This window comes from Euphorbia lathyris, chromosome 5 (genome assembly GCF_963576675.1).
Source record: "Euphorbia lathyris chromosome 5, ddEupLath1.1, whole genome shotgun sequence".
Classification (NCBI taxonomy): domain Eukaryota; kingdom Viridiplantae; phylum Streptophyta; class Magnoliopsida; order Malpighiales; family Euphorbiaceae; genus Euphorbia; species Euphorbia lathyris.
Genome location: NC_088914.1, coordinates 1,257,841 through 1,329,929, shown reverse-complemented (window position 1 = coordinate 1,329,929; position 72,089 = coordinate 1,257,841). Strand labels below are relative to the sequence as shown.

General features: G+C 36.1%; 3 protein-coding genes across 9 annotated transcripts; 2 read left to right on the top strand and 1 right to left on the bottom strand.

The window, feature by feature from the left end:
* The first annotated feature begins 21,477 nt into the window (after positions 1–21,477).
* Positions 21,478–31,506, top strand: LOC136228837 (small ribosomal subunit protein mS80 (rPPR6)-like). 6 transcript variants are annotated; one of them, XR_010688858.1, is made up of 4 exons: positions 21,479–23,462; positions 25,089–25,253; positions 28,126–28,270; positions 31,249–31,506. XR_010688858.1 is itself a non-coding variant. In XM_066017320.1 (2 exons), exon 1 carries the CDS (start codon positions 21,568–21,570, stop codon positions 23,446–23,448), a length of 1,881 nt encoding a protein of 626 aa, XP_065873392.1. In that variant the 5' UTR covers positions 21,478–21,567; the 3' UTR covers position 23,449; positions 31,249–31,506. The 6 variants fall into 6 exon arrangements, 3 of the variants coding, with proteins under 3 accessions (XP_065873392.1, XP_065873390.1, XP_065873391.1); XR_010688859.1 differs by lacking the exon at positions 25,089–25,253 and having other exon boundaries at positions 21,478–23,449; XR_010688857.1 differs by lacking the exon at positions 28,126–28,270.
* A 7,112-nt stretch (positions 31,507–38,618) lies between these two features.
* Positions 38,619–42,176, top strand: LOC136231000 (receptor-like protein EIX2). Of its 2 annotated transcripts, none has more exons than XM_066020228.1 (2): positions 38,619–41,551; positions 41,643–42,176. In XM_066020228.1, exon 1 carries the CDS (start codon positions 38,629–38,631, stop codon positions 41,524–41,526), a length of 2,898 nt encoding a protein of 965 aa, XP_065876300.1. In that variant the 5' UTR covers positions 38,619–38,628; the 3' UTR covers positions 41,527–41,551; positions 41,643–42,176. The 2 variants fall into 2 exon arrangements, with proteins under 2 accessions (XP_065876300.1, XP_065876299.1); XM_066020227.1 differs by having other exon boundaries at positions 41,637–42,174.
* Positions 42,177–44,958: 2,782 nt separating this feature from the next.
* Positions 44,959–50,658, bottom strand: LOC136231001 (pre-mRNA-splicing factor 38). The gene is made up of 6 exons (XM_066020229.1): positions 50,309–50,658; positions 49,095–49,216; positions 48,879–48,969; positions 48,572–48,698; positions 48,389–48,471; positions 44,959–45,527 (listed from the first exon to the last, which is right to left on the bottom strand). The coding sequence occupies exons 1-6, from the start codon at positions 50,596–50,598 to the stop codon at positions 45,068–45,070; spliced, it is 1,173 nt and encodes a 390-aa protein (XP_065876301.1). The 5' UTR covers positions 50,599–50,658; the 3' UTR covers positions 44,959–45,067.
* Positions 50,659–72,089: the final 21,431 nt, after the last annotated feature.

Here is a 72,089-nt window from a genome sequence, read left to right as displayed (position 1 = left end):
TTTCTAGTGATTAATAAAGTGTTCCTTTCTTCAAAAAAAAAAAAAGAAGAAGAAGTCTAAACTATATATTTTAAGGTTTATAATTTATGAATTCCAGTCTAGAATTTTTAAATTATAGTGTAAAATCATAATATATAGAGAATAATGACATGAAAAGAATTACGTTTGGTGATATGACTTAGTTTTATTTGTTGTCTGATTTGAGATTCATCAAACACTTTTTAAATGGATCCTCTCCTAATTAAAGTTTTATGCATACACTATAATTCTAATTCGAGATCTAGTTTAAACGGTTTGAGACTCTTAACCACTCAAGCCAATTTTATATTGGTAATAAGCTTATTAAGTTGTTTACAGTAAATAGTTGAAAAACATAAATTTTTTGAGAATTTGTTGCGTGCCAGAATTCGAAATCAAGATCTATAGGTTAAGCGATTTGATGTTCCTAACCATTCAAATACCTTAATTGGTGCTTAAAACCAATATTGTAAAACTCGGACCAAATTGATAGGCTGAACTGACGAGGAGTTCGGTCTGAGTCGCTGGTTTGTTGAATCCTCAACAAACAGCGTGAATCGAGACCAGAGGTCGGACCGAGAACCGATGTAACCCTATTTTTTGGCTATTTATAATTTTTTTGAATTAAATCTGTTTTAAAACGTTTATTTTTTATATTTTTTAGATAAAATAAATATGTTTAATAGATAATATAAATATGTTAAAACTTTCAGTGCAGTATTCGAGTCACCAACATCGTGCAGATGTGCTCCTAATCTGATAGTGCATTGATTGCACCTTCTGCGACTGAAATAGCCCTCTTTCTAGTAATTGGTTAAAGGCTTGTAAATGCTATTTACTTTAAACTAGTTAAAACTTCCATTTTTTCATACGTGAATGAGAATGCTTAATTTCCTTTTATACTCTTCCAAACCATTTCAAGTGCTTCACTTTCAACATCAATTTCTCATTCATCACTTATCCGTTTTGAGTTTATAATATACGTTAAAAAAATCTAATAGCATAAAATATTTTGACGTATTTCAAATTATTCTAAGCTCAATTTAGCCTCAAGTTGACAAAAACAAATAACAAACCAAAATTTATTTATAATTTGTTTTGGATATATATAATTTATAAAAATAATTTTAAATTAATTATATATATTTAATATAATTTATTTATTTATTAAGTTATCTGAGCCATGACCCTCTATAAATTCGGTTTGACATTCGGTCCGGTTCTTATAACATTGCTTAAAACAAGTTGACAAAAAAAATAACAAATCAAAAGTTATTTATAATTTGTTTTAGATATATATAATTTATAAAAATAATTTTAAATTAATTTATATATATATTCAATATATATAAATATTATTTATTTATTACGTTATAGATCTGATAAAATGACCTGTGATTCCTCTATAAATTCGGTTTGACGTCATGTCCGATTCTTATAATATTACTTAAAACCCATAGTTCAGTATTACACAAGTCTATTTATTGTGGTTTAATTACAATAAAATCATATTATAAAAATTAATTTTCAACGTGTCACTATCTTTTATATATCATCACAAATAAATTATGTTTGTATACTTTAATTTATAGATTCTAGACCGAGTTCATAAATCTTAAACCCTAAAAAATATATCATAGACCTGTAATTATAAAGTACACTGATGGATTAATTTTTGGGCTAAAAATTAAATTTGATGACGTTTTTGAAGAAGTGAAAATTTAGCCGTAACGTATGAATGTTGCAAATTTAATCTTAATATTTCCAAACAAGATCAATTTTAACCATACGTTACTGAAAATTTGACATAGCTGGTTTGACTGTTATTTAATTATCACATCAGACATTGCAAACAAGTTTGTCGATAAATTGAATCTATTTCTTACATTTTTTTTGTTGGTTATTTGTAATAAGTAACACAACTCCGCCTGTGAGGGTCACTTGGTGGCATTTACAGCTGGTCCCAAGCCCGGACAAAGGAGGAGGGTTGCGGTAGGTTTGTGGCGGCCAGCGTAAAACTTAGCCACATCTTATGACATGAACCAAAATATATGGTTCATGTTAGCCGACCCCGAATCATTTCGGGACTAAGGCTTTGTTGTTGTTGTTGTTGTTGTTGTATTTGTAATAAGTAACACAGTAAACATTTTTGACACTTTTGTTGGCCCCGTGTAATGTAATAGGATTAGTTCCAGGGGGGTTAGGAACTAATGTAACTTTTTCGCTTAATTGCTGACTTAATTCAATTCTTTAAACAACTTTACCTAGTTTAGGTCAACAAGGTTGAGCGCGATGCAAGACAGCTTTAGTCGGAGGCTGACTAAAACTGTTTTACTTGTGAGTTGGGAATTAACACTTAAGGTCAGCTTCCAACTCAGCACTCTGATTACTCAGCGTCGGCTTATACAGATTATATACCGAGTAATTTAAACAATCAACACATACTTATATATATCAAGAGAAAGGTTAGAAATTACTCAGTAGTCTTATCCTGGTTCGGCCTCACCGCCTACATCCAGTCCCCAGAATCCTTCCAGGCTTTTTCAATCCACTACTGAGCTCTTTAAAGGTAAAGCTCAAACCGTTTACAAGCAATTGAGTATGCAAGCGTACCGTCCTCTATTCGTCTACTCAACCCTACTGAGCGCTATGACCGAACACTCAGATTTTCTCTACCGCTGAGTACTAAAACCGAGTACTCAGCACCACTCTCTCAATCTTTACAATTGATACAACTCTGTTCTTTCTAGATGAAGAACACTTTAGATGAATACAAATTCACTCTAGACTTTTACACAGCGATCGGATTTGGGTGTAAGAACTTGCTTTTTCTTAATCAGACAGCTTCTCTTTTGGATTTGCACTTTTGTGATGATTTTGCTTGTCTTTTTCTTTTTGTAATTCGGCAAAGGATCCAAGTGATGAACTTGTCCTTTTATAGTGAAATCTTATGCTTCAATCATTTGAATTCGGATGTATCCGTTGGATTCAAACGTTCTTCTTGCGTCATTCACTGGTCATCATACAGATTTGCAGGCCAATCCTGTCGTCTGAAAATAGCAGGCGTCGGGCTTGTCTTCTTCCTCCAGGTTCGTCTTTTAGTGCCAGTTTCATCTTTTAGCCAAATGCCAGTTGACCCATGCATCTCGAAAATGTCTCTGGGCGTTATTCCAAGGCTTTTGAATTGGCGCAGACTCTTGTCGGATCTTGTCTTTTAGTAAACGGATCATTCGTGCTGACCTGACGAACACTCAACTTGACTTTATTGACGTTGCCTTTGTTCTTTATTTATATCGGAGACTGAGTAACATTCCACTCAGCGTCTTCGGGCAGCTTCGTCTTCAAGCATTTGTTCTGAAGAAGGTTTTTCTTCTATAATGCTGAGTTACACTTCTACTCAGCTTGTGTTGTGTCTCATGCTGACTTCGTTCTGTCTAACTTTTTATTTCTGTTCTCATTTATAAATACACTCAACATTGAACAAACACATTAGTACAATTAAATCAAAGCACTTAAATTTAATTGTCTTAATCATGGGATTAACTTAAATAATTTTGTCAAATCAAAATCATGTGGAAAGGTGTTTCAACAACTTTAACAAAAAAAATTGTGATTAATTTGTTAGCGACAAACTTAGTTGTTAGCATTTTAACAAGTTTGCTTTAACTGTGTTAGATCATGTCATTTGCCACTTAATTTCAGTATCAGTAATTTCAGTTCAGTTCAGTAATTTTCAGTTCAGTACAATAATTTATCATTTATCATTTTTATTATAATTATAATTATTATTTATTATTATTATTAGAACCATTATTAGTATTATTATAAGCTTATTTATTTTAAAAATTATACATTATTCAAGGCCTTTAGATCTTTTTCTCTCTTTTAGATCTATCTTCTCTTTTTCAGATCTGTCTTCTCTCTCTCAGATCTGTTGTCATGGTGAAGAATTTTTATGAAGATTGAGAGTTTTGAGATCTATCTCTTCTCTTTTAGATCTTTCTCTCTCTTTTAGATCTATCTTCTCTTTTTCAGATCTGTCTTATCTATCTCAGATCTGTTGTCATGGTGAAGAATTTTTATGAAGATGGAGAATTTTGAGATCTATCTTCTCTCTCTCAGATCTATTTCTCTCTTTTAGATCTTTTTCACTCTTTTAGATCTATCTCCTCTCTTTCAGATCTCTCATCGGATTAGAAAAAGAAAGTGGGATGGCGAAAGACAGAGAGAGAGAGAGACTTAGGGCTAGGCGGAATTTGGAGGGGGGAGGCGATGGCGGTAGATCCGATCTTAGAGAGGTGGATCGTGCGGCTGGGGAAGGGCGGGCTTCGGATCTGGTGCCGAATGGAGAGTCGGCTGGCGACGTTGTGTTATCGGCAGGGGATGTAAGGGAGAAAAGGGGGAGTGGCGAGCGGGTGAGGGACCGCTCCCGGGAGCGGGGTCAGGGGGCTTGGCAAGGGGTCGAGGTGTTAGATCCGGCAGGTTGCGGCATCGGTTTAGGGGATTGGGGGGCTGGAGGGGCCTGGGATCGCGGGGGTAGGGGCGCGGTGCCTGGATCTCTTGGGGGCGGTGCTTTGCTTGCGGATCCGCCTAGGGCGCAGGCGTCACCGCTGGATGGGGAATCTGTGGCTGGGAGGTTGGACGAGAGTCGCCCTGGGCCTGGGGAATTTGTTGCAGGAAGTTTGGGAGGTGGGCGCACGGGATCGGTAGGTGATGTTGCCTGCGCCTCGCTCCCCGTGGTCCCGGATGGCCGGGTGGGCAAAATTCCGCCCGCGGATTGTGCGACGCCTGTCTTCCCTACCGATGGCGCCGGGCACCGCACGGTGCCTGCCGATACTGGGGCTGGGCGTTGGTCTGGATTTTTCGGCACTGTACCTGGCGTTGGTTGTCCTATTCCGACAGTGTTGGGCAGGCTGGGGCAGCATTTGGGGGGCAGGTTGCCTCGAGTTAGAGCCCTGTTGAGGCTGGGCATGATATTCAGGGACAGGGGAATATGGCCTCCCCTAGGACTGCAGTTGGCAATAACGAGATAGGTAAAGGGTCTTGAAAAGACACAGTTATGGGGGTGGTTGAGGAGGAGCTCTACTTAGAGGAAGTGGAGATGGTAGGGGATTCTGCGGATCTGTTCTCTGATTCTGACGAGGAGGATAGTGTCCAGGATGATCCTCTTTGTCCGGTCATTAGACTGTCTTCAGAAGAGAAAAGGGAACTCAGAGAGAAGTGGAAGGTGTCTTTGATAGTTAAGGTGTTGGGGAAGAGGATCAGCTTTAATTATTTTGCCCAAAGGATTCAAGCCCAGTGGGCTAGGAAAGGGAAAGTCAGTATTACTGACCTTGAAAATGACTTCTATGTCACCAAGTTTACTAGAGTTGAGGATTACAATACTGTGATCAAGGGGGGCCCATATATTATTTCCAACCATGTTTTGGCTTTACGGCCTTGGGTTCCAAATTTTAATCCTCATGATTCTACTGTTAACAGGATTTTGACTTGGGTTAGGTTTCCGGGCCTTCCCATTGAGTATTACTGTTGGGGTTTAGTGTCCTATAGACAATTATTCTAGGATACAAACTTAATGTAAATGAATTGTTCTTTATATCATTTGTTTTAATGAGATATATGTTTTATAGCTATATAAAGGCAATCCCTTTTAAGCACTAAATAAAGTCTAATAAAAGGAAATCCGTAAGTTTGTTTAAAGTGATTATAAAGTGTTCATACAAGCATGAAGTGAGACAAAACTTTATAATAAACTAATAAACTTAAAACCACCCCAAGTCAAGTGATATGTTTAGGATTGATATATCACTGTTGAGACTTGTATGTAACAATGTCTTCTGTCCGACAGAAAGCTGATCTCACAAGCTTCATATATATAGATATCTGGACAGTTACATAGATCCGATGAAACGTCGTTCATTAGGATTGGGGATCCGATTTGAGATAACAGGATGGGTAGATTCATCCTTGTCACCTGTTCATCTCATTGGTATTAATAGGTATAACTAATCCTCAGACTCAAAGGAATGTTAATTGGTCATCCTGAATTACTGAATGTGAGACTTTGATCATGCTGTCCCACGATCCTTAACAGAGATGACTCTGGGGTGTGAACGGCAAAGGTTGGGTGTCACAGGAGGTAATGTCAGGGTAGTTATACATTGGATTGAGCATTTATCACTCCCGATTAATGGGAGATACATCCAAGGATCGCTTATGGAAGACTCGACTCTAAATCCTTGCAAGGTGATAGCTTAAGAGTAAGAAATACAGATTTCACTTAACCTATCTATTTTGAGTTGACTCGGCCTATACAAGTAAAACGAACGTCTCGCTATATGTGACTTGACATCACCCATAGTCATAAGATTCAGTTCAAGGATGTAGTTGATAAAGGATCGAATTATACTGTAACTAATACGGAAGGGTTAACGACAGAATCAACCTGCCTTCTTAACGGACTCTGGGGGAATGATTACAGACTTGCCAATAACATACTCAGTACATCATTCCGTTATGCAAAGATTAAATATAATTCTTGAAGAAATTAATTTAATAGTTGCATACGGCCAGAAGTAGTAAGAACCTAATGGATCACACATAAGACTTGGAACCAAAAGAGAGATGAATGTCATTAATAGATGGAAGCTCAATTGAGCCCAGTAAGGCCCATTTAAATAGAGGGAGCCGAAATTTATATGTAATAAATAAAGAATTATTTTAATTCCATTAATCCTAATTTGATTAGGAATATGAATTAAATTAATTAAGAGATAATTAACTTAGGAGTTTTAATTAGATTAATATACTCCTATTATTATCCAATTAGGTTATTTATTATTATCCTAGATATATTAGATATATAATGAGATAATAATTGGGAATTCTATTCCGAATTGAATTCCTATTAAGTAACATATTCCTATCTAACTAGGGTTGAGATACAAGCGATTATATATACCCCCTCTATACATGAATTTCGGCCAAGCCTCCCTAATCCCACCTAGTGATTTTCGAAATCCCTAGCTTAGAGAGAGAAAGAGAATTCAACTCCCCCAGTTCGTGGACAAGAATTCATACGACTTCCACCGATCGATTAATTTCATCCATCTTCTTTTTCTTTGATCTTGTGTTGATTAATTAGAGGCAATCTATTTTGGTTGCATCTCATACGGTTGATTCTAACTTAATCTCACTGTGTTCATAAAAGAAGGAAAAACAAACAAAAGGGAGAAATTCATTTTTCTTCACCTACATCAGGTCAGTTCACTATTTCGCGGATTCCCGGAGATTGAACAGTCGGATCGTCGCGATTTTTGGACAGTAGCTTCTAGACATATTCTTCCACATTTCCACCGAAGGGATTGTCGTTCGGAGGTCTGGAAGGTCTGTTTCGGATAGAGGCAGATTGGTAAATAGTTTCCATCTCTTTTGAAGTTGTGGGCACTTCGTTTGCAACGGTAGATTGATCATCGAAAGGTATTTCTTCTTATCCCTCTTTATATGAAATAACGATTAACGGATCCTATGGTTAAAAGGAAGTAGGCTAAAATTTTTATATTTCCGCTGCTATAACTTAGCCTAATTTTCCTTCAGTGGTATCAGAACCATCGTTAAATCCGTTATTTCATATATGAAAATTTAGAAGTTTTTCAATAGGATTGAATAAATATTTATGGTTAGGATTAATTAACAAATTGTTTGATTAATTAATTTTAAAGATAAATAAATTTTAGTTAATTGTTAATTAAAATAGATTATGCGTATGTTCCTAATTATTTCGGTTGATAATCATTATAACAAAATCTATCAGTTTTATAGTTAGGTTAATAAAATTGGTTTTATTAATTCTAAAAGATAAAACGGAAATCTATTGTAGTTTTTCCTATTTCTGAAAATCGTTTTTAAAACCGTTTTAAAATCTAATATATATATATATATGTTTCGGAAATTAATAGTTTTCTGTTTTGATTATCGAATGAAAAATTCGTTTGAAAGTTTGTTTTTACCAAGTTGTAAACCAAAGCGTTAAATGAATTGAAATCAAAATAATTGGGACATGCATAATTGACGTTTTATATGGTTATATTAATCTAAGGATTAATATAAAGATACAAAACGATTAGAAGTAAAATTGGATGAAAGTTAATTTGACGAGTTAATGTGATTAACCTAAATATTACATAAAACGGTTATGTAATCAACCAATTAAATTTATTTAATTGAGTCTATGCATGTTTGGAGTTATGGACATATTTGGACCCTCTTTTAGTCTTTTGGTATTTCTGAAATAGGGCATGCGCGTCCTGGCTTTCTACTATCTATTGTAATTTCTCCTCTCATCTGATTCCCTTCAATTCAATTCAAGTTTTCTTATAGTAGTATAGAAATTAATATGTAATTTCAAGGCGCCATGGAGAAGACGGAGGGCCTAAAGAGAAATATGTAATTGTTAGTATTTCCTTAGGTTTGCCCTTTTATTCCGTCTCTGGCTCGACGAAATAATTTAGATGATATGTCCATAACGCCAATGTATGTGTCTGATGTATGCTAAAGCAAATCAAGACTAAGTTAGATTATGAGACCTAAATAAAATCCCTCGTTAAAAAGTTAAGTAAATAAGCAAGTTATTAAAATCGGTTGCCCCTCCCTAATATTATAATTCAGCCGGCAGTACTGGGGGCCTTTGGGTTGTTGAGCAAACTCAAGCTCGGGGTCTTATGGTAACACCTGAATTATCGAAAGTCATTCTTTCATGAATATGGGGTAATACTTAAATTAGATTATGATAATTGGATGAGCAAACTCATGTTGTCATAAACTAATGGGCAATATGGTTGGGATTAATGTGAATAGCATATTAGTTACTAATGTGGTTAGTAACCCAATAACCTAGGAGTCACATTCGAGATGTGATTGATTACATGAATCTACCTAACAAATGAGACTAGCTTGTTGAGCAAACTCAAGGCGAAATCTCAGGAGTTAGGATCCTAGCTCACTAAAGGATTTGTGAAATTCTTCGAATTAATATGGAGGGCTATTAATTTGGCAAAATAGTGGGAGCAATCTGAAATAAATTAAAAGGCCTATAATTTTAGATTGTTATACTTTAAAGCAAATGAATGACATACGTTTACTCTTTCTCACTCTCAGGTTTTGTTTAAACACACTCTTAAAATCATGACTAAAACCAATCTACAAAACATTCTTACCGATAACAAACTGAATGGTTCAAACTTCACCGACTGGTTTCGTAACCTCAAAATTGTTTTGAAGTTCGAGAAAATTGGGTATGTACTTGATACATCGATACCCCCCTCTCCCTGCTGATGATGCTCCCATTGAGGAAATTGATGCTTACCAGAAGCATAAGGCTGATGATGATCATGCCGGATGCATCATACTTGCATCGATGACACCGGAATTACAAAGGCAACATGAGGAAATGGATGCCTATTCCATCATCATGCACCTAAAGGAATTGTTTGGGAAACAAACCAGGTGCGAATGCTATGAGATATCCAAGTTGCTATATCGTAGTAGGATGCAAGAGGGCACATCTATCATGACACATTGTGTCAAGATGATTGGCTACATTACCAAACTTTCTAGTATTGGATTTGCGATGGATAACGAATTAAGTGTAGACTTAATTCTTCAATCCCTCCCAGAAAGCTATTCACAGTTCATTATGAACTATCAGATGAATGACTTGCAAACCTCTATTGAAGAGCTTGCAAATATGCTCAAGTCAGTTGAGCCCAATATGAAGAAAGACAAAGCCATACCGGCTCTTGTCATTGAGGGATCAAAGAAAAAGAAAGGGAGCTATCCCAATCCTAATTATCCCAAGAAAGGTAAAAAAGCCGTGCCCTACAAAACTAATGGAAAGGAAGTGAAGAAGCCCAAAGGAGAGTGCCACTTCTATGGTAAAGACGGGCATTGGAAAAGAAACTGTTGGTGTACCTAGCCTTCCTTAAAAGGGGAAGAAGTCGGGACTTCAACATCTGGTATGTTTTATATTGAAATTTCACAGTCTGAATCTTTTGGTATTTGATACCGGATGCAGCCTAAGGATATTCCAAGAATATCTAGAAATATTATTTCTATTAGCTGTCTCGTTGACGACGGTTTTCATATTTCAATAAAAGACAAACGTTGCAATTTTTATAGAGATTCGATCTTCTATTTTTCAGGAATATCACAAAATGGGATTTATGTGTTAGATAACAAAATTCCTGCTTTTGCAATTGATACCAAAAGACATAAGCTAGATAATTCAACTTACTTGTGACATTGTCGTTTAGGCCACATAAACAAGAGACGCATGCTAAAGCTACATTCAGATGGTCTTATAGATCCAATCGATCCCGAATCATTGGAAACATGCGAATCATGTTTAAAAGGTAAAATGACAAAGACACCCTTTAGCAATAAAGGTGAGCGTGTATCAGACACTCTAGGACTCATTCATTCAGATGTATGTGGTCCTATGTCAGTCCAAGCAAGAGGAGGATTCAGATTCTTCATAAGCTTCATAGATGACCATACCCGATATGGTTACATCTACTTGATGAAGCACAAGTCAGAAGCTTTTGAGAAATTCAAATGCTTCAAGAATGAAGTAGAAAATCAATTAGGAAAGAAAATAAAGACGCTTCGATCTGATCGAGGTGGCGAATATCTTTCAGATGATTTTCTGAATTATCTAATTGAATGTGGGATATGCTCACAATGGACACCTCCCTATACACCACAACACAATGGTGTGTCCGAGAGGAGAAACCGTACCCTATTAGATATGGTACGATCCATGATGAGCATGGCCTTACTTCCAAAGACGTTCTGGGGCTATGCCTTAGAAATTGCCCTCTTCACCCTAAATCGAGTACCAACTAAATCCGCTAGTTCCACACCATATGAATTGTTCGTTGGTAGGAAACCTGTGTTTTCATTTATGAGAGTATGGGGTTGTTCAGCCTTTGTCAAACAAATTGCGTCCGACAAACTAGATTCGAAATCTGATAAATGTTTCTTCATTGGATACCCTAAGGAAACTATGGGATATTACTTCTATCATCCAGATGATCAGAAAGTAATCGTATCCAAGCACGCAACCTTCTTAGAGAAAGAGTTTCTCGAAGAAACACAAAAGGGAAGCATGATTGAACTTGACGAAGTTCAAGAAGAAGAAACACCGACTGAAACAACAGAGGCGGTTGAGGTACCCGAAGGAGTCCCATTAGATGAGACTCCAGTGCCACCTATTCATAGATCACAAAGAGTTCGTGAACTCCCAGTTAGATATGGTTTTCTAGTGGGAGATAATAATGAGGTTCCCGTGTTAGACGACGAACCCGAAAACTACAAAGAGGCTCTTACTAGTCCAGATTCTAAAGCATGGCTTGAGGCCATGGATTCTGAAATGGATTCCATGTATACTAACCTAGTGTGGACTTTGGTTGATCCACCCGAAGGGATAATTCCCATTGGGTGCAGGCGGATCTTCAAAAAGAAGACAGACATGGATGGAAAAGTTAGCACCTACAAGGCTAGGTTGGTAGCGAAAGGATATCGTCAGAAACAAGGTGTTGATTATGACGAAACCTTCTCTCCTATTGCTATGTCTAAATCAATCAGAATCATACTTGCTATTGCCGCTCACTACGATTATGAGATTTGGCAAATGGATGTGAAAACAGCTTTCCTAAATGGAAACCTGCTTGAGGATGTATACATGATGCAACCTGAAGGTTTCATATCGAAGGATGCAAATAAAGTTTGCAAACTTCAGAGATCCATTTATGGACTCAAGCAGGCATCTAGAAGCTGGAATAAGTGGTTTGACGAAACCATAAAACAATTTGGTTTCGAACAAAATTGCGAAGAAGCTTGCATTTACAAGAAAGCAAGTGAGAGCTCTATAACATTTCTCATACTATATGTGGACGATATACTGTTAATGGGAAATGACATTGCTCTATTACAGTCGGTAAAATTATGGTTATCCGGTAACTTCTCAATGAAAGACCTTGGTGAAGCAGTTTATATACTTGGTATAAAGATCTATAGAGATAGACCGAGAAGACTGCTTGGTCTTTCACAGGCTACATACATTGAAAAGGTGCTAAATCGGTTTAGCATGCTTGAATCGAAACGAGGTAACTTACCCATGCTATATGGAGTAAAGTTAAATAATCATCAATGTCCTAAAACTGATGATGACAAACGACGCATGGCTGTAGTCCCGTACGCCAGCGCGATCGGTTCGATTATGTATGCTATACTATGCACTAGACCTGACGTAGTGTTCGCGTTATCTGTAACGAGTCGTTACCAAGGGAATCCGGGAGACGAGCATTGGATTGCCGTCAAGAACATTCTTAAGTACTTTTGAAGGATTTTCAGACGCTAGTCATCTCACAGATGAGAAAGATTTTAAATCCCAATCAGGATACCTGTTTATCTTGAATGGGGGCGCGGTCAGTTGGAAGAGTTCCAAGTAGGGAAGCGTAGCTTTCTCTACGACCGAGTCAGAGTACATTGTTGCTGCGGAAGCAGCAAAGGAAGCAGTTTGGATTAGAAAGTTCATTACAGAACTAGGTGTGGTGCCTGACATTGTCAATCCCATTACTCTATACTGTGATAACAATGGAGCCATTGCGCAAGCAAAGGAACCACGGTCTCATAATGCATCCAAGCACTACCTAAAGCGATACCACATCATAAGAGAGATTGTGGCTAGAGGAGATGTGATAATAGAAAGAGTACCTACAGAGGACAACGTTGCAGATTCGTTGACAAAGCCTTTAACCCAGAAAGTACATGATCGTCATTTAACTTCTACTGGGATAAGTTTTAGAAACAATTAGCTTTAGTCCAAGTGGGAGTATGTTAGGGTTTAGTGCCCTATAGACAATTGTTCTAGGATACAAACTTAATGCAAATGAATTGTTCTTTATATCATTTGTTTTAATGAGATATATGTTTTATAGCTATATAAAGGCAATCCCTTTTAAGCACTAAATAAAGTCTAATAAAAGGAAATCCGTAAGTTTGTTTAAAGTGATTATAAAGTGTTCATACAAGCATGAAGTGAGACAAAACTTTATAATAAACTAATAAACTTAAAACCACCCCAAGTCAAGTGATATGTTTAGGATTGATATATCACTGTTGAGACTTGTATGTAACAATGTCTTCTGTCCGACAGAAAGCTGATCTCACAAGCTTCATATATATAGATATCTGGACAGTTACATAGATCCGATGAAACGTCGTTCATTAGGATTGGGGATCCGATTTGAGATAACATGATGGGTAGATTCATCCTTGTCACCTGTTCATCTCATTGGTATTAATATGTATAACTAATCCTCAGACTCAAAAGAATGTTAATTGGTCATCCTGAATTACTGAATGTGAGACTTTGATCCTGCTGTCCCACGATCCTTAACAGAGATGACTCTGGGGTGTGAACGGCAAAGGTTGGGTGTCACAAGAGGTAATGTCAGGGTAGTTATACATTGGATTAAGCATTTATCACTCCTGATTAATGGGAGATACATCCAAGGATCGCTTGTGGAAGACTCGACTCTAAATCCTTGCAAGGTGATAGCTTAAGAGTAAGAAATACAGATTTCATTTAACCTATCTATTTTGAGTTGACTCGGCCTATACAAGTAAAACGAACGTCTCACTATATGTGACTTGACATCACCCATAGTCATAAGATTCAGTTCAAGGATGTAGTTGATAAAGGATCGAATTATACTGTAACTAATACGGAAGGGTTAACGACAGAATCAACCTGCCTTCTTAACGGACTCTGGGGGAATGATTACAGACTTGCCAATAACATACTCAGTACATCATTCCGTTATGCAAAGATTAAATATAATTCTTGAAGAAATTAATTTAATAGTTGCATACGGCCAGAAGTAGTAAGAACCTAATGGATCACACATAAGACTTGGAACCAAAAGAGATATGGATGTCATTAATAGATGGAAGCCCAATTGAGCCCAGTAAGGTCCATTTAAATAGAGGGGGCCGAAATTTATATGTAATAAATAAGGAATTATTTTAATTCCATTAATCCTAATTTGATTAGGAATATGAATTAAATTAATTAAGAGATAATTAACTTAGGAGTTTTAATTAGATTAATATACTCCTATTATTATCCAATTAGGTTATTTATTATTATCCTAGATATATTAGATATATAATGAGATAATAATTGGGAATTCTATTCCGAATTGAATTCCTATTAAGTAACATATTCCTATCTAACTAGGGTTTAGATACAAGCGATTATATATACACCCTCTATACATGAATTTCGGCCAAGCCTCCCTAACCCCACCTAGTGATTTTCGAAATCCCTAGCTTAGAGAGAGAAAGAGAATTCGACTCCCCCAGTTCGTGGATAAGAATTCATACGGCTTCCACCGATCGATTAATTTCATCCATCTTCTTTTTCTTTGATCATGTGTTGATTAATTAGAGGCAATCTATTTTGGTTGCATCTCATACGGTTGATTCTAACTTAATCTCACTGTGTTCATAAAAGAAGGAAAAACAAACAAAAGGGAGAAATTCGTTTTTCTTCACCTACATCAGGTCAGTTCACTATTTCGCGGATTCCCGGAGATTGAACAGTCGGATCGTCACGATTTTTGGACAGTAGCTTCTAGACATATTCTTCCACGTTTTCACCGAAGGGATTGTCGTTCGGAGGTCTGGAAGGTCTGTTTCGGATAGGGGCAGATTGGTAAACAGTTTCCATCTCTTTTGAAGTTGTGGGCACTTCGTTTGCAACGGTAGATTGATCATCGAAAGGTATTTCTTCTTATCCCTCTTTATATGAAATAACGATTAATGGATCCTATGGTTAAAAGGAAGTAGGCTAAATTTTTTATATTTTCACTGCTATACCTTAGCCTAATTTTCCTTCAATTACAGTGAGAAATTCCTAAGCAAAATAGGAGGCATGGTTGGGAAGGTCCACCATGTGGATAAGACTATTATTGGTGCCATTAGGGGCAAGTTTGCTAGGGTTTGTGTGGATGTGGATCTTGCGAAACCCTTATTATCTAAGTTCTGTGTTCAGAACAAGGTGTTCTTTATCGAATATGAAGGTTTACATAACATTTGTTATGATTGTGGCATTTATGTTCATTCTCAGGAAGGTTGCCCCAAAAGGGAGAGTGTTTTGAAGGAGACTATTATGGATAGTGGGCGTAACTCTGTAGGTAACCAAGGGAATGAAGGAAACTTCGGTCCTTGGATGGTAGCTAAACGGAGTACTCGTCGTAGAACTCAACCTCCTATTGTGCAGAATCGTCCTCCTGATATTATCAAGAAAGGGAATTCCTCTCTTACTAAGCCTATTGCTGCCCCTAGTGTGAAGGAGAAGCTTATCCCCAAAGCTAGGGAGGAGGCTGGTACCAGCTTAGCTCTTAGGTTTGGCTCTAGGTTTGGTGCCCTATCTATCGAAGACGTTCATGAGCTTGTCCAGGGAGATGAGCTTATAGAGCACAGTATGCCGGGTCTGGAGTCTGTTGTGTCTTCTGAGCAAGTGGTTGATTCTGTTAATCCCCTCTTTGCTTCCAAGAATGAAGCTCAGGGGGGCCCTGATGCGGATTCCGTGAAGAACCCGATCTGAGGGATAAGTGTACCCCGTCGTTATCAAGTAATAAATTTCTGGGTTTAAGTCCAGGTTATCGTCCACAGGATTTATTTCTGCAAGTACCGAATTACTAAGTCTCGGATGTTATCTAGGCTTAAGGGGTTTGAGTTGGTTTTGTTTAATTAATCTACTCCTAGGTTGGTTTGCACTAATCCTAACTAGATTATCTAATTCTGACTAAGTTATTCTAACCCTAACTAAATTACTCTACCCCTAATTAAGTTAAACTACTCCTAAGTGATCTTTTGTCAATGCAATCATCTAAAGGATCATGGAGGGATACGATGATAATGGAAATAGATTGTTTAAACAATTGAATGAAAATCTAAGTCACTTGTGTTCGAGGCGATTAACCCGACCTATCCTCCTAAAGTTCCTAGTTCGTGATTCCCTTGTAAGGCCGAAACTAGCTCTAAGGCTCAGTAATTTGGGCTTAATCTTCTATAGGGTCGTCAATCCTATAGGCACTGACTAGGTCAGATTCAGCTCGCAATATGTGCCAACTTGATTTTGGGATTATCGAATGAGTTAAACCAATCAAACAAAGCGTAAGACAAAGATTCAAAGCATTAAAACAATTGAAGAAACAAAACTATTATATTAATCAAAGATGGAGAACATTGTCACGAAGTTACAATAAGCCTAAGATTCATAGCATGTATCATAGGATAAACAAGATATAAAAGAAGAAAAATCCCTTTCAGGGAACCTGTCAACCAATGCAGGCGTCTTCCTAGGACTTAAGGATGGAGCTCGAGCAATCCTCGGTGAATGGAGCTTCGGAGGCGTCTTCAATGGAGGTTTGAAGGTTTTTGGAGGAGGTGGAGAGGATTTCTCGAGGTGGAAGATAAGAAAATTACAAAAACAAAAGATATCTAATTTACAATTGAAAATTTCTATTTATAGACGCGTCTCGGGCCTCGTTTTGACCTAATTTCGTGTCCTTGTTGGTGTAGGAAGACGTGGGACCGAACGTGGCTTCGTGGGGGCGGAATTGGTCTTTTTGACCAATTCCCGCAGGTCTGCTCGCCGAGCAGGAAAGGCTGCTCACCGAGCAGGATTGCGACGAGCAGCCCCTGCTCGCCGAGCAGGCGCCTGGCGCCCTGCTCGGCGAGCAGGCCTCCAGAGGCCTGCTCGGCGAGCAGAAATGGCCCCGGGGGCCCTGCTCGCCGAGCGTTTTCGTCCGAAGCGCGCTCGATCCGTACCGGATGACTTCCAAACCCTTTTTCGTCTGAACTTACACCTGCACACGCATAAAAACTCCAGAAAACATTAGTCCAAAAGCCGAATTGATCCGTCAATCGCTTATTTTGAGCAAACGCTTCGTTTGGTGCGACTTTTGACGGACCAATTAGCTTCAAAAGATAACGGAATTCTATTATGCGTGTTATTTCGGCCGTATTTGCCTAAATTGATCACAAAACGAGCCTAAACGACGAAAAGTAAATAGAATGCTTCCAATTTCTAACTAACTCACACAAAAGCATTTAAATGCGAGAATTGCTCGCTTATTAGCCAAATAAACCCAAAAACCGTCCTAAAACCGTACCCAAAGATAGGGGTTTTTGACCCCTATCAGGCCCCCTAGTTCAGACGGCCCGAAAGATGAAGGAGACTATTGAGGGTAGGTCTTCTATTCTTAGTGGTGATCCTGGAATTGGGAATCCAATGGGGGTTATTAAACCTGGCTTGAAAAAGCCAAAGGGCAAATAAAAAAGCATCCAGAATTCCTTGGCTTTTTCAGAGAAGAGGGGCCATGCGGGTACCTCGGTGAGGCTCTCAGGAGCCCCTAGTAAATACCTGGCTTAGGTAGGTTGGTGCGGTCAGTCTCCTCCTTTCTATGGACTTGTTGTGCTGGAATGTTAGGGGTGCGGCTAGCAAAGCTACCCGTATCCATATTAATGACCTTATTAAACAATTTAACCCCTCGTGTTTTGCTTTACTGGAAACTAAGATTAGTGGAGAGAAAGCAGATGAGGTGGTTAATAAGTTTAAGAACTGGAGGTGTGTTAGATCGGAGGCTACTGGCCGAGCTGGTGGGATCTGGCTTTTCTGGAGGCCAGATCGGATTCATTTTGATGTTATTAGTATCGATAAGCAGTTCATTCACTGTAAAGTGAGCATTTCTGGTATTACACCCTTCTTGACTACCCTTGTGTATGCTGATCCTATCTTAGTTAATCGCAAACGGCTGTGGGAGGTTCTCTTTTTGATGAGTAGCAGTATCTCTAAGCCCTGGTTTATTGTAGGTGACTTTAATGATATCGGCCTTATGAGTGACCAGAGAGGAGGTTCCAATCATTATGTTAATCGCTGTCTTCACCACAAAAATAATATGGATTTATGTGGGCTTTCCGACTTGGGGGCTTCGGGTCATAGATTCACTTGGAAACGCAATAGTACCTTTGTTCGTTTGGACAAGGTCTATGCTAATGTGTCTGCCCTGACTTCTTTCCCTGAGTGTTCTGTTTTAAATCTTCCGTTTCGTCATTCGGATCATTGCCCTATTTTGTTTAGACTTTTGAGAGGCAACCACCCTAGGGGGAAGAGACCGTTCCGGTACCAGCTGGCTTGGGAGTCCCATCCTAAGTTTAAGGAGTTCATCCAAGATAATTGGAAACCTCATTCGAATGTCCTGCAAGCTGCTGAAGGGTTCAGGAATAATGTGCTTGGTTGGAATAGGAATGTCTTTGGGCACATTATTAGAAGAAAGAATAAGTTGTTAAAAAGGATGGAGGGCGTTCAGCGTAGGTTGGATGTGAGGTTTGATCACAGTTTAGATGGCCTCCTTAGAACCCTTCAGAAGGAGCTGGAAGCTGTGCTTAGGCAGGAGGAGCTTCTCTGGTTCAAGAAGTCTAGGAAATCCTGGATTAGAGATGGGGATCGTAATACCAGGTACTTCCATCTGTCCACTATGATCAGGAGGCAGAGGAATAAAATTGAGGCTATCGAGGATTCTAATGGGGAGTGGGTGTATGAAGATGAGGCGATTCGGAATTTGGCTCTGGAGTTCTATAAGGAGCTTTTCAAAGAGGATCCTGTCCAGCTGGAGAGGGCTCACTCTGTTGCTACCTTTCCTTTGACCAGTGAGGATATCAGTCAGAGTGCCTTTCTTCCTATTTCCCGAAAAGAGATTGACCATGCCATCTTCAGCATTGGGGCGTCTAAAGCGCCTGGTATTGATGGTCTTCCTGCTGGCTTCTACCACAAGCACTAGGGTGTTGTGAATGAGGGTATCTATGATTTTATCATAGGAGTGTTCAATGGGTCTAAGGATATTGAGCTGGTTAATAGAACTCTCCTGGTCCTTATTCCAAAAATTGATAAACCTTCTTCCTTTTTGCATATGAGACCCATCAGTCTTTGTAATGTTCTTTAAAAAACGATTACAGAGATTGTGGCTAATAGAATCCGGGACATTCTTCCGATGATCATTTGTCAGAATCAGGGTAGCTTTGTACCCGGTAGACAAATGATGGATAATGTGGTGATTGCCCAAGAAATGGTGCATACTATGAAGATTAGGAAAGGAAAGAAAGGCATTGTGGCTCTTAAGCTGGATTTGGAGAAGGCCTATGATCGCATCAACTGGAATTTCCTGATGGAGAGTCTGGAGAGAGCTAGGATTCCGGACAGTTGGAGAAAGCTTATTAAGGTTTGCATTACTTCTCCTGTGTTTCAGGTTATGGTAAATGGGGATATGTCGGAGGAGTTCTCTCCGGGTCGGGGCATCCGTCAGGGTGATCATATGAGCCCCTTCCTTTTTATTATTGCTATGGAGAGGCTTTCCCACCTTATTCAAGATGCCATTGATATTGGGAGTTTCCACCCGGTGGCCATCAACAGCTTCTGTCCCCAGGTGACTCACTTATTCTTTGCTGACGATGTCCTTATCTTTCTGGAAGGTAATGAGGAGCAGTTGAGCATCATTATGGATATTCTGGATTGTTTTTGTTCGGCCTCTGGTCAGAGACTTAATATCCAGAAGTCTAGGATGATGTGCTCTAAGAATATGAATCCGAGAATATGTAAAAGATTAAGTGATTTGTCTGGTATTCCTCTTACTAATTCTCTTGGGAAGTATCTGGGTATTCCCCTCCACAGTGAGAGAGTGTCTAAAGTTTCCTTTAAAGAGACTTTGGACAAAGCCAATACGAGGTGTGCCACGTGGAAAGCCAAGACTCTCTCCCTCGCTGGCCGTTTGACTTTAATTCAATCGGTGAATTGTGCAGCTCCCAACCACATCATGCAGGCTTGTCAGCTTCCGGATCCTGTGCTTAATGATCTTGATAAGATTAACAGGAGGTTCCTGTGGGGGGAAGCGGCGGAGGGAAGAAAGATCCATCTGGTGCCTTGGAGTGAGGTTTGTCAGCCCAAAGATTCAGGTGGTTTGGGCATTAGGAAAGCTAAGGATAGTAATAAGGTTTTATTAATGAAACTCCTTTGGCGTATGTGGCAATGCCCCTCCTCTCTCTGGGTTCGCCTTCTTTGTGGTAAGTATCGAAAAGATAAGATCTTCGGGGGCCCTAAAGAGAGAGTTGTCAATTGTTCCTTCCTCTGGAAAGGGCTTAGCGCCATATTTGCTGAGTTCTGCTCGGGGGTTGGTCTGGAGGTGGGTAATGGTAAGTCCATTAGCTTCTGGTTTGATACCTGGATTGGGGATAAACCTTTAGTGGATGTAAGTACATTAAATATTTTAGACATTATTGATGTTTGGAAGGTCCGATGTGACGGTTAAAGCCAAAGATTCCATAGAATAGACAGATCCACAAGTAAGAGAATGATCCTGCTTCCCAGATCCTGTCCTCCCTTGTCTTTGAAAGCAGTAACAGGAAAAAAGAAGTTCTTTTCTTCTAACAACAAAACAATCTTTTCAAATTTTTGATAACGTATGACTAATTGATCTTGCTTGAAAACGTTAGAATTAAATTTGAATAATTTTATATATTAGAGTTAAATTTGCACTTCATAAAAAGACGTTGGGATCAAATTTGGTACTTATCCCATAATTCTTTGTAGAGCGTAAAAAGAAAAAAGGTTAGTTTCAAATAAAATCATGTAATTTTACATTTTTTACAGATCGGTATCTATGGTTGTCAAAAAATTATTATGCTAAATTTAGCTAATAACGACCTCAAAATGTAAATTTTTCATTTTTATTATGAAACCATATTTTTTATTTTTGAAAACCATTATTTTTAGAATTCTTTCTCTAAACATTAACTTTATTTTTTCTAAAAAAATAACACATAAATTACCTCAAACCTAAAAAAATTAAAAAATTAAAATTACTTAAAATATAATTTAATTCTTTAAATTTTTTTTATCAGTCAAATTTAGAAAAATAAAAATTTTTCCAATAACAGATACCGATTTTAACAAAACAAATGTGAAACCACTTTGTTTTAGGAAAATTTACACAGAAATTCAGATTTGAAAAATTATTTACAACTATGTCAAATAATGATTTTGAATTATGTCAAATTAGTAAGATCAATATTTTTAATATATTTTAAGAATTAGAATTTATAAATTAAGTGTCTAGGATATATTTTCTAGAGTTTAGAATTTATAAATTCGGTCTAGAATTTTTAAATTAAGGTGTAAAATCATACTTTATCTGTAATGTATAGAAAATAATGACATATTAAAAATTAAGCTTGATAATATGATTTAGTTGTAATTTTGTAGTTATTTATGATATTAATGTATTTGACCCTTTGTTTTATTGGAAATTAACCAAAGAAATAAAAGAGGCCGAACGACATTACTTACCTGCGTTAGGGTTTTGAATCTGCGACTTTGACATTTTACAGAGCTCAGGGGAAGCGCACACGCACATACAGAGAGAGATGTGGAGATCAATAGCTGCGAAATCTAGACATGTAGCGAAGAACTTGGGTGCAGTCAGAAACTTCAAAGAGGTATCAAGTTCTCACACTCTATCTCAATCTTCATTTCAATGTCATTTGTCCAAATCGGTTTCCTCTGAATCCCTACTTCCGCATCAAAACCTTAGATTTCTATCAAACTCCTCTGTGAACCCTAGTGGAGGTGAAATAGAGCATAGCTTGTTAGATTCTAGTCCTAATGGTGATAATGATGCTCAGTCTCACCAATTTGCCCCTATAAACGACTTTTCTGCTGTTGATAATAGTGGTATCCAATTATGGGATTTGGAAACCAAGGATGATTTGGAAGGGCTGCCGGAGCAATTTTCAGAGGATTTGAGTGAGTATGGCGATGTTGACAAGGGGGAAATTATTGTTACTGATATAGAGTCTGCTGGCATGTCAGAAAGGCTTTCGATTGATTTAGTTGGGGAAGGTGATGTCCAGATTTCTGGGGAAGGAGAAGAGGAGGGGAAAGTTTATGAGATAGATGCGGAGAAGTTAGAAGAGCTGTTGTCTTTGTTGCAGAGCAGAACTGATGGGTCGTTAGAGTCGAATCTGGATAGCATGAATCTGAATTTACATGAGGAATTAGTGTTGAAAGTGCTTGAAACCCCTCTTGTTTTAGGTGATAATTTGATTAGGTTTTTCAAGTGGGCGATTCAGAATTCAGATATTAGTGTGACTACCTGTTTAGTTGATGCACTTGTTAGGGCTATATGTAGTGATCTTAAGAAGAAAAACGCATATGCGCTGTGGGACTTAGTTAGCGAGATTGCTCAGAAGGATATCGCTGTGGTGAATTCGGACATTCTTAATCAGTTGATAGCTACATTATCAAAATTGGGTAAAGGGAAGGCAGCTCTGGAAGTTTTCGACAAGTTTGGGGAATTTGGGTGTGTACCGGATTCAGATACGTTCTATTATACAATTGAAGCACTTTGTAGGCGATCTATTTTTGACTCCGCCTCATCAGTTTGTTTGAAGATGCTCGATGCAGAAGCCTTACCGGACAGTCAGAATGTCGGTAAAATCATCTGCTGGCTGTCTAAAGGGGGCAAGGCAAATGATGCTCATATGGTGTATCTATTGGCAAAAGAGAAGAACAAGTATCCACCTCGGTCTGCAGTCAATTTTTTGATTAGTTTGCTTTGTCAGAAGAATGAAACTGTGAAATTAGCTGTAGAGATGTTAGACGATATCTCAGTAGAGTCACAAAAGTATGCTATCAATCCATTTTCATCCGTTGTTCGTGGTTTGTGTAGGATTAAAGATTTTGATACAGCTAAAATGTTACTTTCTAAGATGATTGATGAAGGTCCACCTCCTGGAAATGCTGTTTTCAATTCCATTATTAATGGCTATTCCAAATGTGGAGACATGAAAGAGGCTTTAGAGATGAAGAAATTGATGCAAAACCGGGGTTTAAAACCGGATCTTTTCGCTTATACCGTCATAATGAGTGGTTATGTAAGTGGTGGTCAGATGGAGGAGGCATGTGAAGTATTTTCAGAAGCCAAAAAGATGCATTCTAAACTAACTCCTGTTACATACCATACACTTATTCGGGGGTATTGCAAACTGGAACAGTTCGACAAAGCATTGGATTTGTTAGCAGAGATGAAGAATTTCGGGGTTCGGCCTAATGTGGATGAGTACAATAAGTTGATTCAATCTCTTTGCTTAAAGGGTCTAGATTGGGAAAAAGCAGAGAAGCTATTGGAGAAAATGAAGGAGGATGGTTTGCATCTTAGTGGGATCACGAAAGGCCTTATCCGAGCAGTGAAGGAGCTCGAAGAGGAGGGGCTAGAGAAAGGCATCAGCATTGAAGCTGCAGTATGAGGTGCCAAATACTGGTATTGTAGTTTTATCTTTAGGTTTATTTATTTCTTTCTTCATAACATAATGAGCAAAATTCCACGAATGCATTCAAGCGTTTTGAGCGCATATCAAATTATAAAGAAGTTTTGAAATTGGTTGCAATGATTTCTTTCTTTTGTGCCTTTGGCTTTCTGATTGCATAAATGCATGTTTGACTCTGTTGTCTAATCTGAATGTTTGCGTGCTAAAATTAGGCTCAAAACAATACTGGTTGTGCATTCATCAACTAAATGTAAATGATATAATATATTTAATCTTAATTCAGGCATAAAGCTGAGCTGAGTATGTTCTCCTCTTCAGTTGTGAGTGTTCGATTGTAATGTTTTCATAGTTGTTAAAGGTGAGCCTTGATTGCACAAGGCGAGGTGCAGTTTAAAAGGATATCGCCATGTGCGCCTCGGCTGAGTCAAGGCGCACCTCATTAACATATATTGTTTTCACTGGAGTTTTTCTTTTTCCTTTTTTTTTTTTTTTTTTTTTTTTTTGTTTTTTAGATTTTGTGTAAAACAAATCGTTGATTAATCTCAACCACTTAATCTTAATCTTTGATCTACATAAGAATATTAAGAGACGTAAATATAGAAAGACCAGAGGGATTAAGAGTAGAGTCACTTAAAGAATAGATACACTCAAACTGAAACCGCGACACACAGAAACAGAAGAAACTGTGACAGAGAACGTGCAGCCTGGAATTGTAGCATTAGTTAGGTACTTACGTTAAGACGTTAAGTATATGTTAATGTCTCTATGAAGTATGAACTTAAATTGGTGTTTTCGACATTTAGTATTATGTTTTTATGTGGTATTGTCTTGTTTTTATGGTCATAAGTGTGTTTTTTTTTATGTGGTATTGGCTTAACCAAAGCAAGAATCATAAAGTGGTTATCCTCAGAAGTAGCAATTGGATCATAATATTTTGCAAAAACACCAGAAAACTGACAATTAGGCACTCATAAATTACTAGAAGCACCCTATACACTCAATAAATTCTTGATCATATGATTAACATGTGCCTTTTGTTTAAGAGCTTGTTATAAATAACAGTTAGTAGGAAGAAGTTGTTCACTGTCTTGAGTTTATTCATTAATGAGAAGTTGTTCAATTCTTTGTTTTCAATTCCTCTTTTCTCTCTTCATTCTTATATATGTTTTCTTGTTTTCTGTTATAGAAAATTTTCAGATTCTGAAGCTTTGAATTGAAAAGGTTTCTTTGATTCTCTACTTGATTCTATAGTTTGTTTTGGGTATTAAATTTCCTTTGTCACGAAATGGCAATTTTCCTCAATGAAAATCCAAATGGAAATTTTGGTAACAATTCTAGTAACATTTATGCGGGAGAAAATCATAGATTATGTCTAGTTTCACTGATGCTTAATACAAGAAATTATCATTTTTTTGGCAAGATCGATGAAGAATAAGTTTTGTTTGGTTGATGGAAGCTTGAGTTGCTACATAAAATCAACTAGATTGGAAAACATTTAATGATATTATGCTTTTTTGGATTTCACATTTTGTTCCTTCAATATATAGCACAAAGACATGTATAATGGTCCAAGTTTAAACTCTTGCCTCTGCATATATTTTTGTTCGGTGACCAAACAGGCCGAATGGGTGGCGCCAGGGTAAATGGATTCTAGTGGATGAAAATTTGGTCGAGGCATCTGGTTTTTTGGATTGGAAGGAAATTGGAATATGGGTGGAGTTTGTGATTGAGAGGATAGAGAAAGGCATAAGCATTGAAGTTGCAGTATGAGGTGCCAAATACTGGTATTGTAGTTTTTCTGTAGGTTTATTTATTTCTTTCTTCATAACATAATGAGCAAAACTCCACAAATGCATTCGAGCGTTTTGAGTGCATATCAAATTATAAAGAAGTTTTGAAATTTGTTGCAATGATTTCTTTCTTTTGTGGCTTTGGCTTTCTGATTGCATAAAAATGCATATTTGACTCTCTTGTCTAATCTGAATGTTTGTGTGCTAAAATTAGGCTCAAAGAAATACTGGTGGTGCATTCATCTTAATTCAGGCATAAAGCTGAGCTGAGTATGTTATGATGCCCGGAAACTCTTCATGACATGCGTTTCAACGTTTCCGGCAGATGTGGGAAACGGAAACTCTCGGAAACTGATTTCCGGGCACGTTTATGTAATGAAAAGATTGATTGGTTTACCACATTCATTCATGAAAGAAAGCACTTGCCTCTCTGCTGGTCCTTTACCTTTAAAATAGAAGAGAAGTAGTCGCAGCAGTAGAAGGACCCCTAAACCCCTGAGGTCTTGATCACTCGACCCTGTCCGGTCAATCTCCTGTCATTGTTATCTCGTGCGCGATATATAAATGTAACTAATGTATCTCCTTCGTAAAGGATTTCCCCATAATGGCCATGAACGGTTGCTCCTGGAGTGGCCAAATAAGGCTTAGCCGATCTTATTACTACAGAGTCAATGTGTTGAACCGTCTTCTTCTGAATGGCAGGTCTAACAGATCTAGGTTGAGGCTGCCAAGAGCTTGAACAATCATGCCCCACCATCTTACATTTCCCACAGAACGGAGGAGTCCAATCATACATCACTTGTTGTTTAAACACCTTACCATGAACATCTTCAATCTGGACTTCCTTAGGAAGTTCCTTAGTAACATCCATCTCAATCAGAAGTCTTGCAAAGGAAATCCTATATTGATGAGTTGTGCACTCATCTGCATAAAGTGGAACACCCAAAATGCTTCCTATCCTGCTCAACGAGTCCTCACCTCCTTCTACTCCATCTCTTTTGTATACTGGCACCTTCTCATTCTTCTCCCTTTTCAGTTGCTGTAGGGGATTAAGCGTGAGAACGCCCGAATCTCTCATTGAGTAGCTTCTTCCACTGATTCAGTTAAGGGAAAATAGCCAATCACTCCTGTTGGTCAATCCCACCTTGCGACCTTCATCCGAATAAAGTAAACTCCCCTAATGTCTATATAGCAGCATCTCCCTAGCCGATTGATAGTGAAGGGTTTTCCTATTCAAGCTCATTCTAGCGAACTTGCCCACTTCCTTTCCAACTACCTTAGCCTCATCTCGGGAAGGGGGATTGGTTTGATGTGCCTAAAGAGAGGGGTCTCACCAGCTGCCACGGCCCCTTCTCAAATGCCCAGCATCCATGTCTAATCTGAGCATTCACGTGAATTAGTAAGAAATCATGGATGGAAAGTCAGAGAATCAATCTTTTGCAGCAGTACATGTAGTAGCATCCTGTCTAGCCTTGGTCTAATTCCTACTTAAAGGAGGGGTCTTATTCACAGTATGCGCATTCCCCGTATTCTAGAAATATGAATTCCCCGTATTCTAGAAATATGAAATGCTTGTCACAGTTTTTAAAGGGTTTCCTCTGCCTGTTTCGATTAAAATTCAGGAAATTCAAACTTTCTATTTTGCAATTCCTATTTAGTCTAGGATTAGAAAAATTGAAACATCCTGTTTGACTGATAATTCCTTCCTTATATCACACATCGCCGTCATTCGAGCATTTTGAGCACGTATCAAATTATGAAGAAGTTTGAAATTGGTTGGAATGATTTCTTTCTTTTGTGCCCTCGGCTTTCTGATTGCATAAATACATGTTTGACTCTCTTGTTTAATCTGAATGTTTGTGTGCTACGCATAGTTATTAAAGGCGCGCCTCACTCAAGGCTCAAGGTCTTGAGCCTTGAATGTAGAAAGCGAGGCGCTGTAGGTTTATTTCTTTCTTTCTTCATAACATAATGAGCAAAGCTCCGTGAATTCTTTTTTGGCATGCATTCGATCTTTTTGAGCGCATATGAAATTATACAGAAGTTCTGAAATTGGTTGGGTTGATTTCTTTCTTTTGTGCCTTCGTCTTTCTGATTGCATAAATGAATGTTTGACTCTCTTGTCTAATCTGAATGTTTATGTGCTACACATAGTTGCTAAAGGCACGCCTCACTCAAGGCTCAAGGTCTTGAGCCTTGAATGCAGAAAGCAAGGCGCTGTACAAAAGGCTCTCGTCTTGTGCCCCTCGTTTGTGCCTCAGAGCCTGGATCAAGGCGCGCCTGAGGGTTTTCAGTAGGGTTTTATTTTTTATTTTTACTGTTTTCTGTAAAATAAATGTTTGATTAATCTCAACCACTAATCTAATTGAAATAAGATTAATCTTAACCCTTGATCTAAATAAGAATATCAAGAGTTATATTTAGAGAAGGATTAAGAGCTTCCAGGTAAAGAAAGAATAGCAGTCACGTAAAGAACTAAATATATGATGACGATTATCAGTTTTTTTTTGTGTGTTCTTTTTTATTGACAATGAACAGTTATTTAGTTTAGTAGCATTAGTTATAGTTAGGTACTTAGGTTAAAACGATTAGTATAAGTTAATGTCTCTATGAAGTATGAACTTAACTTGGTGTTTTTGACATTTACGATCTAGTATTATGGTTTTGTTTTGTTTTTGTGGTCATAAGTGTGCTTTTTTGGTTTAAGCTTAACTAGTAAAAGAGTATATATTTTCATTTTATTCTATGCGCATCGTATTCCTTAACTCGCCTTGCGCCTTTAACAACTATGGTGATACATTAGGAATACTGGTCGTGCATTCATCAACTAAATGTAAATGATGTAATATATTTAATCTTAATTCAGGCATAAAGCTGAGCTGAGTATGTTGATCCATTTCCTTTCTTCAGTTGTGAGTGTTCAATTGTGTAATGTTTTCCTGTTTATCTTCAACTATATCTGGCTCTGAGATTAGAGCCCATATGGAAGATTTGACAGAAAATGATAGCAGGTATGTCTTGTTTTATGATTTTTGATTCATGATGTAAAATTGTCTATAGGACTTGTGGACATAGTCATTAAAGGCGCGCCTTAAGCAAGGCTCAAGGTAGTGAGCCTTAATTCCCCCCTAGGTGAGGCGTGGTTGAAAAGGCTATCGCCTTAGTTTTTTTTAATTCTTTTTTATTGAGAATGAATGCTTATTAGTTAGCATTTGTTAGGTACTTAGTTAAGTATATGTCTATATGAACTTCACATGGTGTTTTTGACATTTAATATTGTGTTTTTATGTGGTTTTGTCTTGTTTGTATGGTTATAAGCATAGTTATTGAAGGCGCATGGCACATCAAGGCACTAGGGGTCCTGGAGCCTTGGCGCATGCGCATGAGGATGCCCGGCGTGCGCCATAGTGAGACAAGGCACACTTAAAAAAAAATAATATAAAACTACTAACAAAAATTATAAAACTATAAAACCCATGTTAGAAAGCAAAAGTTGAATACTAGTTCTACTCCAGGTCAAAACTCTCCAAATTCATCACTCTTGTTGAATTCGAATTCCCCTTGGCTTCTTTGTTTCTGTTTGAATTCGTTTTGTGCTTTGTTCTACTAAACTTCTTCCTCTTCTAGCTGTCTTCTAATTAGTTTAAACGTATAATCTCTCTCTTCCTTTTCAATATTTGTTTTTTCCCCCTCATTTGGAACCTTTCAGAACACTTGTTCCAGATATTTAACTGTAAAAAAAACCATAAAACTGCCCTATGTCACCAAGGCGTGCCTTTGGCAACTGCCCCTTGGCGCAAAATCGCGCACCAGGCGGGCGCCACGCCATGGGGGTGTCATGGCGCTAAGGCGTGCACCTGGTGCGCCATGCGCCTGCCTTTAAACACTATGGTTATAAGTGTGTTTTTTTGGTGCATCGTGACTTATATGCTTTAACTAGTAATAGAGTATTAGTGTATTAGTATCAAATATTGATACGTAGATTTTGTATATATATTTTTCTGTGCGTGACGCTTTAAGCCTAGGCTCTAGGACCTCTTAGGGCCTTAGTGCGGCTTGTGCTTTTAACAACTATGTTTTGCTTTACCTAGAAAATTTGATGCAATTTGATGGCTTCTTCAATTTTCATTGCCTAGATCTTAAAACTTGAGGAAAGAATCTGTTATCATGCCCTTAACTTAGTTCAATTGCTGTTTGTGTACACCTAACGCATTTAAAGTAGATAGACAGCTTAGCAGATATCAGTTTTCCAGAGCAACATTAAGCAATAATTTGTGCAAAATTGGTACATTTCTGATTGCCTAATCTTGAGCTGAGCTGCCCCAGTATTATAATAGTTTCAAAGTCATGCTAGTTTAATTTAAGGCTTAATACATCATTTGCCCACTGGACTTGTTCAAAAAGCTTGATTGGCCTCCTGAACTTTCCAAGTGTCCCGATAGCCTCCTGAACTTGCATAAAATGTTTAATTAGCCCCCTGAACTTGCGTAAAATGTAATCAAGTAATCACTCAGTTGAAAAATAGTAAGTTAAATGCGGAAGATGTATTGCACGCATTTTTAAAAAAGTAAAACAACCGAGGTTGGGGTAATCCGGTTCTAATATTAGAGAAGACGAGTTTTACAGTGAGCAAGTAAGAACTTCCTTTTTTATTCTGTGAATTATGTAATAACATTCTAAAGCGTGTGCAACACATCTTCCGCACGTAGCTTACTTTTTTGGCAACCGAGTGATTAGTTGATTACATTGCACGCAAGTTCAAGGGGCTAATGCAAGTTGAGGGGGGCTATTGGGACTCTTTTAAAGTTTAGGGGGCCAATCAAGCTTTTTGGACAAGTTCAGGGGCAAATGATGTATTAAGCCTTAATTTAATCATATTTATCGGTTGCCCTATGTACTAGGTCCAAAACTTCATCAGCCCATCTGAACTTTTAAAAGTTGCAAATGGCTCCGCATTCTTGTCCAATAAACTCCTTTTTCTTGTTCAATTACATTCAATAGCCTACTACGTCCCTTGCATTCAATAACCTCCTAATTTTGTCCAATCTAATTGCATTCAATAACTTCAACTGTTTTATGAACTTTCAAAAGTTCTTAATTATTTGACATTTTCTTTTTTCACACATGGCGAGCGCTTTGACACGTGGAGTGTATGGCCAATTTTTTGTATCCAACAAATTCTATTAAGAAATATGGGGTTGTTGAATGCAATTAGACAAGAATAGATGGTGATTTGGAACTTCTAAAAGTTTAGGGGCAGTTGAAGTTTTAGACCAAGTACACGGAGCAACGAACAAATGTATTACACGGATGTACTATGCCTTAATTTAATCATGTTTATGTTCATGTCTGAGCTGCTACTAGGGCTGTGTAGGAATTTTGGAGATTTTTGAAACGGATCTATTAGGTATGAACTGTACCATTGATTTTCATTAGGTACAGTTATGGAGATTTCTCTTCAAACCTCTTTATACCTCTATGTTGCACGGAAACTTTCTCCATTAACGTTTCCATGTTTCTTTTCCGTTTCCATTGTCGTAGCTTAGAGTTGAATGCGGTACTTGGAGATTTTTAAACTAAATCAATACCAGAGTAAAAAAGATCAAAAAATGAATTGCACTGTTTTTTTTTTCTTTCCCCGAGTGCTGAACAGAATTTTGGCATAGACTTTCATTAGATATGTAATAAATGTAAGCAGTGGCGAATACAAGATTGGTTCGTTGAGGTGGCCAATTTTACATGTGCATCTGTGATTTTCTTTTTTTTACTAAATCGAACTCGTTCATTTTTTTTTATATTTTTTTTTGCGAATATATACATGTTATCTGAGTGTCCATGACCAATTTTTATGTATCACTGTAGTTTAAACTAAAAAAGTAGATTGAGTTGTTTTTATCGCTTATTATATATTAATCAATTTGGATTTTGTAATTAAATATAAATTCAAAGAGTTAATTAACCAGTACAATTCTTAATTTGTTGGAAACAGGGGACCCAAATCATTCACAATAGGTTATTTCTAACGGTCGTGGGTCCGAAACCGGGTGGTTTCGGCGGCCGCAGGGTTACGTCTCTCCAGGCTCCTCTTGTCTTCGCCCCTTAATGTAAGCATCTTTGGCAATTATAGGCTGCTACAAGACAACTACTCGACGTCTACTAGAGTTGCTATGTTTCCTTAATTTAAATTTAAGGAAGGTCTTATAAATATTTATCTTAAGTTAAATATATTTATGTACTCTTTCGGAAATTACATGGTATTCCTATTTCGTATTTTTTTTTCTATTTAAATGGTATTTTAGAAGGTATAATCATGGAGATTTCCTTTTATTGTTTAGGTCTAAATACTGAACACGATTTAGAGATTCTTGGATCGGACCAAATATGAATAAAAATGGATCTTAGAGATTCTTGGATCGGATTGGATCAAATGTGAATAAAAAAAATGTAAAATTGAATTGAAGTTTCGATTTTTTGGGACCGAATTATATTGTACCACTATTAAACTATAATAAAGTATAATTCTAGAGATTTTCAATTCTTGGATTGCATTAAACAGATCTCATTCTAGCTTCTACCTTATGAGATAAGGTACCAAAATAGATCTAACATTTTTGGAAAATATTAATTTAGGTTTCACATACAAAATAGTACTAATGTAGGTCTCAAAAAAACAAAATATAACACATTATTCATATTACTCCGTTAAGGTAATATGAATGACATGTCATATTTCGTTATCGAGATTTAAATTTGTACTCTTTTTTAAACGTTAGGTCTATATTTGTGTTATTTTATACGTAGAGTCTAAATTAATATTTCTTTAAGAATTTAGGTCTATTTTGATAACTTATTCTTCTAAAATAGGGTAAATTACACCTGTGGCCACTAAACTTTACCCATTTTTATATTATGGCCACTGGACTTCATTTCTTCCCAGTATGGCCACTGAACTTTACACTTTTTAACACCGGTGGCCACTCAATTTTAACTAACTTCTTAAAATGACCGTTAAGGATCGTTGACAACCTCAAAATGAAAATATTCAAGAATTAAAGTTGTTCAGAATGACATTTACCATGAAACTATATTTATTTTCGAAAATCATATTTTTTTTGAGCTTTCTCTTTCTAAAAATTCACTTTCTATCTCCTAACCAAACAACACATAAATGACCTCAAAATGAAAATTTTTAAGAATTAAAGTTCCTTAGAATATTAACGCTTTGGATTTTTTATTTTTAGCCATCAACGGTCATTTTGAGGCGTTGAGTGGCCATCGGTATTAAAAAGTGTAAAGTTCAGTAGCCATACCGGGAAGAAATGAAGTTCAGTGGTCATAATGTGAAAATAGGTAAAATTGAATGGCCATGGGTGTAAGTTTCCCTTCTAAAATATTGATGGCTTAGTGGTCCTTCATTAAGTTAGTTGAGTTGGTTGGTGTATGATGATTTCTACCCATTAATGCAATATTATTAGATATTTTATGCATTAAAGTCTTTTATTGCAAAATCTAGAAAGATAGAATTGATAATAATAAGGGAAAGTGCAATCTTTCAAAAAAAAAAAAATACAAAAATAATTTTTGTGATTTGACCGATTTATAGATACAGTTTTATAATTGTGAAGTTTGCAGTTAAAAGTTTTAATTTTTTTGGTGAAACAATACTTATAGTTTAATTAATTTGTAAAATCAGACTTTATATGTGAGGTAATTTGTAAAGTCCATCTTTTTTTTAATTGCTCGAAAAAAAGCCGAGCAGAGCCGAATCTATGTAGACTTGATATTGGCTTGTTAATATTTCGAATCGAGCCCTCACGAATTGAGCTTTAATCGAGCTGAGCTTTGACCAAATTTGATCGAGTTTTAACAAAATTCATCATATGTAAGTAGCGCAAGAGATTAAAAAAAATCTTATAATATACTCCATATGAGTTTAAAAAGATTATAAAGAAAAACAATTATATTTTATGGCTGTGATTTAAGAATAGTAGATGGTATTCGTGGTCGAAGATCATCAACTCACAAAAAAAATTAAACAATAAAATATATATTAAAGTTCGTAATGTATTTTGTTCCTTATCAAAACTTAATTTTCTAGTTAAAGATCCAAATGCCTAAGTTTTTTTTTTTTTTGTCATTTTTCTTATGGGTTAAACCCTATGTGGGTTGTGAATTGGGATGAAAAATAATAATAATTAATGAAATATATATATAGTTTTAAAAATAATTGAGCTGTTTGTGAGTTTTCGAACCGAACCTGAACAAGCTCGGGTTCAGACTCGTTAGTGCTCGAGCTGATCCGAACTCGAGTCGATACCTATCGAGCCGAGTTTGAATAGTTTGCGAACTACTAAGGGTCATTGACATCCCTAGGCCCTACGACAAATTTTGATAAAAATGCATGAGTTTGCAAACTATATAAACTATAGACCTCTGTTTGTGAATTTTTAAATCATAAAAAAGTACATACATGATATACAACTTTTGTCCTATTTCACAATTTGGTGTATAACCTTCAATTTTGCACATAAAACTGTACAACCTTTTGGTGGTTTCTAGTGTACATCCGGTCAACGTGAAATCAACGCATCACATCAGCAATTTGATTTTTTTATAAAAGTCAAAAATTGGCCGGTCAATGCGAAATCAACGCGTCACATCAGCAATTATGACTTTTAGGGAGGTCATATTGCTGATGTGGCTTATTGACCGGTCATAATTACCGGATGTACATTTTAATGAGAGGTTATCAAAAAATTGTACTGTTTTGTATGCAAAAGTGATGATTGTACATCAAAATGTATAAAATGACAAAAGTTATTTATTCTTTAAATCACGAAACTGTCTTTACAAAATTGCAGGAATTTTCACATGCACCTCAATCAAGACCGAACAAAATTCACTGAACTATATGGTTTGTTTTTGTAGTTTTTTCAATATAATAATTCAAAATTTGTTAACACAGCAAAATGGATAATGCATGTCAATTCACAGTAATCAATAATTGAAGTATTACCGTTGACTTGTCATTTAGAAAGAATAAGCCATCTAGAAATAAATGCAAATGATATGATATTTGTCTCTATAGTTTTAATCAACATATATGATATATATTGAAGTTGAAGCATTCTTGGTCAGTGTAATGATTATTATTCCTTGAATTCCATTTTGCCTAATGCATCTCTAACACAACTGTACTGCCACTTGCATGATAGATATCTCGTGGTTTTACGGATTTGTAAATAAATATTTGTGGCATTTTTCGTTACAGACGCAACTATACTATGAAGTACCGACTCGGGTGCGGATACGGGTGCGGACACGGCGAACGACATTTTTAGAAAATATGAGACACGAGTGTGGTGGGACACGGCAAATTCTATATAATTAATTCTATATATATTAGATATAAAATATATAAAAAAAAACTTGCTAAATCACAAAACAAATCGTAAAAGGAAGAGAAAGAAGCTCTAAGCGTTTATAATCGCGAAGGTGAGAATTAGATGTAGTTTAGGTTTTTTTTTTGTCAAATTTTGTAATTGAACCATAGGTTTTAAAAGATTTAAAAAAAAACCCTAAACTTTTACATATTTTCACCATTAGCCGAGTCCCCGCCGTGTCACTGTCGAGTCCCTACCGTGTCACTGCCGAGTCCCATCCGTGTCCCTGCCGAGTCCCATCTGTGTCCCATGTCACCGCCGTGTCCCCGCCGAGTCCCCGAGTCCGACGGCGACTCCGGGGAAGAGTCCGTGCTTCATAGCAACCATATGATTTGCAAAATTTTTATTTTTTATTGATCTTACCAAATTTGGCCGATAACAACATTAAAATGAAAATTGCAAGAATTAAAAACGTTTAGTATCATATTTACTATGGAGCCACATTTTTAATTTTTCAAAATCATTATTTTTAGAGTTTCCCCTCTCTAAAGATTAATTTTATCTCTCATAAAAAAACAACACCTAGATGACATCAAACCTAAAAATTTGAAGAATTAAAATTGATTAAAATATCATTTAAATCTTAAAAAAATTCATTTTGAGGTCGGTATTGGCTAAATTTGGCAATGTCAACAAAAAAAATGAAAATTTTGTAAACCACATTGTTGCGTTTAAAGAAAAATACCACTGGTATCCATCTGCAAATCCGTGAAATTACATCATTTAAAAAAACTAATGAAACATTTTAAACAAGTTGAAGTGCAAACATCCATGAAGATCAGCAGGGCAATCGATTTTTCTACCCAAGTTCGGATATTCGGGATGTTAAACTTTTATATATTTTATGCAATTATGTATGATATAAATGCAATCAAAATGATAATAGTAGACTTAATACATTATTTGTTCCTAGTATTTCTCTAAAAAATTCAATTGGCTCCTGAATTTTTGAAGTGTTTCAAAAGTCTCCTGAACTTTCATAAAATATAATCAATTAATCACTCGATTATAAAAAGTAAGTTAAATGAGGAAAATGTATTATATACGTCTTTAAAAAAAGTAAAACGATAAAAGTCAGAGTATACGTTTCTAATATTAGAGAAGACAAATTTTATAATTGAACAAGTAAGAACTTCTTTTTTAATCTATTTTATGAATTATGCAATAACAATCTAAGGCGTGTATAATACATATTTCATATTTAACTTACTTTTTTTTTTGCAACCGAGTGATTAATTAATTACATTTTACGCAAATTTAAGGAGCTAACTGTACATAATTTAAGAGACTATCGAGATACTTTAAAAGTTTAAAAAATCAATCAACATGTTTGAATAAGTTCTGGGCAAATGATGTATTAAACCATAATAGTGTTATCATGAATAAATTTACAATATTTTTTAAATATTGTTTTCACATTTTTTATATGAAAAAAGGTATTGTTATATTCAGCTCCAAATTCCCACCTCCAATCCCGTGAAAGGACGAAAATGCTCTTTCATGAGTTTTGGATGGGAAAAGGTTTTTTTTTTGCCTTTCCGTCACTCGGGCGTGTGGCTATCACGCCTCACCGTGTGGTCGAGCGTGACAGCCACACGTCCGACCGCACGTTGGGGTGTGACAGTCGCACGGTGGGGCGTGATAGCCACACGCCCGCGTGTTAGGAAGGCAAAATTGAATTAATAAAAACTAAATTAAATTTAAAAAAAATTGAATTTTGCCCACACGGGCGTGAGGCCATCACGCCCTCACATAGGTGAGGGCGTGAGGCTATCACGCCCTACCACAGGAGACGGCGTATGAATATCACGCCGTCTCCTGTGGTGGGGCGTGAGGCTATCGCGCCTCCACCTATGGTGCGACGTGATAGCCTCACGCCCCACCTCACGAATCCGAATCCCTCAAAAATCCAAATTGGAATAAACAAAACGTCCAAAATCAAACAAAATTTCGTAACATTAGTCCTTTTCCTTTGCCGTCCCTCTTCCGATCCATGTTTTCGTTGATAAATTAGTTCGGATTTGATCCAAGAGAGTTTAGAGAGTTTAAGAGGATTTGAAAATTTGTAAATTTGATAAAAGGGTATTTTCGTCCTTTCACGGAACTAAAGGTAGAAATTTGAAGCTGAATATAATAATTCACACAAAAAAAAAAATACAACAAAAAAGATTTTCCAATTTTCCAAATATCTTATACCCGATTAGAATTGCATCCACTTGGATTTAAAAAATTCCCAAATTAAATTATCTTAAAAAGTTAGTTCAATAAAATCCAGAAACTTATAAATTCGTATCTGCTTCCAGATCATTCAATATTATTTTATTTTATTATATAGTTTAGCATGTCACACAAGTTTTAATAAATACGTCAGTTAATAAATAAAAATTAAGAATGAAAGAAATAATAATTTAGTAGTAGATCCGATTCGAAGGTGGTATCTAAAGGTCAACGGACAGCGATGGAAGTAATAATGGCGGCGACGCCATTGACGAATATAATAATAATATTTTGGAATTAAATTAAAATTGCAACAGAAATTAATAGCCGTTACTTTACGGCTGTTTTATTTGAATTTAAGAATGTAATCATAATTATTGACGTACCGCTTAATTTGTTGTCGTTGTAGCCATTGACCTACTAGTGGCCTTTTTGCCATAATTACTTGCCTTAGAAGGGAATACAATCGGGTAGAGGTTGTGTTTAGGGTTGTAAATGAGTCGAGCAGCTCATGAATGGTTCGGTAATCGGTTCGATAAAAGTTCGATTCGATTCAATTCAATTTGTAAACGAGCTGTTCGTGAGTACGATTTACTGGCACAGTTTGTAAACGAGCCGAGCTTGAGTAGGTGAAAGTTCGACTCGAAAGCTCGCGAGCAGGCTCGAAGATTTTAGTTTTGTAGAAAATTATATAGTTTTGTGTTAGTTCACAAATATCTAAACTTAATATTATTTCATTTTTGTTATTAGATGAGTTCGGTCACAAACATAATAAATGAGTAATAAACGAACTATTTGTAAGCATCTTGTTTATTTATTCACGAACTTTGCTTGTGAGCTTGTTTATATACACAGTTAAAGAGTTATTTGAGAGAAAACTTCACAAATATAATTAACGATTTACTCACAAACAATTCATATTTAGATAATTTTCTTAATGAACCAAGTCCAAAAAGGATTTTGGGCTCAAAACAAGCTCGAAGCTCGGCTCGAGCTCGTTGAGCAAGCCAAAACTCGGTTCGGGCTCGAGCTCGTTAATTTTATAGCAAGCTCGGCTCGGTCTCAAGCTCGTTAATTTTATAGCGAGCCGAGTTTGAGAAGGTTAGAGCTCGGCTCGGCTCGATTACAGCCCCAGGTCATAGCCGAACTTCAATTCTTAACAGTATGTCCATAGAACTTGACACTTTTTAACACCAATAACCACTCGACTTTAATTAACTCCTCAAAATGATTGTTAACGACCTCAAAATGAAAATATTCAAGAATTAAAGTTGTTCGGAACAACATTTACCATGAAACCACATTTAATATTTTCCAAAATCACATTTTTTGAGCGCTCTCTCTCTAAAAATTCACTCTCTCTTCTAACCAAACAATACCTAAATGACCTCAAAACGAAAATTTTCAAGAATTAAAGTCCTAGAATATCATTAACTCTTCGAATTTTTTATTTTGAGGACGTCAATGGTTGTTTTGAGGCGTTTAGTGACCACTAGTGTTAAAAACTGCAATGTTCGGTGTCATACTGTCAAGAATTGAAGTTTAGTGATCACAATGTTAAAATGAATAAAGTTCAGTGGCCATGTGTGTAATTTTCCCAAATATTAGAGTATCTTCTAGCTTTGGTCAATTACAGTGATGTCGTAATCAGATATTGCTTTTATAAATGAATCTTCAGACACCTCATTTCGAAGACCGAGCTTGTTTCCATGGCTACCACTTCAAAAATTCTTCTCCTTTTCCTAATCTCCTTCAATCTACTTGAATTACTTTCCTCCATTAAAGCTGCAGAAGTTTGCTCTGAAACCGAGAGACGAGCTCTTCTTCAATTCAAACAATCTCTTACAGACCCATCAGGCCGTCTTTCTTCTTGGACTTCTGATGATTGCTGTCAATGGCGAGGCATTACCTGTGATACGCAGAAAGGTAAAGTAATCAAAATTGATCTCAGAAACCCTTACAATCTCACCTATCCTGAGTATCTCATGTCAGAATCTGAGATTAGAGTGTTTAATTTTTCATGTTTGAGTGGTGCGATTGATGATTCGTTGATTCAATTAGGGCAATTGCAGTATTTGGATTTGAGTTTAAACAATTTCCATGGAGGTCGAATTCCTCAATTCATTGGTTCTTTGAGTGAATTGAAATATCTTAATCTTTCTCATGCTTATTTTGCTGGATTGATTCCCCCAAATTTAGGGAATTTGTCTAATTTGGAGTATCTTGATCTTTCCCCCTTTAGTTACACTGAAATTTACCCTGAAAATCTATGGATTTCTGATGCTAAATGGCTTTCTGAATTGCATTCTCTTAAGTATCTGAATCTGAGAAATGCTAACCTTAGTTTGATATCGAATACATGGGTTCAGGCTTTGAATGGACTCAATTCGCTTGTCGAATTGCGGTTACCGCATTGTGATCTTCTCAGCTTTCCTCAATCCATTCCGTCTGTTAGTTTCGCCTCGTTGCGAGTCTTGCATCTTTTTGATAACTCGTTCAATTCCTCGTTGCCTTTGTGGTTGTTTAATGTTACTACTTTAGTTGAGCTTAATCTTATGAACTCCGAATTGCGGGGTGTTGTGTCGAGTTATCCTTGGAGGAATCTCTGTAATCTGATTGTTTTGGATCTGACTTACAATGAATTTAGTGGCGAAATAGCTCGCCTTTTCGATAGTTTCGCTGAATGTAGCAACGTTAGTATAGAGGTGTTGCATTTGGCGTATAATGGATTGAGTGGCGTGATTCCTGAGTCGTTAGGCGAGTTGGGGAGCTTGAAATCTTTGAGACTTTTCGGGAATTTGTTGACTGGTTCGATTCCTACTTCCGTTGGGAGATTGTCTCTGTTGCAGGATTTGGATCTTTCTGCAAATAAGTTGAATGGAAGTATTCCTGAAAGCATTGGACAGCTTGAGGCTTTAACTTACTTGGATCTGTTTGGGAATTCGTGGGCGGGAAACTTTTCGGAAAATCATTTCCTCAAACTCAAAAGTTTAAGAGTTCTTTCGTTATCTTGTACGAACATTTCCTTGAAATTCGATGTGAGACAAGATTGGGTTCCTCCTTTTAGCCTGCAAGTCCTTTTGATCCGTGATTGCCAACTTGGTCCTACGTTTCCTCCGTGGCTTGAAACTCAGAAGGAGTTAACTAAGATTACCTTGATCGGGGATGGGATTTCGGACTCGATTCCTAGCTGGTTATGGGATTTAAGTCCACAGGTTACTTGGTTGGAGCTTCAAAACAATCAACTACATGGAACAGTTCCGGGTTTGCTGATATTTAAACCTGGGGCACAGAGAGTTGATCTAAGCTCCAATCTGTTAGATGGTGTTTTCCCTGTTTGTTCGAATGTCGAATCTGTCTCTTTAAGTAACAACAACTTCTCGGGGCCTATACCATCAGACATTGGTCGAACGATGCTTAATACTTCGGTCTTGGAACTTTCTGGTAACTCATTCACTAGTGAAATTCCTGCTTCCTTCACTGAAATGAAGAAACTATCCAATCTTGATCTCTCAAACAATCACTTGATCGGGGAGATTCCGAGCAATTGGGAAGGTCTAGAAGCCCTTAACGTCATCGATTTCTCCCAGAACAGTCTGTCCGGTGGTATTCCCAGCTCCTTGTGTTCATTGCCTCAGCTCCAGGTCTTGAAATTATCTGAGAACTTCCTTTCAGGAGAATTATCCGAGTCCTTGGATAACTGCACATATGTTTCGTCGATTGATCTTGGACGCAATCAATTCATCGGAGAGATTCCAAGTTGGATCGGTGAAAGGCTATCGTCCGTGGGAATACTAGTTCTGCGAGATAATAAGCTCACCGGAAGTATACCTGAAAGTCTTTGCCGTCTTGCTGATCTTCATATCATCGACTTTGCACATAATAGCTTGTCGGGATCAATCCCGCGATGTGTAGGCAATCTAAGTAGTTTGACGTATTTCAAGCTCTACAATCCAGTGACGAATCGGGTCGTTTACTCGCAGCAAGTACAATTGAATGTGAAGGGAAGAGAAGTAGAATATACCAAGATACTTACTGTTGTGAATGCCATAGATCTATCAGGAAATGATCTGCAAGGACAGATACCGGACAGCATTACGAAACTGTCGTACTTGGGAGTTCTCAATCTGTCAGGGAATCAATTGAGCGGAAAAATACCAGAAAGTATCGGAAATCTCAAACTTTTAGAATCTCTTGACCTGTCGAGCAATGAACTTTCCGGCTCCATTCCTCCGAGCATGACATCTATGACTGCCTTGAGTTACTTAAGCTTATCAAACAATAAACTTTCGGGGGCTATTCCGTCAGCTAACCAATTTCTAACCTTCGATAACCCGTCGATTTACGAGGGTAACCCCGGACTTTGTGGTTTCCCATTGTCAAAAAGCTGCTCCACTCCGAATGATGCCAATGCGAAGAAGGATGATGACGACGATGACGAAGATTGGATGGATATGGTATGGTTCTACTCGGGCCTGGCACCAGGGATCGTGGTGGGTTTTTGGGTTGTTTGTGGAACTTTGATAGCGAAAAAGGCTTGGAGACATGCTTATTTCAATTTTGTGGATACGATGAAAGATTCAGTTTACTCCGTCATTTCAAAATGATCAACCGCGTAGAGACTTTAGAGAGGTATTAATGATTAAAACTTCGTTTTCGTTTTCGTTTTTATTTTCGTTTTCACATAGTTTCTAACCTAGACCTTTTCGCTGTGTAGCTGCAGAAGCGAATGCTGTAAATACTGTAAATACAACCCGCATTAGCAGCAGATGAGTGCGCCTTTTTTGAAGAAAAAACGGGCCAATAATGGTGGACAAAGAGTGTATATATATACGTTTCTGAAACTCAGTTTTGTTCGATTCTAGTTGTAATGTTTTTATGATTTTTCGGTAGGGATTAGGGACTGTTTATATGTGTAAACAAGTTCTGATCAATATATGTTTTTGTAGTATGATAGTGAATATCTTTGTAAAATAAATTAACCGGAAATGAGAGTTTTTCGTATTTTTACAAGCTTGAAGTTTGCGCAATTACGGGGAGAAAATTAGCTCGATTTCATTGCAGTGAAGTAGAAATTAACCTTTAGCATCAGTGAAACTTCTGTAACCTATGTTGCAGGGAAACTCTTTTTCGTTAGCATTTCGGCGTTTCGTTTCTGTTTCAGTTTCTTTTCCATTTCCATTGCCATTCCATAGCTATATTTTTTTTAGAAATAACATTTTCCGATGTACGTTTCAGATTCAGTTTCCGTTTCTGTGCGACATAGTCTGTAACCTATGGCATTTCCGCGTTTCGTTTCAGTTCCTTTTTCGTTTCCGTTACTGTTTCTTAGCTCTATTTTTTTAGAAATGAGGATTTGTAAGGAAAAGTTTATGAAAGAAAGACTAGAAAATACATGTTCTGATGTTTGGAACTTAGTTTCTTTACTGCAGAAAATATCCTTAAATACCATTTTTAGCAACAATATATTGTTGTGTTTCATAGAAACGGAAACTGACACCGGGAAATATAAGAAAACTTAATACATCTATTGCAAACGGTATCCCTGGACTTTTAGAAATTTCAAATGACTTTTATTCTTGTCTAATCGCATTCAATAACCCTAAAACTTTAATTGCCCCTCGTGAATCAAAAGTTCCTAATTGACATTTTCTTTTTGTCACCTATTTTCTGCATCCAATAAAAATTTATTGAGAAATAGGGGTTACTTTTGAAAGTTAAGGCCTGCATAAGCCAAAAAAAAAACATAGCTAGAAACGAAAATGGAAATGAAAACGAACACGAAATGAGGAAACGCCACTAGTAAACCACTGATTTGGATATGTAAATGGGATAAGTTTAGCTTGAAAATAAGAATCAAATACTTGTAATTTGAGTTTGAATGTTTTGGCAATTCCAGTTCAACTCCATTGTTTGAGTGGAAGACTTCAATTTATGTATATGGAATTCATAATTCTCATTATTGCTTTGCTATGCCACAGGAATAATTGGTCATTAGATACATCTTTGAAATATTTGATACACTTGACAGAGCAACAAATGGTTTGAATATTAAGTTTTCTTTGTGGTCCGCTTCTAGATCGTCAGCCGGTGATGGAGAGCAGAGACGGAGGATGCACAGGGTCCGTTGCATCCCGGAATCATTGGACGGAGGGTGCACATGGTCCGTTACATCCCGGAATGATTGGCAGGTGGATGCCAATTGATAGTTAGGCATCACAAGATGAGTGAGGCATGAAGGCCAGAGCAGCCTGGCTGTTTAGTGTCACGGAAACGGACTTGGACTATGATAAAGTCTGTGTGGTGCCGAGACTTTCCCAAGCCCAACATCATTGGCATGCGGAGGGCTAGTTCAGACAATTTATGGGCCCTTGACGAAATAAGAAATAAGGGTCCCTTTAATAATAAAAAAAAATGTACATAAAATTTAGTACGTATGATTACATTCGCCAAAATATACTTCTATTTATCCAAAATAACAAAAAATTTAGTACGTATGATTATGTTCGCCAAAATATACTTCTATTTATCCAAAATAACAAAGATGTTTCACAATGTTTTTAAATAACTCTTAACCTATATTCAAAATATAAATTGGACCCTTCTGAAGTCTAAAATGTCAATTATTTGGACCCTTTAAAACCTAAATAGTATTTATATATATATAAAAAAAAATTACTCTATATATTTATAGACCTAAAAAAAATTTTGGGCCCCCTATAGCCCTGGGCCCTAGGCCGCCGCACTCCCAGCCTAGGCCCAGGGCCGGTCCTGCGCGGATGTCAATTGATAGTTAGGAATGACGAAGTGAGTGAGGAATGAAGGCCAGGGCAGCCTGGCTATCTAGTGTCACCGAAATAGGCTTGGACTACGATAAAGTCTGTGTGGTGCCGAGACTTTCCCAAGTCAGACATTGTTGGCACGCGGATGCCAATTGATAGTTAGGCATCACAAAATGAATGAGTCATGAAGGCCAGGGCAGCCTGGCTGTCTAGTGGCATGGAAACAGACTTGGACTACGATAAAGTTTGTGTGGTGCCGAGACTTTCTTAAGCCATCAGTCACTCTAACCAACATCTAGGAGATTTCAACCCTATAAGCATTTCGTCAATTCCTATTTCTGAGAGCCCAAGCCAATACTCATAAGCCACTTCCAAATACCGTCCCGCAAAAATCCCGTGTATCAAATCTCGACCAAACATGTTAACTCGACACGAACCCAACCTGGCCTATTTGAATTTGAAGAATCTAAAGGATTCCAAACCACTCAAACTATTAAACTAGTACTAATGTAATAAGATACAAATTTGACCATAAATAAAAATAAGGGTATTTTTGTAATTTCAGCTCTTCGTGTCATTTTCATGTTTCTCGGGTTGACCCCAACACGACCCGAAATTTTTAGTGTCAACCTATACACTAAATATCCATGTCGTGTGTCGCCTTTCCACCTCTATAAAAAGGAGGGCATATCTAGCTATTTATTTGATACAGGTGGGGGTGGAGGAATTTTTGGTGTCATTTGAAAATTATGAGGATATATTTGACTGTTTAGTTGATATAAGGGCATATATGACAATACAAAGACATATGTATTAGACCTAAGAATCCCCGCAGAGATTCCGCGCAGGTCGGTGATAGGGACAATTTTCCCTGTTTAGGATTCAGGAACAGAGGCTAGGATTCGCGAACAGGGGCGGGAAATCCCCGAGAGGTCGGGGAGTGGGGATGGAAAATGTAATCCGCACCCCCCATCCCGCCCCACTTACATTCCTACTTCTAAAGACGGGTCTCAAACACAAAGAGGGAGAAGTATGGCACATACCTTGAAAATCATAATCTAGTGGGGATGGAAAATGTAATCCGCACCCCCATCCTGCCCTGCTTACATTCCTACTTCTAAAGACAGGTCTCAAACACACAGAGGAAGAAGTATGGCACATACCTTAAAAATCATAATCTAGTGGGGATGGAAAATGTAATCCGCACCCCCATCCCGACCCCCTTGCGTTCCTACTTCTAAAGACGGGTCTCAAACACAAAGAGGAAGAAGTATGGCACATACCTTAAAAATCATAATCTGTACATATACTTGTATTTTCGGACAGAAGGACGCAAACTTCTTAACATAGTCACAAGTAAAATTCATCATTTCAGAGGTTTAAGACCAAGAGATGCACGCAGCCTATTTGCTTCTGCAATTTCTGGATCTGGATCATCTGTACCATCATCCTTCTTCTTTTTCTTCTCTTTCTTTTCCTTCTTCTTCTTCGGCTCTTCTGCTGCTCCATCTCCACCACGCCTTCTAGGACTGTCGCTGTGCTCGTGTCTCTTGCGATCCCTACTCCTACTTCTACTCCTTGAATAACTTATCCGTCTTCCACGGTCTCTGTCTCTGTCTCGTCTCTCACGTTCCCTACCTTCCCTCTCTCTTTCGCGTTCTCTTTCACGACCGTAATCCTTCTCTTCTCTTACACGATAGCGATCCTTATCCCTATCTCGGTCCCTGTCCCTGTCCCTATCCCTATCTCTCTCACGTCCCCGTCCTCGTTCTCTGTCGTAGTCCCTATCATAGTCTCGGTCATAGTCTCTATCATGGTCACGATCCCTGTGTTAAGATGGAAAACAAGAACATTAGCTCTCTTTTGTCTAAAAAGTCCGCACCCACTAAAAGCTTCAACTCCATATTTGGCTAGACAGACAGCCCTTCAAATAGATATAGAACTTCAGAAAATGCAACTCAAACAGCCACACCTGGTGTAATCGAGATGATCCGACCTAAGCTTTGGCCTGCTCATGTTCGGATTGCTATAAAATTGACAAGCTCGAGCTCAACATCCTGTTCGCGAGCTTGTTTACAAACTTTGCTCGCGAACAGCTCGTTAATTATGTTCGTGAACTTTGTTTGCTAACAGCTAATTAATTATGTCCATTTGAGATTCCCTTAACATAAAACTACATAATTTTCAAACCTACAAAACTACGTTGTTTTACATTTCCGCCTTTATAAAAATATTGTTATTAAAAATAATAATTGAACCAAGCTTGCTCACGAGCGTGTTCACGAACATTATAATTGAGCTTGTTCATGGACCTATAATTGAACCTTCTCTTGAGCTTTCGAGCCAAGTTTCGCAATGCTCAAGCTCTACTCGTTCATAAACCGAGCCGAACATGGTCGAGCTTTTATCGAGCCGCTCACCGTCGTGAGCGGCTCTGACTCATTTACAGCCCTAGATATTGGCTTCCACAAACATGCAATGAAACATGTGATTCGACCAAGTCAAAGGAGAAAATCAAAACAAATGGCATAAAAAACATGAAAGAACCAATTCAACACCAAAAAGAAATCAATAACTCGAAACAACAGCTATCATAATCGAATGAAGCTTGCTCACGAACGTGTTCATGAACATTAAAATCGAGCTTTTTCATGGACCTATAATTAAGTCTGCTCACGAGATTTTGAGCCAAGTTGCGGCATACTCAAGCTCAGCTCGTTTCTAAATCGAGCCAAACACGGTCAACCTTTTATCGAGCTGAACATCGCTCATGAGCCGCTCAGCTCATTTACAGGCCTAGAGACTGGCTTCCACATATAGGCAATGAAACATGTGATTCAACTAAAAGTCAACAAGAAAATCAGAGCAAATGACATCAAAAACATGAAAGAACCAATTCAATGCTAAAAAAATCAATAACCAGAAACTACGGGTATCATGAATGTCTGATCCATCATACTTCTCGCTGCACACTGCCAGTACAGAGAAACCTGGCAGGATCATATGATATCTATATAGGAAGCTGTTTGAACCATCAATGGCTTTAAATGCCATGAGTGAAATGACATCTGATAACCGTACATATGAATGAAATGTTATCACAGTTTCCATCATGATTTTACTATGGACAAAGCTAGTGAGTTTTATTCACACCGATGAATTCAAAAGGTACGAGCAGATACATGAAAAGAAGAATTTATTTAGAAGAAAATTTCAGTGAAGTATAAATAAACCTACAAGTTTCCAGTGCTCAAGCTCTGCTCGTTTATACACTGAGCCGAACACTGTCGAGCTTTTATCGAGCCAAACGCCGAGCAGCTCACAACTCATGAGCGGCTCAGCTCATTTGCAGCCCTAGACAGTGGCTAACACAAACAGGCAATGAAACATGTGATTTGACTAAGTCAAAGGAGAAAATCAGAGCAAATGGCTTAAAAAAACATTAAAGAACCAATTCAACACCAAAAAGAAACCAAGGCTATCGTAAATGTCTGATCCATCATACTTCTCGCTGCACACTGTCAGTACAGAGAAACCTGGCAAGATCATATGATATCTATATAGGAAGCTGTTTGAACCATCAATGGCTTTAAATGCCATGAGCGAAATATTTCATTTGATAACTATACAAACAAACAAACAACAACAAAGCCTTAGTCCCGAAATGATTCAGGGTCGGCTAACATGAACCATCATACGAAACCGTGAAATCAAGTCGTGTCAGCGACATAAATTCTCTCCCTCCAATGAAATGTTATAACAGCTTCCATCATGACTTTGCACCGGACTATGGACAAAACTAGTGAGTTTTACTCGCACCAATGAATTCAAAAGGTAATGGCAGATCTCATACGCGAAAAGAAGAATTTATTCACAAGAAAATTTCACTAAAGTACTAACAAACCTACAAATAAATAAGGGATAAGGGCCAAATTTGACTAACATTTTCAGTAAACTGCAAATTTAGCCCTAACGTACAAAATGGTCCAAATTTAAACGTTTCCAAGCAAGATAAGATTTAGCCCTACATTACCAAAAATCTAAAAAAGTTGTTTTACTGTTATTTAAATGTCACATCGATCTTTCCAAATATCAATTATGTCTAAGATATTTAATATGTTACTAACAAAATTACAAAAAAAAAAAAAAAAAAAAAAAAAAACTTGTTAAAATGCTAACAACTAAGTTTGTCACATATAAGTTGATCATAATTTTTTTGTCCAAGTGTCTAAAATGTTTAATGTGTTACTAATATAGTTACAAATAACCAACTAAACATGTATGAAACTACTTCAGTTTATAGACAAACTTGTTTCAAAATTTCGGTAATGTAGGGCTAAAACTGATCTTGCTTGGAAACCTTAGGATTAAATTTGCACAATGTCATACATTAGGCTAAATCTGCACTTCTTGAGAAAAGTTGAGAGTCAAATTTGATCATTATCCCAATAAATAAACATCAAGACTCCAATCATGTATATATTAGAATAGTTTTCCAATCTCGTTCTTCCTAGTTGCAATGTTTATAACTATTAAATACAACTCCTATTCTATTTCTATTGCCATACATATGCCATGTGTATTCTCTCATAAAGTATTCAGGATATTAATGTATTGGCAAATAAATCTACTTGACAACAAAATAATTTGATGAAACTCAGCAACCATATGTAGATAAATGTTCAACCTGTATCTATGACTGTCACGTCTTCTGTCTCTGTCCCTATCCCTATCCCTTTCTCGAGTTGGGCTTCTTCCATGGTAGTAATCCTGCCAAAAATTTCAACACCACATTAAAGAAGAGACCAAAATGCAATGGCATTGGAAGGAAAACTAAAACTGGAAGAGTGACATTAAAACGTAGAAATACCCTATCATCAACCCCATTGTCTAGTTCATCATTTTGCTCATTCTCCTCTTTCTCTTCCTCTTCCTCAAAATCATCTTCCAACACACTCTTTCTAGGTTCAAGAGTAGCATTTGATTCAAGAGTCCATCTGTTTATTAACGAAAGGGAGACACAAATTTTTAACAGGTCAAATACAATAATAAGCATAATTTCGGCGTGCAAAATTCAAAACTCGTGATTCTTGAAACAAATACCATGGTATTTTAGCATTAGTCTCTCATTTTAACACAAGAAATTATAGTGAGATAGTGGGTCATGGAGATGTTACCTTTTCTTAATACGCGGCAGAGCAATATCACAAGAATAATCTTTGGTAAGAAGTTCGTCTATGACCTCATCCACATGTGTCAAAGAATATTCTGAATAGTCAAGAACCGGCCATAAGTTAATGAACCATCAACATAGTTATCTGTATGTTAAGTACTTTTTGACAGATTAAAACAGCTCCAACAAGAAATTCCAGTAGAAAGAGTATGACACTTACTTCCATCATTTAATTTTTCCCTCAATTTCCGATAGTCATTGTATAAGGGCTCAAGGTACCGATATATATCAACATCAGTCCCAGTAAGACGTAGATAAAAAGCACCAAGTATCCGCACATACCTGCACCAACATATCACATTTCAATACAATTCAGAATTAAACAGCAGGACATCACCAAAAAATGTTACATAAGAAAGGAAAAGTAACACGAGAAATACAGGAATTTTAGGATAAAGCATTACGAAAATAAAGGCTCGAACAATAAAGGGATAAGGGTCAAATTTAACCCTAACATTTTAAGAGAAGTGCAGAATTCGCCCTAATGTACGAAATGGTACAAATTTAACCTAACATTTCCAAGCAAGATCAATTTTAGCACTACTTTAATGAAAATTTAAAAAAACGGGTTGACTGTTATTTAACTGTCATATCGGAACTACCAAACAATTTGTCGATAAACTGACACAGTTTCGTATTGATTATTTGTAATTATATAAGTAACACAATAAATATTTTACTCTTTGACAGTGTGCTTAACTTATGTGTCAGGCTCGTTAGTTTTCACCTGATCAGTCACTCTTAGATCCAGGCTCATTAGAATCCTGTGGTTGAAATTAAAACAATCCTAAGACTTGGATCTAATAAGTCCAGATCTAATGGTGACTGAAAGGTGAAAATTACTGGTGTCAGACTTCCTTATTAGCATTTTAAAAGTTTTTTTTGTAATTGTGTGGTAACACACTAAATACCTTAAACCTAATTGATGTTTGAAAAGTTTGAAGAGACAATTAAATAACAGCCAAACTTCAAATTTTGCTAAAATTGATCTTATTGGAAATGTTATGCTTAAACTTGTACCATTTGGTACTTCCGGGTTAAATATGCACTTCCCGGTTTAATTTGTTCTTTATCGCAAGAATAAAACTAGAACTTCCAGGTATTGACCACTACATTCAGCAAACAACAAATTTTAAGCGAGCCAATGGCATAGATGTTACATTGACAAAATTTTCGAGGTTCTTTGTTATCCAATTAATTCCATACAGCTACATACGAAACTTCCTTATCTCTATGCTACCTAATGTTTCAGAAATTTCAAAGCATGGAAATCAAGCTCCAATAACCTAAAATCACCTCAAATCTCAAGCCGTATATTCTTAAAAGCACCAAGCAGAAAGCAAGATTTGAGATAGAAATGAAAACGGTACATACTTATAATCGTCATTTTTAATGAACTCGACGACAATGTCCTTCTCAGGTTGGATCTGGAGCATCTTCATGACCAAGCACATGAAAGGAGTGGGTTTGCGATTGCCTCCGAAGGTTCCACCGAGATGATCGAGCTCCATAGCCTTGTCGACAAGCGTCTCGGCTGTTAGGCCAAAACATTGCTCCTTCCAGTAGGTGTGCTGGTAAATCTTAGACCTCAAAATCTTCTCGACAAGGTTCTGAGGATTGGTTCCCCTAATGCTTTTAGCCGCAGGATCAGTGCGATTAGCCATGGATTGATGGAATGATTGGAACTAGATAGAAGTTGCAGAGATAACCCTAACGCGAGGAAGGAGCAACAGAGAATATACGTTTTGAGATTTATAGGGAGGCTTTAAGATCGTGCGAGTTCGGCCCATTAAGCTAAGGCCCTAAATTTTTAGGGTTTTAAAATGGGCTTTTTACATAAATATCATGGTCTGAATATCTACAAAATTACAACTAAGTCATATCACTAAATTTAATTATTAATATGTCATTATTTTCTATATATTATGATTTTACACCTCAATTTAAAAATTCTAAATTCCAATTCATAAATCCTAGACCTAGACAATATATTTTAGACCTTTATTTTATAAACTCTAATTCTTAAAATAGATTAAAAATAGTGATTATATTAGTTTAACATAATTCAAAATTATGATTTGACATAATTGTAAACAGTTTTTAAAATATGAATTTCTGTGTAATTTTCCCAAATATCATCGGATCAAATTCATGAATTCAGAATTAAGTACAAAATTACAACTAAATCATATTACCAAACTTAATTCTTAATATGTCATTATTCTATATATATTATGATTTTACATCATGATTTAAAAAGGGAAATTTACATGGAAATTCAAATTTTAAAAATTATTTACAACTTTCTCCATAAAATTATGCATTAAGTCAAGTGGGCAGTTAATGAATTTCCACTACCACTTCCTCGACCAAACCACTTACAAAATTTGACATTTCTCAAATAAAAACTTATATTTTTGATATTACATTAATTAAATTACTAATATTCATTAAACAATAAATATTATTATATATATGAATTTCATGTAAAAGACCCATTTAAAAATTGGCTTAATACATCATTTGCCTCATGAACTTGTCTAAAAAGCTTGATTGGCCCCCTGAACTTTTAAAGTGTCTTGACAACTCCTTCAACTTGTATAAAATGTTCAGTTAGCCCTCTGAACTTGGGTAAAATGTAATCAATTGATCACTCGGTCGCAAAAAAGTAAGTTAAATGCGGAAGATGTATTCCACGCATCTTAGAATGTTATTACATAATTCAAAAATAGATTAAAAATGAAGTTATTGTTTGCTCAACTATACAACTTGTCTTCTCTATTCTAAGCACCGTATACTCCGATTTCGGTCGTTTTACTTTTTTTAAGACTCGTGCAATATATCTTCCGTATTTAACTTACTTTTTTTGCAACCGAGTGATCAATTGATTACATTTTATGCAAGTTCAGGGGGCTAACTGAATATTTTATGCAAGTTCAGGGGGCTATCAAGACACTTTGAAAGTTCAGGGGGCCAATCAAACTTTTTGAACAAGTTCAGGGAGCAAATGATGTATTAAGCCTTAAAAATTCTAAACTCCAATTCATATATCATAAACCCTAGAAAATATATTTTAGACTTTTAATTTATAAATTCTAATCCTTAAAATATATTAAAAGTACTGATTTTATTAGTTTGATATAATCCAAAATTATGACTTGGCTGTAAATAGTTTTAAAAGGTGAATTTCTATGTAATTTTTCCAATATCATAATATTAGGGTCAAACACATGAATATCATAATTAAGTACAAAATTACAACTAAATCATATCACTAAACTTAATTCTTAATATGACATTATTCTCTATATATTATGATTTTACACCATAATTTAAAAATTCTAAACTCCGATCCACAAATCATAAACTCTAGAAAACATATTTTAGACTTTTAATTTATAAATTCTAAGCCTTAAAATATATTAAAAGTACTGATTTTACTAGTTTGACATAATCTAAAATTATGACTTGATATAGTTGTAAATAGTTTTTAATAGATGAATTTTTGTGTAATTTATGGGAAAATTACATAGAAGTTCATTTAAATAGTTTTTGACATCCGACCACGATACATTCGTCATCTAAATTTCAAAGTTGTATGATAGAATCCTAGAGTAATTTATTTATTCTGTTACGAACATCTCAAGAAGCCCCTAAATGAGATATAATAGGTGTATATCAACCATATCTATTTGGTAACTATGATTGATTGATCTGTGCATATCAACAATATTTCATTCATTATATGGTAACTTGAGCATGGTCCTCTATATTTCTGTTTGGTAAAAACAGTAGAAGTGAAACAAATAGTTTACTTTGTCACAATTGCTTGGTCATTTTGGTTTGGTTAATCTATTGTAGCACTGAAAGGAAGGAAGAAAAAACACCTTCAGTTATATGCTCTTATCTTTATAGATGGTCTAAACTGAAAATAATATGCTAACCTTTCAATATCATTCATAACTTTAGGCCATGTCAGGCTAACAAAATATTGTTTTTAGGAAGCCATTAAGACAATAATTGCTTGCTTTGCAATGGCCGTAGCAAAGGAGGAAGAATCTAAGGTCGAAAAATCAACTGAAAGCAAATGGCTAAATGGAGGTGTGGTGGTGTCATTGGTGCATCTACATTAACTGGAGGAACTTTGATTGCTATTACTCGAGGTGTGAAATCCTGATACTTTGTTTGCCAACTCAAGTAGTGATGTCATATTTTCAAATGGGTTTGACTATTCTTTTACATTTTTTATTTTGGTATTCAATGAGATTAGTTGGCCCAACAATTGTTGCAAGGCTTGGTTCTCTGGCTCCAACATTGGGCACCCTTATCCCTTTGATTGGAGTCAGCGGGTTTGCGGAAGCTGCAACTATTGTCAGAATGATCATTGGTTCTGTTGTTGTGGCATGTGGGGAAGGGTATTAGGGAATGTACAGATTTGATGGATACTTGAGAGCATACATTTGCCTAAATGGCCAAGTTTGTTAAGGAATGTATAGATTTGTGTAGAGAAATTATAGGAGGAATCATAGGGATTTTCGTTTTCCCTATTCCCTTAGTTAGCACCTTTTATTTGCATATACTCACTGTATTATTCAATCTAAATACAACAAATAAATATGGCCTCTTCAGTTGATGCCTAAAACTAAAACTAAGTCCTAGTAGCACAATGACCTTTCTTGATTATTGCAAATAATTAGGGGGTAATAACAAAAATTGGTCAATCTAAATACAACAAATAAATATGGCCTCTTCAGTTGATGCCTAAAACTAAAACTAAGTCCTAGTAGCATAATGACCTTTCTTGATTATTGCAAATAATTAGGGGGTAATAACAAAAATTCATTTTTCACGGTATTGCATGGTTAGTGACTTCTTATAATATAATTTATGGCCTTGAAAAAGGATTGAAGATTTTTTTTTCTTTATTGTATAGCATTAAACTATTATAAAACATTGTTTAAATGGATATTTTCATTGCCTGAAAAGCTTCTGTTTTGTTACATTAGTTACTACTGTTAATTGAATTATAGAACACTTTTTCTCTATTTAGGTAACCTGTTTCCACCAGATAATCCCAATTCCAAAAACCTGTGTTGAATTTCTGTTTTTTTTTTTTGTATTTGTAGCTCTGCAAATTGCATTTGCTAAAATGATGGGTTTTTTTATATTAAAACTGACTTATAGGTTCCAATTAAATAAGACTGGTGATCTGGTGTTATATGCAATGCAGGTTACAACATTGGTCCCTCGCGAATGACACCCGAAATACCAATAACAGTATTCATGGCAAGGTTAATGCCTTGGTTCTGGTTTCCAATTCATGGAACATTTTCTGCTTTTCCAGTTCATATTCTTAGACATCTTCAACTAGGAAAGGTAGTTGTTGAAGCAACTAAGATACCACAAAATTCCTGCAGCTTGCCAAAATCTTATGGCCGATATTATGTCTGGTAGTTCGATAATCGATGTCAATGCCGAACATAACTCAACTTTCAATTTGGTTGCATATCTCCAGTGGCCTCAATCTGCAGTAGCTCCAAGACTTCAGTTGAGCTTTTGTATGTTGGTGAGTTTAGATTCTTCTTCTTCTTCTTCAGCATTACAATAATCTGTCATCTTTCCTTCAGAATTCCCTTGGTTTGAGTTTAGATTTTGATTGCCATCTCATGGCTCTTGAAGCTTTAGTGTAGTCATTGAATTCAACTATGGGCTAAAAAATGTTATGTTGGTAAAAGTTTTCTTATGCTGACTAAAACTAGGAATAAATTGTTTTCTTGAGAAACCCAAACCAAACCACATTTCTCGTGGTTTAAAAGTTTTCAAATAGGGGTCTGTGCACCTTTGCATTTTTGGTAATTTGCAAAGTAAATCTTTATAATTGCTCAAAATCACTCCCCTTTGAGTTAAATGGTCATGATAATAATTTATTGACATAATGACTGAGAGTAGATCCTGTTTGCAAACTGTCATGGAACCAATTGAACTATAAGGTCAAATTTATAGTTAAAGGTCTACTTCATGTTAACATCTGGCACAAACTACTAAACCACATAGACATTACCTACATTGACTATAGTAGACAAATATGTGTTCGTATATGCATGATTTTGATTTGGAATATTGATGTGCATTTGATTGATGGAGTTGGAGGTTCCTGCAATCATATACATCTGCAGCTTTGTTGTATATTTTTCCAGCATATGGTCCTCATATGTTGACTTCATCTAAAATAATATCAAGTGATTTATTTCTATTAATAGCTTTTATGTCAGTAAAATATCAGTATTGTAGGAAATATCTTGGACTAGGGTTTGCCTGCCGGATGCACTATTTGGCTGTTTTGTGGTTCATGCATTGTAATAACCTCAAAACATGAGTGGCTATATGTATGTCATATCCATATTTATTGGGATAGCAAATGCTCTAATGACGGTATGATATGAGACTCTGCTTTTGTTAATGCTTCATGATGCATACTATCAGTGAATGTCTACTAATTGTACTCTGGTGGCATGTTGGACTTCACAATTTGTAACTGAAGATGACAAATCTTGTATACAAATGTGAATAACAAGTGACTGGAGTAAGCATACAGAGCGTTCTAGTTGGTTCAGATCTCCATGGTTGTGCATTTGCTTATAGATTGCAAAGCTTCTTAGACAAGATGTCATGTGGCATTACACTATATGTTCTCCAGTCATTTCAGAGTAAGCCTTGTTGTATTTGCTTTTTAAGTTATTTCAAAATAAAGTTTGTATAATTGTTTGTATACGAGCCTTTTCTCCCATAACTGAGGAAAAATGTAAAATGATAGAGATCAAATACGACCCTAGTTGTTTCACTAAATTCAGCTATCTCAATAACCTCAATGAAGAATCATAATATCATGATGAGATCGCATATTTTATTTTGACCTTTTTTTTCATCTACACTTGAGATCCACTCCGGCTTGATTTTCTGCATTGCAGGCACATCGCTGATAGTCGTAGATGAGCTCTTAATGGAGCCTTTTTTAGTCACAAAATTTGGCTTGAGGCTGGTTCTAGTTTTATGTTCATTGATTGGGGTTGCCATTACATCAACTATGAAACTAAATGCATCATACTCCAAGCCCATGATGGAACCACTTTTAGAATGACAATGAAAAGCCAATTTGTTACTAACAACTCAATGTGTTAGGCTTAACTTCTGCGCCTCAAGCATCTCGACTCGAATAGATATATGGCTCAACAATTCCACTCAACTCGAGGTTGAAGTTCCATAATCATAGGTTAGTCTGACGTCATGTATCTCTTAAAATTGATGATCCATATATAGAGATGTTTATACAATTGTTAGAGGTTGTATTGATTCTTGAAAAAAAAAATCTTCACAATTTATGCCATTTGTTTGTGTATTGATTATGTATATGAATTCTAAAATTATGTATTGATTGTGTGTCGTGTAATTAGATTGTGTGTATCATTAGCACCTATAGGTTTAATGATGTTATTGTGTTGGGTTTGAGAGTAAATAAGGTATGGTTATATATAAAATTACAATTATATCCTTATTATGAAGTGCATGAAGTGTTAGTTCTTCAGTTTTTGGCCTCCTGGCCTATGCTTTTTGCTTTTCTGTGCTCTATAATTTGCAGCTAAATGTCTTGTTAATTAAAAGCTCAATGTGTCGTATTGAAAGATCAAATTAAAAAACTCAGGATGTTTTCCTTTATTTTACATTGTTTAGGGGCTTAATTAATACATCAGGGGTCTTCTATAATTGGCCAAATAATCTGATTGATCCCTATACTCTTGGAAACGTATCATAATCTCTCTATATTTGTTTGAATTGACTCATTATTGAACTTGCTTAAAGTGACTTATTGACTATTTGAACTTGCTTAAATTAGTTTATTGACCCCTTAAACTCATTTAAAATGACTTGTTGTCCCTCTAAATTGACATATTATTCTCTTGAACTTGTTCTCCTCCCATTAGTGGGAAAATTGCTAATCTTCTTGTTTTCTATGGCTAAAGTAGATAACTTTCGCATTGTTTAGTGAAAAAATTGATAATTAGTAATGTGTTACATGAATTTATATAATAGTTAGAACGTAGAAGTAATCATCCTTAACTAAACAGAATGTTTGTGATGGCTTGTATTGAGTGTAACCTTTTAATCTGGTTGACCCCTATACTTTTGGAAACGTCTCATAGGCCTTCTAAATTTGTTTGAATTGACTCATTATTAAACTTGCTTAAAGTGACTTATTGATTCATTGAACCTGCTTAAATTAGTTTATTGACCCTTTAAACTTGTTTAAAATGACTTGTTGTCCCTCTAAATTTGCTTAAATTGACATATTCACATGACTTGAAGGTTAATCATGCCACTTTAAACAAATTCCGAAAATAATAAGACATTTCTAAAATTCAGAACACCAATCGGAATATTGTGTTTCATTATTTGAACAATAAGATCAGTTTTTAATTCTAATTTACAGGCAAAAGATTGGTGAGCAACTTAACAAAAGTAGTGGTAATCATATTGTGTTTTGTAGTTTTGATCTTAACAAAAAGTTACACAACAAGCTTAGTAAGTCTTCTACCATTCCAACATGGGAATGAGAAGGTGTTTCTTGGAAAATACTGCTCTAAGTATACTTCTGCTGCTGCTACTAGTCCAACATTAGTTTATTTAGCACCAACCACTAGAAATTTTGAACATAATAACCGATTAGATCATTGTCTTCTTCTATATTCGAAAAAGAACCATCAGTATTTTGATTAAAAAGTGTTTGAGCAAACCTTACATTTCATAATAATTATTACCCTCTGCATTGGATAATATCTATTCACCGTAATGCATTTTAGGTTTGAGAAACTTATATGAATCAGAAGATATTATTCTTGTTCATGGTTCGAAAACCATTTAATTTAGGGATATTTGTATACACAATATAGAAAATTTTATATTATCCTATCTTTATACAAAACTATATAACCTTGCTACCCATCCATCAAAAGTGGGATTCCATCAACAGCAATATAATATTGACAATTTGCAAATATGAATTGCAGAGGTCTGATATGGGTATTTTACCCCTATCTGTTAGCGTGATTTACGGGATGATTTCGGGTAAAATAAATAAGTTTAATTACAAAAATAGAGTGTTTCTGATAAAATAAAGAAATAAAAATAAATCTCGTGCTTTCAGTTTATTTTCCTCGTTTTTGATTAGTTTAGGAAATAAAAACGTCAAGCTAACTCGACTCTCAAGTTTTGTATTTCAGGTACGAGAAAGGAGCAAAAATCCACTCCATACGCGGGGCGTATAATCCCCTACGCGGGGCGTGAAACATTGTGCCAGAAATAATTGCCTTATCTGCAGGCACCATGTGGAACTGACTCAGCATACGCGGGGCGTATGACACATGTCGGCAATAATTGGCCTAATCCTGAAAGTCAGACTGCATTGTCTCCCAGAGTCAACTATACTTACGCGGGGCGTACCTCAGCTACGCACGGCGTAAAGGCACCAATTCAGGCAATAAAACTCCAGAGACTCAAACACGCGGGGCGTATGATCCTCTACACAGGGCGTACTTGAGTCAAGAAGACAACGAATTGGTCCACATGCAGAAGATTTCTGACGGAATGGGCATTTACGCGGGGCGTAGACCAATTTACGCGGGGCGTATCATGGGATTTCTGCACCAAATAATGTTGCTCCATACTTGTGCCTAGTGAAATTACAAACCTGCCCTTGCTTGATGTCTATAAATAAGAAGCTCTTGAACTTCATTTGACACCAATTACATACTAGAGAGCTAGACTATACTCTTTTCTTTCCTTGTAATTTAGATACAATTTTGTAAGTTAAACTCTCCCCCTCGAGAGCTTGTTCGTTGTTCCGGCGTTCCATTGACATTCCATTCCACCATTCGTCACCAAGCTCGAGAGTTCCACCTCCACGACCTAGGAGACGGCTTTGAGTCCGGTTAGCTAGTTCCAAGGGCGGATTCTCCCTTTTTACTTGCTAATTAGCTTGTACTCTTCCTATGTACTAGGCTTGGTTGTATTTCATCCAATCACTTTCCATATTTATAATTTATGATCTATAATCTCTATTTCCCTTTACGTGTTAATGTTTATTGCTTGTTTTGACATTGATAATTGATTATTGTGTAGGAGAACGCGATTACCGCCGCCATTCGGGCTATCTTTAGGGAGTTATATAGGTGTTGCCTTACCGGAAGTGACAAACCGAAAACCGTAGGAATTGACAAGCCACGGAACTTACGGGCCCTAGTTTCTAATTCCCCCGCATTAGACACGCCTTGCCTAGGAATCACGTAGTCTAAGTGCTTCACGGGTCGGTTCTACTACACTTAGTCGTCTTTGCAAGAGTAAACTATTATCCGTATACATTTATGGTCATTATTTATCATTGTTATAACTTATCATATTCATCCCACTTCATAGAGTTTTAGCTACATAAATCTGTGTCGCCAATAGTAAGGAATAGTGTGTAGTTGTGTCTTACTTAACCCCAAAGTAATTACCGCTTAAATAACATACGAAACCGAGTCGTCTAATACTTGTAATTATAAATCCCGTGGATTCGATACCCGATCTTAACCGGATTATTACTTGATACGACGGGGTACACTTGCCCCTAAGTAGTCGTGACGTCTAGTAGATATAAAGCACTTAGAAAGACCACATCCATAGACATAGCACAATCATCGTAATATACATTTCATCATAGAAAAGCACTACTAGCGACACGCTATCAATGTCCAAATACAAATACCATTACAACGACACTTACTAGCTTTGGAGCTTCCAACTTTGTCTGAAGATCAACATGGAAGAAAGTAAACAAGAGGTGATGCAATGGTGTCCAAATGGCAGGAAGGGAAAGTTTAACCTCATCATGTCCCAACAGCAACCTGTGTGTGAAAACCCGAACAAAATAAGAAACATGAAATGCTCCTTGATCATCGTGGCCAATAAACGCCTACATGAATAACTGCAGCTAGAATTCTTACTAACTTCACAACCAGATGAAGACTATACTAGTATAGCCGAGTGAGCACTCATAGTTACTGTAATTTGATCATTGTCACAATATGATAATTAAATCTTAAAATAGGATATAGAGTCACTGATTCGGCCACAATAAAGTTATAATAACTATTTTAATGTTGATGTTGCGCCGAAATATTAACATGAACAATTGTCAAAAGAGCTCATGGCCATATTGGAATCATATCTAGAGTATGGCAAGTATCAACCAAAAAGACGATAAAAACATTAATTAGTGCAACTTAAGGTATTTTTAATTACAAAATCATATTTTAGGTATCATAGTGTGAAACACGCAATTACATAGTATCGAAATCAATTCTTCATAATAATTATAATATACGAGGTATTTGGTTGATTGATTTTGAAATTGCAAATTCCAAATTAATGAAACTAAAATTTCATAATTTATAACATTTTAAACATTAAATTAAAAATATAAATTTTTTGGTTATTTGGTTGGTAACGAAACCAAACCGAAATTTTTGATTCAATCAACTTCGGTTATTTTAGTTATTTGGTACAGTTCGGTTTTTAAAATTGTACAAACATCGGTCTGGTTAAATAAATAAAACTCAATTTAAATGAATTCCTGAATATCCAAACACTAATACTGAATTTGAATCAATAGGAAACAAAATGTCATAGTGGGACTTATTTTGAGAAAAGTAATTGAACAAAACTAAAATCATTGCACTTGTTTCGTAAAAATAAAAAGTTATTCCATGCTTATCATTTTACTCCAATAATACATTATACCTTCCTTTTATTATATCTAGACGTACCCGCCCAGTCCATGCCCGTTAAAGCCGTCTATTTTTTGAGCGTGCTTGAGATTAATAAAAATAACATGGGCCGGCACAACCTGGTCCGCCTATTAATATAAATTAATAAAGAGACGAGACGAGTTATATATTTATTTGGGGTAAATTTAGCTTTTTGGTATTTTTTCAAAAATACTTGTTAAAAAATTTAACACCTGTTTCCTTTCGATTGGTCATGACATACCTTAATATGGTATGCATGTGTGTATGGTATAAATTCAAATTATCTTGGGAGATGAGAAAAGTTTGTGAAAGAAATAGATGAACAAATGGTGCCAGCGACAGTGTTATGACTGAAATGACTAGGGAGCGCTTCAATTTCTCACCTAAGTCACGTTCGACCGTAAATGCGGTGTTTCTTTTCCTTCTTGCTAATATAATTTATCAATTCTTCTTCATCCTTACATTTATTCGCAATGAACTCAAATCCACTGCAGCTCTATTGTTTTTTTATTAAATTTTCAAGTATATATATAAGTGTAAAGTAAAAAATAATTATACTTTCACATTTTGTGAAACAGGTATTTATAGAACTTGTTGGTGTTAGTGTTAGTGTTACTTACACATTTTGTGAAACTTGAATTGCCAAAACATTCAAACCCAAATTGAAATGAGTGTCTTGTAATATGTTTTGCATTGTTAAGATAGGTAGAACGAGCCTTCTTCACCTTCTCGGTGTGGGAGAACTCCTCGTACATTTTCCACGGTAAATTTATTGTTCAAGTGCTATTGATTTAAGCATTAGACTTTCTCAACTGCTATAACAAGAAAGCAAGAGTGTTTTCGTAAGTGACATTGTAGGTGGTAGAACGTACGTATAGTTTGTATTTCAATGAGATGCATAGAAAATATTGTTTTAATTTTTCGGTGTTTATTTGCTTAGAAAAATAAGCCAACGAGAAATTTTAGGTTAGTTTGGAAGGGTTTGATTGTGTCGAAATAACAATCCGCTTCTGAACAAACTATCATCTTAACTTATCTATAATGACATATACGATAATAAAATATGTCGTATGACATGTAAAAGGTCTATTGTTTCACAAACTCCAGTGACGGAATATAAAAAAAATCTGTCATTAGAATGAAACCAATACTACGGTTCCAACTAAGACGAACATCGTCGTAACATGGAAAAGATGATAGAAGTTTAGGAAGCGTGTGTCATATGTGGCTGCTAAAGATGACAGAACTCGACCATCGTCTGATGCGTTATCAGATGGCAGCAAGCCTTGTGACAGATTTATATCGCATGGGACGATGATTTTTAACCGTCATTTGAGAGGGTATTTGGCGTAGTGGATATCCTTTGACACTTGGATCGTTAAAGAGATGTTTAATCTTGAGCGGTTGTTTCCATGCTTAGGATTTAATTTCAAAAATTCACAGAGATTGATGAGGTGGACAATTGTATTTGATATTTTGAATTACTTGAAAGCGGAAAATTGAAACACAAATATATGAAAATCTAACATGTGCATTTGAATTCTCAATGTCATTAAATTCTTGTGTGGGAATGAACATTAAATATACAATTCGGCCCTTAAAATTTTATAGTTTTAAAAATTAAGTATTTAATTATTTATTTTTTCTCATTGAACCCTTAAAGTTTAATTTTTACACATATTGATTTTTCAATAACGTTGTCGCTAATAGATAGAATTATATGCATACATTATGCAAAAACATACAATTGGGCCATTAAAGTTTTAAGATTTTAATGATTGAGTATTTATCCTAAAAATAGATAGAATTATATGCATACATTATGCAAAAACAAAACGCTATAATCGAATCCTAAACAAAAAGTAAAGGATTTAAAAGGAAAATTATAAAAGAAGTCGAAAAATAGTAAATTGCGCTTTTTTAAAGTCAGATGGAATTTGGTATGGGTTAGTAGGAGTCAGAGTAAATCATTTCTCAGATTTTTCAAATTGTCTAAAAACTATAACTAATCTCCTGAACTTCAAACGTTACAACTAACTTCTTCAACTTGTTTATTCAAAATAAATAACCCTTCAAATACCACGTGGCAGCGCATGATAGTATGGGTTAGTTGTAATGTTTTGAAGTTCTAATCACGCACTACCACGTGGTATTCTCAAGTGTACATATTAGACAATGATTGATGCATATTTATAGGCTTAAAACATAATTAATCACATAAAATCGCTAACTTAAAGATAATAATTCAAACTCTAAGCTTTGCATTGCATCTTTTATTTTCTTCATTAATTCACAAAATTAGAAAAGGTCAAAGTTGAGGAAGATAACCTCCAAAACATGTGTTGAACCTTTCGTGGCACGTAAAATGAAAGAACACTAAAAAAAGCAAACTGTTGGAGCTCTCCACTTGAAAAATCTCCCACATTAACATCTACAAACTAGTTCAAATGAAGTTCAACATATAGTTCTGATTTCATGTCTCTCTCATCTTCTTCAATTGTAAACTGAAACATTTAGAAAAGTATATTATTCAAGTTAGCCAATAAGAATCCAGTAAAAAATGGTCCAATTTAGGCCTCGATAACGGAATGCGACACGTCATTCATATTACTCCACGTGGAGAGAGAAATCAGAACTTAACGATAAAATATGAATGACGTGTCACATTCCGTTATAATAACTATTTTAATGTCGATATTCCGCCGAAATATTAACATGAATAAACAAAATTAGAAAAGGTCAAAATTAGAAAAGGTCAAAGTTGAGGAAGATAACCTCCAAAGCATGTGTTGAACCTTTCGTGGAACGTAAAATGAAAGAACACTAAAAAGAGCAAACTGTTGGAGCTCTCCACTTGAAAAATCTCCCACATTAACATCTACAAACTAGTTCAAATGAAGATCAACACATAATTCTGCTTTCATGTCTCTCTCATCTTCTTCAATTGTAAACTGAAACATTTAGAAAAGTATATAATACAATAATGACAACAGGAAACATTTTGAAAAGTATTGTTAAAACCCACTTTATTTTGTAGTGAGACTACCCACCAAGAGATGAAGCTTGGAAATGTCTAAACATCAATTTTTGTTATGCATTTATACATTATATTCAACTAGTCATTTGTTTTTGCATCAGTATCACAAACTCGCCTCCTTACCCACATCATTATACAACTCTTGACAATTCAAGTTAGCCAATAAGAATCCAGTAAATTATATATTATTGATAAATTAAAAGTTCAACCATTGTTCATGGTTTATGACTTTCTTAAGCCTATCATATTATTCACCAAAGCTGAATCAGATGAGTCTCTCTTTAGCCTATCATATAATAATTAAGATTAGAAATAAATGTTAAAGAGGGGAAAAGCCTGTGAAAGAGAAAATGCAAAAATCTTACATAAATTCCAAATGGAAGAGAGAAATTTACTAAATGACGCAATGCATGTACTTAGTAAACACATTTGGATTTTTATTTTTTCACGCACTAATTCTATGCAACACTTTTTACAAGCATCTCTGCAAACTTTTGATAATCTCTGAAATCTTTCATTTTGTATTCTCCCTTTCTCTTTCCCTAAAATCTCGCTGAGTCTAGAACAACATTTGGTTTATGAATAAATATGTAGAAATTTTTACTCACAGTGACAAACTGTATTTGGCTAGATCCTTTTCACAGTGACAAAGTATAATTTGTTCTGAAGAACAGATTTGCCTCTAAATTAAATGCCCTAGATAGATGTTATTCAAATTAAATGACTTTATTTTCTCATCAATTATTGCCTCGTTTACACTAGTACAGAAATAGCCTACAGCCACGCCTTATTGGCTACGGTTATTTAAAAAACCATGGCTACAGGTAATTAGAGTCGGTTATTTAAAAAACCGACTCAAATAAATATGTTATTGGGATCGGTTTTTTAAAAAAACCGACTTTAAATGTGATTTTAAAAATTGGTTGGCTTTTTGGGGATCATTGGTTTCGGTTCTTATTGAACCGAAGCCAATGACCCAATTATCAGCCTCGGTTTGCGTTAAGCCGAAGCTAATTAGTCAGTAATTGGCTTCGGTTCAACTTGAACCAACGCCAATTGCTGGACTAATTTGGCGCTAATTTTCGGATTAATTGCGTGGATCAATTGAAAACAGACTTCAATTCCTTATAATTCCTTAGAATCGATTATTTAAATAACCGACTCTAAAGACTCAATTAAGCACGACATATTGTGCTTCTCCTTCTCTTTCTCTCCTCCTTTGCTCAACCTAGCTTTCTCCTGTTTCGTTCGTGTTTGCGGCCTCAACCTAGCTTTCTCCAGTTTCGTTGTTTCGTTCGTGTTTGCAGCCTCAACCTAGCTTTCTCCTATTTCATTCGTGTTTGCGGCAGAAGCATCAGAGAAGAGGTTAGTAAATGGGTTTGAATTGTTATTATATTCTGAGCTTCATTATTATATGAATTTCGTATTCTATCTTCTGGGTTTCTTTGTGATTTTGTTTTTTGTATCCTTTCTTATGGGTTTATATGAGTTTATTGGTGTTCAATCTTCTGGGTTCCTTGCGTGTTGGTGTTCAGGGATGGATTTATAGTGGGGGAATTAGGGACACTTGCCCCCACTGAATTCTGGAATTTTTTTTGATCCTAAGTAGTAATTTTTAGAGTTTTGGAGGTTTGCCCCTTCTTCATGGCCGACGGTAACCCTAAAATTGATACTGGTTTGTCCCAAATCTAAAGCTTGAAGATATTTTTATTTATTATTTTCTTTTTCCTTATATAAAACGACAACGTTTGTTTAAGTGGTGGACGACATCATTTTGAAATCTCTGAAATTTTCGAGCCCAGTCTCCTCAAATATTCTGAAGTTTCAGATCTACTAAATCTGAAATCCTTAAAACAACAAGTCATCACTCTCTAGTCCTTCCGTCCTTCCGATGCCGGTCACCAGCCACCACTCGTTTACTAGTCTCTCTCTCTCCACTCATTTATTTCTGTTCATCCATATTTGTGCTATTATTTTTCTATTGTTGGTCTAATTGGTTAGGGTTCCTTTGGTTTGATTATTGTGGAGAACTCAATCTTTGTAATTAGATGATTAAATTTTAATATGATGGAAAAACCTCATCTTACCCTAGACCTGCTAATTAGCTTCCTTGAAACAAGTCGAAAACTTTACCAACAAACATTTCTCCACAAGATTTTGATAAAGAAAAGAGAATTACAAGTTTCTAATAGTTTATCCTTGATTATTTGCACAAAACTATGACAAAATAGAAGTTAAAGCTTACACAATACAAACAACATTAAGCTAAAACAAACCTGTGCACATTTCCACTATAGTCAAGTCTTTAAGCCTCTAATCCTTCTTGCCAACTGCATATCCTTTGGCATAATGGTAACTCTTTTGGGATGAATAAATGTTATGTGACATTAGGAGGACAAGGTGCAATTGAACCCACACCCGATCGTGTAGCATAGATCAAACCGAGTGCGACGGTAAGCATATTGCTTATATATGTGTATAAATGTATTGTGGATTGTGACTTGTTGAGTGTGAGATGTGGTTGAATGACACCGAGATTTGTAGATCCAGATAAGCCTCTGAAGCTTCTTGTGGAGCAGATACAACAGAGCTTTGGAATCTCAAATCCGTCTTAAAATCTTGAGCGATTTCTTAGACACTAGAAATGGAGTTTTTTGACCTGAACCTCTATGCTTTCTGATACTTTCGACTTTAGAGTGATGGTGCCCGGAGAAACATGCGAGGTTTCTTAACACCTTCTGTTGTCGGAGCAGATTCAGAGGTTTCACACAAATTGAGAATTCAAATGCTAGGTTAGATTTTCAATTTCCCGCTCTCATCAATTTAATTGAAATTTCAAACACAATTTGTCATGTCATGGATCTTTGTGAACCTTTTGAAATTAAATCATGGCCATTGATCATGAAAAGAAATGACGAGGATTACAAGTGAGAAACGATGGAAGAAATGGAAGTCCTTTCATATGACCTTACCACCAAAAATCTATTCTTCATAATTATATGCACTGATATGTCAACTATCTCTAATTAAATACCCTTTCTTTCTCTCTTTGCTCCTTTTTGCTCAAACACAATCTCAGAAAAAATAAGAAAGGTGAGCTCTGAAATGAACAACAATGGAGGAATAGATCCTTGCGGTGCTTGTAAAATTTGAAAGGGTGCATATTTGCACCTTACTTTGATGCAGAACAAGGTATGGCTAACTTTGCAGCAGCTCACAAAGTGTTCGGAGCTAGCAATGCTTCTAAGCTCCTCCTCCAGATTGCGGCTAAAAAATGTGGTGGTTACTCTTTGTTACGAAGCCTTAGCTAGGGTTCGAGATCCTGTTTATGGCAAGTGTTGTCCACCTCTTCACCTTTCAACAACAGGTACTTTATTAATTCCATTAATCAAACTCATCTCATTCACTTCTTTCTAATAATTACTCATTTTGATTTTGATGTTCATCAGACACACTTAAGGTGGAACTGGAACCCTTTGTTTGTGCATTAATGTCATATCTATGAATCAAAAGATCAGGATAAACAAGACTAAATTATTCTTTTCTATCTCTTTCATATGGCACCTGAAATTACAAATCCTAATTATCACTTTTTGATTCTAAACCAATCGACATGGCCAGAACTAAGTGAAAATCCACCCGACGAAAAGCACCGAGGAAGCAGCTCGCAACCAAAGCAGCCCTTAAATCTGCTTTGGCAATAGGCGGTGTTAAGAAACCTCACAGGTTGAAATTCAAAACTACCAGATCTGAGAAATCGCCTGAAATTTTAAAGACAGATCTGAAATTCCAAAGCTCTGCAGTATCTGCTCTACAAGAAGCTTCAAAGGCTGATCTGGTCGAGGAATCTCTGTGCCATTCACACCAAAAGAGTTACCTTGACTTATATGAAAAAGAAATTGGTCAAACAGAGTTGCTGCTTTTGACCCGGCCTAATGGATTCCCTTGTCCTCAAGTATTTTAATTTTAATTTATGTACATGAGCTACCATTCTTTCTACCTTGCTCATATTTGTTTATTTATTTATGTAGATGTATGATTGTGCTACTAGCAGTGTATCATGTGTTTGTGACTACATAACATATAATTTTAGCTAGACACAAAAAGAGGGACCTTCCAACCTTTGTAATTTTGTGAAGAAGAATTAAATCACCTGGTCGATTTTTTGTCCTTCCCTTTTCTGAAATGAAAGATATGGGCCGCTTCATGGCTTTACTGGGTTACATTAAAATGGAAGGAAGGCACATGCCTTGTTTCATTTTTTTTCTTTCATACATCTAACACTATTGCTTGTGGAATCATATTTTCTTGTGTTTCTTAATACTTTCTCGTTATATTTTAATAAACATAAGCAATTGTTATTTATACAGTCTATAGATGTGTCGGTCTTTGTCTAAATGGGCAATGGCTTGGGTAATTGGCTCCTTTGAGATACCTAGCAAGCCATTATATACCCAAGCCAAGCAATTGTTATTTTTACAGTCTGTAGATTGTTATTTGTACTAAACTCCAAACCCGGTTTCTGAGCTTTTCCTTTGATGAAGATTGCTTCTTGTGGCTCTTGGTTCTTGAGACTCTGCATATTTCATAATTCAGTATCTACTGTTACTCAATTTGCACTAGAGTGTTTTTGGAGTAATATGAGTTCATCTTTATCTCATCTTGTATGTGATGTTTTTGGAGAGTTGGGGGGGTTGAAAGGTTGTCTCCTAAGTTGAGGGGGCCAGGTGAAAAAAATTTACAAGTTTAGGGGGTTGGATGCCTATTAAGCCTTTATTGTATTGCTATATGAACGTTTCAATGCATTTTTTGGAGGAATTGAATTGGGTAACCTTTAATGGGGATTTGGTAGCTGTAGACATTGACAATGATGACTCACAACTGTTAATTTGTTGATTTTATATGCAAAACTAGATTGATTCATGTGTTTAATATTCTATGCAAGTTAAACTTAGATTGCCCAAATTTTCCCTACTTTTGTAAAATTTTAACTTGGGTTTATTGTTTTCATTTCAGTCTCTGCATTTTACTATTTGACAAGTTATTTTTTTTATTGAGTTACATTGAGATAAGTTATAAACACTGTTATTGAGTTGAGGCTGGAATTTGGCATATCGGTTAATGCTTTATACTTCACTTTTGTTACACTCTTCACAATAGGATTTGGTGCCATTGTTCCTGATGTGGAGGCCATTTCTGTATATAATAAATATACAGGCCATGTATGAAGTCTTTGCATTATTCTTTTACTAGGGGTCTTCTATAATTGGCCAAATAATCTGATTGACCCCTATACTCTTGGAAACATCTCATAAGCCCTCTGAATTAGTTTGAATTGATTCATTATTGAACTTGCTTAAAGTGACTTATTGACTCTGCTTAAATTAGTTTATTGACCCCTTAAACTTGTTTAAAATGACTTGTTGTTCCTCTAAATTGACATATTATTCTCTTGAACTTGTTTAAAGTGCATATTGCCTTGTGAGATACGCACTTCAACTTGAACTTGAACTTGCTATATAGGACTTGAAGGTTAATCATGCCGCTTTAAACAAATTTTGAAAATAATAAACTAAAATTCAGAACACCAATCGGATTATTGTGTTTCATTATTTGAGCAGAAGATTAGTTTTTAATTCTAATTTACAAGAGAAAGAGTGGTGAGCAACTCAGCAAAAGTAGTGGTAATTATATTGTGTTTTGTAGTTATGATCTTAACACAAAGTTATATAACAAGCTTAGCAATTCTTCTAACAGTCCAACATGGGATTACGAACGTGTTTCTTGGAAAATACTGCTCTAAGTATACTTCTGGTGCTGCTATTTATAAAACTAATGGGTTTGGATATGTAAGTTCACTCTCTTCTCCATCCACTTCAGTTTTGGGCTTAATACTATGGGGCGGTAATCGAGAATCGAACCGAGTTTTGGCATGTTCATGTTCGGTTCTACAACTTATGGGACTCTAGAATGCATGTATATAAAGCTTTAAACACTTATTCTTTTTAAAAATTCTCAAATATGACCAAGTACAAAAACATACTTTTATAAATTCACATACTTGGACCTGTATGTTATACAAGACATCTTTATCAGGACCAAGTCTCCCAAAAAAAATCTAATTAATTAATTTTTTTAATTGGTTTTTTTATGTGAAGATATATGTAAAGATGTGTAGGACGATTTTCTTGTTTGAAGAAGCAAATGAGTTATAAAGAACAAATTGACTATTTAATTTTTTTTAAGTAGAAAGTGATGATATGTATGACAATTTTTTTGGGCGTTGACATATCAGCAACACATCTTCTAGAGTTGAAAATCAACTATTGAAATGAAGGATTACAAAATATACGACTAATAGATTCTAGCTCCATATTAACCAAATGTGGTATTTTTTTTGCTTCTTCGACAATTCTTCTTCGACTTCTCACAAGGTTGTTTATGAGGAGTTTGTTAATTCTGGACAAGCAATTGTTTTCGTTAATGTACACTTATTTTGTATAGGCAGTTGTTTCAACTAACTCATGCAAATCATAATATGGTGTGGACACTTATTCTAAATAGACACTTGTTTTGAATAGACAGTTCACTAATTTTAATGACGAGAACTCATTGAACTGCTTCTAAATATCGAGAAGCTGTAAATTGGTATTTGATAAGTTGCTTCTGATGTTGGAGATGAAAAGATGTAAATAGCACATGTTTCATAAAAGCGTGGTTGTATCGCCATTCTTCTTCTTCTGAAGTTCAAATTCAACATCAAAAACTCTTATAGTGAATTGGGTTGTAGGAGTTATTTATTTAAAGTTCCTATTCAACAACAACATCAATGAAAGCACGTGAAATTAATTGAATTCTTTCATAAGAAAATTGTTTTGCAGATAATGGAACAAAATTGATTTGAATTCAAGTAAATAAATTATCCTTTTCTGATTTTTTAAATTATTTCACACAACACTTGTATTAACATACAATAATCAAGAACCAAATAATTATTATGCATTCTTCTTCTTCTTCTTCTTCTTACCAGGGTAATCCTGGACTTTGTGGCTCTCCATTGCCAACCAACTGTTTTGATCCAAATGAAGAAAACAAACAACATAATGATAACGAACAGGAGGATGGCCACGGGGCTGAAACAATATGGTTCTTTTGAGGAATGGAACTTGGATTCGTTGTGGGTTTTGGGCTGTTTGTGGGAGTTTGATAGTGAAGAAATCCTGGAGAAAGTCTTATTTCAGGTTTGTGGATAGAATTAAACACTGAGGGTACGTGATCATTACGGTGAACATGGCTCGGGTTAGACGGAAGCTCAACTGGGAAAAAAGTTATTGATCATATCAGATATGACAATGCTTATAGCAGGTAAAAAACTTATCTTTACTAATTAGCAATGATGTGCGGAAACTCTTCTTTATCAGCGTTTGCTTTTCATGTCAGTTTCTGTTTCCGTTTCTTTTCCGTTCTCATTACGTTTTTCTAGCTAAATTTTCTTAGAAATAATGTTTTCAGTGTCAGTTTCTGTTCCCATTTCCGTTTTTGTTTCCGTGCAACATAGGTAATTAGTATTATGAACATATTTGTCTGTAATTATGTATATGAACTTGTGCTTCTTTTTGTTACTACTGCAGGCTTGTAACTAGCAGAAGACATAAGGGAAGAGACAAGCAGAGAACAAAATTTGGAAACAGTCGAGGACCGTTTAGTTCTCCTTTATAAAGTTACATTTTTGCGGTATTCTTCTCTCTTCTCCTCCTTTCTAATGTTCATGCTCGGTTCTATAACTTATGGGACTCTAGGATCCATGTATATAACTTATGGGTGTTGCCATATTAGCATCACACCTTCTATAGTTGAAAATGTATGACTGAACATGCAATCATGATAGTACTGAATTCTCCTTCCGCACTTGATTCACTTGTTACCGAACATGTAAATATTTGACAAATTTTATTTGGTGGATTAATTATTGAAAGTTTCTATTGATAGAGGTCATGAGCCATATTATCATTTTTTTAGGCTATTGAAAATAATATTACATCAATTTCGGGATTTAAAGAACATTCATGACCATGATTTGAGTCATTAAATGTGAAAACGCTTGGACATGTTTGTTGGTTGTTTCATATATTTTTTTTTTTCGTTATGGTGATCTAAAGATAGAGGGCAAGTCTTGGTGCAACGTAAACGTTGTTGCGGCCTCTTGCCAAATAAATTGTTAGGGGAAGGCTTGCTCCCAGTACACCCTTATGGTGGGACCCCTCTTCGGACCCTCGCT

Coding starts and splice junctions, on each gene's coding strand:
- LOC136231000 (XM_066020228.1), top strand. CDS start 38,629: ATGGCTACCACTTCAAAAATTCTTCTCCTTTTCCTAATCTCCTTCAAT.
- LOC136228837 (XM_066017320.1), top strand. CDS start 21,568: ATGTGGAGATCAATAGCTGCGAAATCTAGACATGTAGCGAAGAACTTG.
- LOC136231001 (XM_066020229.1), bottom strand. CDS start 50,598: ATGGCTAATCGCACTGATCCTGCGGCTAAAAGCATTAGGGGAACCAAT. Junction 48,970..49,094: donor GGAAAAATTAAATGATGGAA/GTAAGTGTCATA, acceptor TTGACTATTCAG/AATATTCTTTGACACATGTG. Junction 45,528..48,388: donor CGTGACAGTCATAGATACAG/GTTGAACATTTA, acceptor ATCTTAACACAG/GGATCGTGACCATGATAGAG.